Source organism: Ceratotherium simum, chromosome 2 (assembly GCF_057802395.1).
Source record: "Ceratotherium simum simum isolate JZ-2026a chromosome 2, ASM5780239v1, whole genome shotgun sequence".
Lineage (NCBI taxonomy): Eukaryota > Metazoa > Chordata > Mammalia > Perissodactyla > Rhinocerotidae > Ceratotherium > Ceratotherium simum.
The window spans coordinates 82,955,112-83,027,200 of record NC_141901.1 but is presented as its reverse complement, the minus strand read 5'-3'; positions in this window follow the sequence as shown (position 1 = coordinate 83,027,200).

Here is a 72,089-nt window from a genome sequence, read left to right as displayed (position 1 = left end):
GTCACGGACTTACGCACCACTTATCAAGCCATGCTTTGGGGGCATCCCACGTACAAAATGGAGGAAGATGGGCACAGATGTTAGCTCAGGGCCAATCTTTCTCACCAAAACAAATAAAATAAAATAAAGCAGTCATGTCAAAAATATGTAGGAGTCACACAGAATGGGTTCTCACACTCAAGGGGTGACAATTGAGAATCAAAAACAATAATAAATGCAGAGAATTGAAAGACATCAAATCCACAAAAATTCATGAGTTTAAAATGAAACTTCATTTTCTTTGTCCCCATCAGTAAAGAGGCTGGAAACTCTAAATGCTCACTTTCCCAGCCTGCCTACAGTTAGGGGTTTAAGGTGACATTCATGATTTCTTGGGATGGCTGGGAAATTTTGCTTTCTTGCTGATTTCCACTCTTTCTTTATTTGTCCTGCCTTGAAAGAGGAGACGATGCCTAGAGCTTTAGTAGCTCTTGCTACCATGAAGGCCAAACCAGAAAAATACCAGATATTCTTTCTGATCCTGACATTATTGACTCATGAAACACCCACTAGCATTGGCCCGCAGCTAGAATTCTTGTTACATAAGAGAAATGGGCTGTTATTATCATGTGCTTACAGCTATTGCTTACAGCTAAAACATTCATTGCTCTATTACATTCAGTGCAATATCTTAATTATATACAATATTTTTTGTCCCTAGACTGTAACGTCGTGACTGTGACTAGCACTGAGAGAACTCTTCATAATGCTTACTGAATGAATAAATGAGTGAGGGTTTGTAGGGCTAATTAGGAGAAATTAAATTGCATTATTTTATCCTTACGAATCCTGAAAAGACTTTGTTTTCTTTGACGACTACAATAAGGTAATATTATTTAAAATGTAACTTGATTCTACTTCTAAAATTGGATTTCTTTATTTATATTTGTTATATTTTGCCAATCAACCGAGCAAATATTTTTCTGATAATTTCCATTTACCTTCCTATTGATTCTTATAAATTATTTATTTTTCTAGAAAGGGAATAAAATCTTGAGGATAAATTACTTTATGACACATAGAGGTGAAGTTCATACTAATACTACATGAGATCTGAAAAATTTAGCATAGCGTAAGAATAACACTTTTTTTAACTTAAAAAATGTATCAAATACGCAACACCATTAAACAAAAGTAGATTGCATGTGCTGTAGGTCATCCAAATCATATTAATGGTGCCAAACGTAAGTATTAAAACAGCATTGGATCTAGCACTCACTAAATTCAGAAATGAGGACAATAGATCAACCATACACACATAATAGAAAATTATACATGAGCATGTGTGTGTATTAAGCAGGACAGACAGGGTCATATATTTCAATTATCCCATACATGCCATTTTTTGACCCTATATTTCTCAACATTAATAGGAGTTTATTTTGCTGCTAAGATCTAAAATATTAAATCTGGCTTCATTATTGACTTAATAATTGTTTTCTCGGGGAAAATAATAAAAATATACTAAGAACATACTATGGGTGTTTTTCTGGAAATTCTTTTGTTCTCAAAGCTGTAGCATAGCTATTGAAAATAATGTAAGGTCTTCAAATTGTTTTATTCATGCAACTCTTCTGGCAAAGAATATTGTAATGGAAAAACTCTGCCAAGTCTTCATCTGAGATTACAAAATAAAAATTTCGTTTCAAGACAATGTCCATAAAAATTCCCAACAAAAATAGCGTAACCATTTTTAAACTGAATGTGATCTATTTAAAGAGAACTCTGTCATTTAATTTTCAGATGATCTCTACATGTTTGCTTATTTTTGAGAAACAGATGATGAGGTTTTTGTTAACAGAGTCAAGTTATTTTTCAATAAACAAAGTTTTCCGACATCTTGAGTAGAAGATTTTTTCAATTAATTGACAGATAGAACCACAAGCATCTCTCTTTTTGTTTTTTTTGTGAGGAAGATCAGCCCTGTGCTAACATCTGCCAATCCTTCTCTTTTTTTGCTGAGGAAGACTGGCCTTGGGCTAACATCCATGCCCATCTTCCTCCACTTCATAGGGGACGCCGCCACAGCATGGCTTCACAAGCGGTGCGTTGGTGCACGCCCGGGATCCAAACCAGCGAACCCCGGGCCGCCGCAGCGGAGCACGAGTGCTTAACTGCTTGCGGCGACTGGGCCGGCCCCCACCAGCATCTTAATTTGAAAACATTCTTAAATTCATTTAGTCCAATTCTCATTTAAAAGAGAGGAAGATACATTGACTAGAGTTTAAGTAACTCTGAGACTGTCTCTGTCTTATTTAAAGCCTCTCACTTGGTGGTTCTTTTGACACTTTGGCAAACAGAATTCCTAATACTGTAGGCAAGGTCTTGCTTTATGCTGGGTATATGAATAAGATCATGAGTAAGATAGTGACCCTATAAGTCTTTATCCAAATGTGTCCTCTCATTCTACCATAATTTCAAACTATTAGAAAATTATTAAGTAAAAGATCAGCTTACTACGTTATATAATTCCTGAAAATGTCAATTTAGTCACAAAAGAAAAGTCAACTTCAGTTAATCTGTTAAAAGCATCACAGACATTTTATTAATTTTGAAAACAATCTAATAAAAATGGTCTTAAAAGCTATACTAGAGTCTAATGTATCATTCTTTTATGAATTTATTAAACAAATATTTGTGAAATACCCACTTTGCACAAGAGGCTTTACCATGCAGACAAAATATCCGAAGTCCTTGTATGTGTGGAACTTAGGCTCTTGGGGAGCAGACAATCAGTAAACAGATATGCAAATAAATCGATCACATATCTGGTGGTGGTGAGAATTAGAAGAATAATGAATCAGGGTAATAGGACAGAGCATGACTGTGTGGGGAGGCTCTGTTGTATTTGATGGGGTATCTCTGGTGGACTTCTCTGCTTAGGTGACATTAAAGCAGACACTTAAATGAAGTGAAGGAACCCACTGTGCAGATACTGGGGAATGACTGTTTCAGACCTGGGGAAGGGCATTGTTCAAGGCCCCGAGGCAAGGGTATTCTTAGGATGTTTGAAGATCCTCAAGAGTCCAGAGTGGTTGGGCCAGTATAGACTGGGGAGAGGGTGAGAGTTGAGATCAGAACTATACTCTGGGACCACATTGAGCAGTGCCTTCAAGGACGTGGTACAAAATTCAGATTTTTCATTTCCAGTTTGATAAGTCAAAGATTACCTATTTGGAGACAAATACAGCATTATAAAATCACAAAATGCAAATACTTTTAAAACTTTTTGCCGGAAGTAGATGCAATTACAAAATAGAAAAAGCAGAGAATTCCAGAGTCAATTACTTTCTTCTTCTTTTTTTAAAACTCACAGTTTATCCAAGCACTACCTCTGTGGTAAATTCTGACCTAGGCAATTTTAGTACAATAATATTAGTTAATAAAGAAAATCATATCCCAATACACAATTTATTTATTGTGTATGCATCCATTAGTTCATATAAATTTGTAAGGGAAAAACATATCTGTATAGTCCATTCCTACCCAGGGAAACTCCTTAACTATGCCAGAAAATTGCCTCTAGGATTAGGTTCATTTTACTAATCTAGGCAATAGATTTTGAAGTCACCAAGGAATCTACAAGTAAAATCTCACAGCAGGTGCAGCTGCAGGTGGCAACGAAGCTTTCCAAATAGCCAGTGAATCTGCCAAGGTAGAAGATCTTATGTCATCTGGCAAGGATCTCTAATGGACAGGAATCGCTTTGGGGCAAAAAATTCTCTTTTATGTAGAGAGTTAGAAAGAATGCTACTCAGTTGTGGTTTTTTTCGTTCCAAACAATGGCAGAAAGATTTTTTTTCCTTGTGAAAAAAATCTAACGATGTTTCTTTAAAATAAATTTAAGGTGTTATCTGATGACATGCTGAAATGGATCTGCATCAAGTTTGTAATTGCTGGATAATTTATATGTAAAATGATTCAAATAATTACCATAAATTTAATAGCATGTGTTTTGAATGTGTATCATCTAACCAGAGGCACGTGTACCTTTCAGTTTCTCCCAAGCTGTAAAATATTGTCTTCTGACAACTGGAAAGATCAGGCAGAGGCAAACAAATGGGGGAAAGCCCTTCAAAGGTTTATCTGGGTAAAAAAGAGAAGTGTTGTGAAGCGTTGTTGCTTGAGAAGAAAAAGTTTCTTCCTGACCACTCATTGTCTTTAACCAGTGGGTTGTGGTGTTTGTGAGACAAGGTAGTAGGATAAAGGTCACGCATGCCCCTAGGATTTCTGCAGATTTTAAAAAATCACACTCCCCGGGATGTGCTGTGAACTTTTCCTTCTGTCATTTCTTAGAATCACACATTTGAATTATCATGGTCTATTACAGCTTGAATACTACTGGCTTTGCTCCATCGTTTTGCTCTTGAACCCCATAGAAGTCATTATTAATGCAAAGATTTGAGAAGGGTCATAAGAATTGGTCCCCCAGCTCCTGTTCTCCTTCGCTATTCCCACGGGATCCTCGGGGTCTGTGTGAATACAGGCCCCCTGCAGCACCAGGAGAGGATGTTGCTGTTACTTTATACAAGCTATTGAAGAAATTATATCTATCAAGTGGATCATCATGAAACTATTTTTAATGATTACAGAAACACAAATCCTTACTGTGTCTATTAAATCTAAGACCTTGGAACGTACTTTTAGGGAGTTGACAGTAATGATAGTGGTAAACCACAAGGCAAAATAGTTAAACAAATATGAATTAGAGTTATGAGGAAAATCTGCCTAAACATAAATTCCTTCTTTTTATCTGCTAAAAGAGAGAAAGAAAAAAGGAAAAAATGTTATAGGTTTAGGAACATAATGAAGAAAATTTAAAATAGAAGTGATCGGTACTGAGAACCTCAAGAACAGAAATATGTTTCTGTTCTTGGAATCTTTGAGTTCTCATCTCTTCTGGGCTCTAAGAACTCACCAACTTAGTTCACTTCTCTGGGAATGAATCCTGGAGGCGGAAAAACAACCCATTGTGTTAATTATCTGTTCATAGAATTTATAAAGAGAACCCAGAATATTTTAGTCTCCTAAAAGTGTCTTAAAATTTGAAAACTTGGTAGATTCTAGAAGACATTTATCATTCAGATTATAAAATTTTAAAAGGAGTTCAAATTTGGTCCATTAATTTTTATATCTAAAAGTGTAGTATCATTCAGCATCACATTAAAAAAATGTTAGGAGAACCTTCAGGTATATAGCAGGAGGCTTAGTAAATAAATTAAAATAGAAAATGAAAAAAACAGGTCACTGGGGTTTAGTGTAGAACTTACAGTAAAAATCAATGTTATTATGCTTAAAGAAGCATAAGATAGGGATGAGAAGGGTGATAAGGGAGCTGGGATGGTCTGGATAAAGAAAAAGGACTTTAACTTATAAACCTATATTCTCTACGAGCAGAAATATCGCCAGCTGGAAACACACAAAAGACATTTTGAATGTTACTGCAATCCAGGTGCTAGTGATTTTCTCTCTAAAAATTCACCTCATATGTGAAATGGTTATGGTTCTCAATACCCAAGGACACTTCTCAAAAAAAGAAGAAATAACACATTTCCTAAGTTGAATATACTCATTTCAAATAAACCATTCTTATTTAACATAAAGCATGTTTTAAATGCTTTAATTTTGCTTTCTGGAAAAGACATGAATTTTATGGTTATTTACTTAGAATTATTGCAACATTCTAGTCACAGGAAATGTATTCACAACAAACATAGAGTAAAATTTTTTGCAGAACTCAGAGCAAGAGACAGCACCTGAGTATTATATGTGCAATGAGGGTTCAAGTTAGCAACAGTCTGTGAAAGTCTTCTAACTCTAATGTCTGTAAAAATTAGGATTATAATTGGATTCTTTTTATCTTCTTTATTATGGTAATATAATATTTTATACATACAGAAGATTATACTTAATATAAATATATGTTATAAAATATAATGTAATTAAGCCAACACTCGAGTCAAGAATGAGAACATTACTAAATTTTTGCAAATATCTATGTTCCCGTATCCCAGAATTAATCTTCATCCTGAATTTTGTGTTTGCAATTCTCCATTACTTTTGCAGACAATGAAAACCAAACAAGAAACTTGGTTCAATCAAATGATTCACGCTCCTTTCACTTCCTATTGATTTCAATGCCTGACAGAGCATCTACCCACTTCATGAAGCTAAGAGCCTACAAACAAGACTAGGCCTTGTTTAGAGATGGGCGAATATTAGAACTTTGAAGCCAATTAATGATACCCAAACCCAATCTTCTTTTACCTTACTCAGGACACTGATGGACAAGTTATCCCCTGAATTTTCTTGCAAACATCATACCAGAGCAAGCAAGTACAACTTGTAAGGAAAATTAATTTTGCACATGACACCTATAGGGTGACATGTTCTTCTCCTCCCTTGCAGACCACGCAGCCAATCTTTTAGAAGGGTCTCAGAAATGTAGTGCACTCTGTGTAAGAACAAAAGTTTCATTCTCTCAATTCCAACTGTTTCACATGAGAGGAACAAGTCGATGCTGGGCATTGCTGGGGAGCTTTTAGGCCTCAGATAGAGGATTTTCCTGAGAGTCTTCCTTCATAGAAAATAAAAAAAAGAACAACTCCTTGTTTGTTAGTCTTTGACTTATCTCCTCCCTCCCCGAAAAACCGACTTTGAAGAGAGTTATACAACAAGAAGCAAGTGAGTAAACATTTAGGCAGAGGCTTTATATACTGAAGTAAAGAAAAAAAGTTGCCTTGTAGCTTACTTGAACATACAAAGAGTTTACATTCTCTTTCCCAGAGAGTGATATGTGAGAATTATTTTGATAATTTTCTGGTGGATGGAAGTTGTATTTTATTATAATAAGAATCACAATACTACAATAATATTATGACAACCAAGTGTCTTAAGGACACTTGGGATTTTTCCTAATTTTCAATAATATGCCATATGGGGTCATGGTAGTCCAGTGTATAGGGCAGTCTTTTGTGAATGTTCATATGTATGATTTCGTTTAATCACCACAATTACCAAATGAGGGTGGTATTATTATATCTAATTTTCAGGCCAAGTTAAGAGAGGAGTTAAATGAGTTACCCAAGACCCCAGACAAGATAAAGAATAGTGTAATACTCATTTTCAGGCAATGATGTACTGGTATATGTTTAACAACTGGCTTTCTGGCTATAGGGGGTGGGAGGGATGGGGGAGGAGAGCTGTCAAATTGTGGCATTTGACAATTTTCATGGCGTAAATATTTCCACCATGGCAGATTCCAAACCACATACATGATGTCACTAAACGACTATATAGCATTTATACCATAAAGATGCAGTAGACATAAATAGCATCAAGAATATAGAAAATAGTAAAACGTAGTTAAACAAAATGGTGACTGTTGAGTGTTTGTTACTTTTTTTCTAATATAATCATTTAATTGGAAGTTCATTTAGTTTAATTTTTAATTGTGTTAAAACAACCCATATTTAACAACTGGGTGCCAAAATTCCTGAAAATTTAATAAATGAGCTCTCATAAGCTGACTCTAGACTACCACTATGCTCAGATCTCTTACAGATCCAACTCCTTTCATGATGTGACAGTTGGCTTCGATATAAATGTATTGTGTTAGAATATAATGTAGGGAAAAGACCTTGGAATTAATAGACCTGAACTTGGAACTTAGCTCCACCACCAACCAACTTGTGATAAGGGCAAATTATGTCACCTCTCTGGCTCCAGTTTCTATATGTTACATAAGAAGGATGAAGTCTCTGCTTTCAAAAGTTTGTAGCCATGTAAAACTTCTTTATTTACTATTCTCAAAATATTTTTCTGTCCCATTAAAGGAGAACTACTCCGGTGAAGGTAGGAAGTGGGGGTGGGGGACAGTTTTTTATATGCTTGGTACCCCATGTGCTCCTTAGGATCCTCTAAGGAACCCCTAATTTCTAAAGATTTTCCTGCCATGATATTCTCAGATCAAATACGTTTGGTCAAAACAATTACGCACTCTGATGGATGTTAAACTACTAAACTTCTTTCAAACCACCTTCAAGGAAAAATACTTATGATTCACTCTTCTGCCTTTCTTGCCCTTAGTAGTCTAAACTCAGACAATGAAAGCTAACGTTTCCGACCAGAACACCTGATTTTTCCTACAAACTCTTCTCCTCTGATCCCCATCTTAATGAATGAAGGTGCAATTCATTCTGTTTCCCAGGATAAAAACCTCGGAGACGTCTTTGGTTCCATTATTCTCATGTTTGACCTCCAATTTGTCAGCAAGTTGAATTGCTGCTATCCTGTTTCTCATTTATTTGTCTTAAAGAATAGTTCTTTTAAAAAATAGTTACCTGGCGAACTTCAATGTGCAGGGAACAGTTCTAGGTTTTACCAATAAATAATGAATAAAACAAAAATCTTGCTCTCAGGAAACGTTTATTCTGGTACAAGGAGACAGAAAATAAACAATAACCAAATCAAACACTTATTAATAGTGTGTCACGTGTTCAGAAATTCTGTGAAGAAAAGTAAAGTGGAAGAAGTGGCTAGAAACTGACAGGAGCAGCTGGTAGTTTAGTAGATGTTCTCTCTGATGAGGTGAAATGAGAGCAGAGACCTGAATGGAAAGGAGGAGCATGTTATTTGGAATATTTGAAGAAAATTTGTTCCAAGGCTAAGTGCTAAGGCCCTGAGGTGGGACCATGCTTGGTATTTTTGAGGAGAAGCAAGGAAGCCGGTGAGTTTGGACCAGAGTGAATGCAGAGGAGCTCAATAGCAGATGAGGACAGAGGAGTGACAGTCACAGCTGTACAGATGATGCTAAGATGATCTAGGATAAGATCTTTGTTTTTTATTCTGAATGAAGGTCTTAAATAGTGTTGTCTTGATTTGAGTTATTTTCGTAGAGGATCACTCTGGTCGGTGAGTAAATACAGATTGAGGAGAGGGGGCATGGGTCTTTAAAGCAGCCAGCTAGACGGATGTTGGAATAATTCAGCCAAGCAAGGGTGGTATCTTGAACCAGCATGGGCGCAGTGATGATGCTGAGAAATGATCAGTTTCTAATTACACATTTAAAAAATATACCCTACATCAGTAGGTCCTTGGATGTGACCCTAACTTCATTTTGTCACACTTTTGTCCTTGCTTGATTTGGTTCATCCACATCAGATGCCTTGCTATTCCACAAACTCTCCAAAGCACTTGGCTGCCCCAAGCCCTCTGAACTTCATCTTTTCTCTTTCTGGAAAGCTGGTCTTATAGGAAGTCTAATGGCTTGCTCTCTTTTGCTCCATTTAAGCCCTTTCTCAAATGTCTCCCTGATAATTCCCTCTGTATCCCATCTAAAATACCAGCCACTATCATTCTTTATCCCTCATTTCATTTTATCTTTCCAACATAGCACCTCATATCACTACTTCAACTATATTAAGTATTTATTTTATGTTGTGGGTCTCCCCCATTCTACGACAATTTGTTTTGTTCACTGCTGTCAAAACCAAGTGCAACTTTCTGGAACATTGTGTCATTTCCACATTTACAAACTTGAGTCATTCCATATTTCCTAAAGTTCTGATTGTCATATGGCACCGATAAATATAATGACCACATCTTGGTATCACCATCCAATCACTCAATTTCCTCCATCACTCAGTTTTCAAATTTCAAGAAGGGAAAAAAAATACTGCATAAACTTACTTTTTGGCACACTTAAATCCTGAGATAATATCCTTCAAGTGTCTGTATTTCAGTATGCATTTTCACAGAGCCAGCTCCCTGTTCCTAACCCAATTTGCTAGATCTCACCTTGCTTTTCTAGGCATAATGATGCAAAGAGTGAAGCAGATTGACGAGATCTAAATTATTACAATTGTGCTTGGCTTCTGAATGAAGAGAAGTATTGTATACATTCGAGAAGTCAGTATTAAAAAATGTTTGCTCTTTGAGCTTTTATGCTGGGGGGATTTGAGGTGCACTTAGCTCAGTAGATTTTGTCCACATAAAGCACTTTTGTTGAAAATCTACTTTTCTCCTGCTTGTTATTATTAACCAAACAGCCTGCTTTTGTCAAAATTATAAAGTCGTTGCTGTTTCTTTCTTCTCTGTCAATTCACATTATATTTCTTCTCTTCTTTTAACCTTCCTTCTCTTTTCACATTGAACCCACCTCATTTCTTGACCACAACCCATTTCATTCTTATATGCATTTAGTTTTTGGAGAATTAGCCAGAAAATAATATAAATAAATTATACTAAGTATTGATAAGTGGACAGTACATCCTTGCTCAATTCCTTTATGACATGCACATTCATTTTTGCCTATCCAAGTTCATTTTTTGATCTTTGATTTAAGCAATGTGAAGAATTTGAATTTTGTTCTGGGTCATTTTAACCTAGGGGACACTCTTGGAGGAAGAGGAGGAGAGAGAGAATGGAGGAGAATTGGGCCACATTCATGGAGCCTTCTTTTACTTATTAAAGGGAAAAGATGAAGTATCCTGATCTCGGCATTGTCCAATAGAAGATTTAGCATTTGAACATTTGAAATGTGGTTAATTGCAAATGAGGAAATTAATTTTTAACTGTATTTAATTTTAACTTATTTACATTTAAGTAACCACATGTGGCTAGTGGTTACTGTTTTGGACAGTACCACAATGAGGAATAGAGGTATTGACCTAATGGAGTCAGGGAAAGGAGTCTGTAATCTCCAGCCTATTTACTTCTAGGAGATGGAATTGAAAGGAACGGACACTGTCTTGGTACTTTTCCACCAGCTTCTTACTTTGAGCTTACACAACATATTGCTAAATGTAGGAGAGTTTAGGCTAGTATAAACTATGTATCCCTGAGAACCTCCAGATGTGTAGACATATCCTGTCAAGAGGAAACATACTGTTACTTGGCAAATTCTAATTGTGTTTCCTTTGGATGTGGCTTAAAGACAAATTCCTGTTTTATGCTGTTTCTATTTTCCTTTCCTTGGCTGTCCTAAGAGATGTTTGATTTGAAACAAATAAGCAAATTACCCATTTATGAATTAACTGTTATGTAACTCAGTAGCAATTTTCATTTATGGCTATCATCTACCTTTGCTGAAATTTTTTTTTCTTGAATACAACACTAATCCTTCTTCATGTATATTCAGTCTAGAGATTTGACTTATTTAACATGATAATAAAAGCCAACACAACTAACTATGTGCTTACTATGGAGCAGACCTATTCTAAGTGTTCTGTATGTAAATACCTTTCATCCCACAAAGTAGATATTATTATTATGCTCATTGTACAGATTAGAAAATAACATATTCCTTTACCAACAACTTTACAATTTCGGGACAAATATTTCAACTATATAAGAAATTTTATAAGGTCTTTACTTGTATAAGTGTATATTTTAGCTATTACAAACTTAATATTTGAGAGAAGTCGATACATGTTAAACACAACATTCAAACATAAATTAATGACTCTAATCGAAAGTCCAATTTTTCTTTATTTAATTATTCAAAATATTTAGTCTCCTGGGTGTATCATACATTTTTGTCAGGGATGGGATAGGACAAAAATATCATCAACTCCTTTAGAATTTTTTGTGAAAAATTGTGCCCAAGTTTTCAAAGCAAAAAGAAGAAAGAGACATCTCAGTCATTTCAGCTGAGCTAGTCATACAATTTTTACAAACTACGGATGTCTTACTCTAGTTGCTGAAAACTGACTTTCCTTCATTACTTCTCTAATGATTTTATTCATTAATTTATATTTTCCTTGATTTACTATTTTTGCACTGTGTGCCCATTATACATTGTGTAAGGCCCTGATAACCTATAGATAACATATCTACAAATCCTGACTTTACGATATCCATAATCTAGTAGAAACGATGTGCACAACTGAAGCATTTACTTAGGAAATATTTTTAGACTCAACCAAAATATGATGCTTAAAATACATTTTTTTTCAGAAATTCATAATAAACACATCACTTTGTGATATTGCTGCAATCAAATATTCGAACCAATAATCTCTCAGATTTAATCTTCTGAGCCAAATCATCTTCTCTACTCACTACACTAAACTCACAGAGGATGGATTTCATGAGTAAGACTCTAATACTCTGTGGTACTGTTTCTCAAAACTGCTGACGGTAAATATGTGTCCTCTGAGTTTACATTAGGCAATTATCTGTGGAAGTCAAATATCCTCAAGTAACTGGGTAAAATTGCCTTCTGATTGAGCATTTTCTAAAAAGGCAGAACAGCAGCAGTCTATTTAATTTTTAAATTATAATTACATTTTGCACCTTGATTCTTCCGTTGCATTACTATCAATTGTCTCTCTTTCCTGACACTGGTTTAAAGCATTTATATTTTGAGCATTACTCTTGGAACAAAAAGATATGGATTTAACTCTCAAGTTTCCCATATCAATGGTTGTGAAGTCATTGACAGGACACAGACAATATATTTTTTTTTGTACCGCTACTATGTGCCAAACATTCTAATCAGTAACTGTCAGGTCTTATTTTATTTAAGTTAGCCAAGGTTACATGGGGTAGGTAATTGGCAGAACTCGTATTCAACCCCATAGATTTCTCTAATGTATAAGCTCTTAATAACCAAAAATGTGCATTCATCTCCTTTCCTTTGCCCCCTCATTTCCATTAAGAATATCTTTTGGCCATCTCTTCAGCACCCCTACTGGAAGTCAGGTCATAAAACATAACTCTTCAAAAATAAATGAGCTCACAAGTTGGGGAAAGGATTGAACATGAATTTCACTATCAATGTTTTCTGGAGAGCAAAATTTGTTGTTAGGTTTGCCAGTACTGGACTCTATCTAAGTGAATTTATAAATTTAATAGCAATACAAATTCATGAAAAGATCTCTCTCACTCATAAAACTGTCCCTGAAATTTGCTGCCCAATTTAGCAAATAAAATATAGGACACCTAGTTAAATTTGAATACTTACACTAAAAAAAAAAATTAGTTGCTGTTTATCTGAAATTCAAATTAAACTGAGCATCCTGTCTTTTACCTGACAATCCAAGGGAAAGCAATCTTTCTCTCACAAGACTCAAGCAGTCATGATTACACATTTTAAAAGAGAAAAAAATAGTCAATCTGACCTTTTATTGTCTATCAGTGGCAAGACACGAGGCTGCTTTCCACACCTCAGAAGCTGTGTATGAATTGATAGAGTCGAAGACCTGATGACATTTTCCATGCCAAAGAGGCATGTGGACATTGTTAGACACTATGGGGATTCCAGCACTGAAAGCTCCATGCTGTGTATTACACGTCAGATTTCATGCTAATAACCCAAACGTAGCCGGTCCCCCAAGAGATTTCTGACAGCAGGTAACACAGGACCCAGGCCTGCAAATTTAGGTCAGTATTTTATGAACTTGTGATTAGTGTGATGCCAGGTTTTTTCAACATTGTAAAATCTGTTTTACATAAATCAAAACATTTTTAATATTTTAGATAAATGCTTTCTTGAATTAAGTGTACATTTTCCCATTTCTGACTCACATATGATCTTTATTATTTGGTTCCTTCGTCCAGAGCAGTGACTGAGTAGCCAGGCCAGCTCCCTTTTTTCTGGATCCTTTGAAGAACTTCCCAATTTTTTTCTTGCGATCAGGTCATTTTTACTGATTGCAAATTCCTAGTGTCTCTTGCCAGTCTGAAAACTTTCTGCCTCTGTATGATCTGCCTCCTAATTCTTTCCCTATTCCCCAGAAGTTTTATCCTGAGGCAGACACAATTTATTCTTCAATGCTTATTCAAGAAGACTTTCCATATCCTTGCCAAAGAGCAAATCTTTGCCAAATGGAATTCCTGTGTGGAGTTCTTTCAAAAGCATGTCTTCCAACCAGAGGTGCAGCCAAAGAACTATCCAGGCCGCCACGTTAGCTGTCATACTTTTCAAAGTCGCTGGCAGGCAGCTGAAAGCACAGTCTGCCAAAACCTCCACTTCCATTTTAACCAGAGCACAGGTCTTCAAGGACTTTCTCTCCACTCTCATAGCCACTTAGAAATGGCTCCAGGGCCTCTGCCAGTTTCCTGACTGAATGCAGTTCCTGCTGCTTTGAAAGTTTGCTAAAGGGAAACAGCTGCTTCTTTATGGGTTTGGTTCAGTTTCCATTAAGGCAGTGAGCTTTTTTCGTCTTTTATGAAATGTTAGCAATTTCAGCATCCATGTTTTTAGCAGCTTCCCATATATCACCCTGTAAATATAAATTTGTTTGTATTTTATGGAGTTTCTTGGGAGCACTGGAGATTGATCTTCTGAGGCTCGGATCATCAGTGTGAAATTAGAGTCTAATCTAGAGTGTATCCTCTCTATTGTTGAGTTTCTCCCCTCTCCCATGATCCCCCATTAGCCTTACACCATAGACATTGTTCTATGTGACAATGCTTGACTAACCCAGATACATACTTACCATGATTTATCTTAACTAAATATTTACTCTCTTTGTAATTTATTTCAGAATGACTCACCCATTGGCATAACTAGGTCATTTGCTCTCTCATCTAAAACATGAGACATCTGAGGCCATTAAATGACCTTGAGTGTGCATTCAAATTCTACAACTCAGTCTATTGTATCTTTTGAATACCTGGAATTGTCTTTCTCAATAATATTGCAAAAGCGTTTTCTCCACAACTTGTTTAAAAAGCTTTTACTCCATAAACCATGAAATCAGTAAACAGCAGTAAGGGCGTATCCATGGAAGATGATTACAATTGAAAGCATGGGCTTTAGAAATCAGCTTTTACTATTGACATTAAATATCTATTTTTTAGCAAAATTCTTAAACTTGTTATTAGCTGGATATATTGAAAAAGGTGTAAGCATTAGGTCAGTCATACCTAAGTTTAATTCTCTTCTAAGTCACCTAATTTCCTCATTCACTCCACTTCTTTAATAAGGATTAATATGCCAATAATTTCCAAACCTAAATCTATATTGCTCCTCTCTCTCCTGGGCTTCCATTGTATGTATCCACCTCTCTGTTGGACATTTATACTAAAATGTTCCACAGGCGACTAGAACTTAATGTCTCAAAATATGTGTAAAACCTCATTCATCATTTTCTTCCCTCATTATTTCTAGTCTCTTTTCTGTCACTGGAAATGGTACTGCCAACCTCTAGTAACACATGCCAGAAATCTCCACACCGTCCCTGACTTCTCTTTCTCCCTCACCTCTGGCATCTAAATAATCACCAAATCCTATGAATTCTACCTTTTAAATCTCTCGTCAGGCTGTCTTTTTGTTTCTCTTCTCTCACTCCTCTGATCGTGCTTGGCAATCTCACTGCCAACTCTTTAACTGGCCCTTCAACCTCAAGACCTGCTCTCTGTCTAATCCAGACTCCAGTCAGCAGCCAGAATGTTGCTTCTATAACATAAATGTTAGCACGACACTGCTCTGCTTTAAAATTTTAAATCCAAAGCCCTTAATTTAGTTTAAGAGACTTTTATAATCGGGCTGCTGCTTATCTCTTCCGCCTCATGAATTGTCACTCTGCCTTCTGTGTTCCAGATATATTGAACTACCTACTGGTCTGAGGGCTTGCTTCTTGTGGCTTTTCCATATGCTGTTCCCTGGAATACGCTCATTCCACATGTGTAGAACTAGTTCAAATTCACACTTACCCTTCTCCATCCTCCTTTTGCCCCAGGGAAGCCAATTTTGAGAGCTATATCTATACCTCTCTTACTTTCCAGCTTCTTATAGAGTTCAGTTAACAGGGAACACTGACAAAAGGTTGGAGGGAGGAGAATGAAGTCTAAGTATGTGTTCCCCAGGCTCCCTCTCTGCAGGGTTCCCATGAGTTGGCTGCCTCCCTTGACCTCCCATGAGCTAAGGTCATGATTCCTATAAAGCAGTCCACTTCACATAGCCTCTCTGTCTCCAAGTTCCAGTAGCCTCTCCTTCCTTTTTCCCCTTCAAACCTAGCACAGTGCCCTGCACTCTCCCTTGTGGCGTCCTTGTATCTTACTCAGGACTTTGAAATTGTCTCTTGATTAAACTCTCCTCAAATTATCTAATTGTAGTCTCCCTTGTCTCCCGCAGGAACATGACTGATTCTTGGATCCTGGTATAGGTATTGGAGTTCAGAGGAAAAGTTAGAGCTAAAGATATAAATTTTGGAATGGTTGATAGTATAAAAAGTGCACATAGATTTAATGTCACAGGATTGGACAGTTTGTCCAATGTAATGTGACAGTTGTGACAATGTAATGTCACAGTTTCCTAGGGAGAAAGTGTAGATATAAAAGAACAGCTTCCTAGGACTGAGCCCTGAATCATTCCAATGCTAGGATATTTAACAGAGGGTGGTTGGGGGTGGGGGAGCTGTAACAGAGACCGAGAAGAAGGGAGGTAAGTGAAAACCCAGACAAGACACCAGGAGAAGCTCCTCTGACAACACTTCCTCCCTAATGTATTCCATGCCTTTTTGCTATCTCCCAGAGTACCTTATATCGGTCTATGTCTGCCCTAAGACTGCAAATTCTGTACTAACATGAAGAGCCAACAGTCTTGTGGATCATTGTGTAAGCCAAGACACAGAAGCACGCATTGGCAACCCTTTCGGTAATTGCTTGAAGAAAAACATGTGTTGCACATATGCATACACACACACACACACACACACACACACACACACACATGCTCACACGCGTTGTGACCAAGGGGAAAACCCAATGAGGTGATGAAATGTTTTAAGAAATGTTTCCTAGAGAATACACTAGCTGCAGATACAACTCACCCACTGTGCCTTCACACTGTGCAGAGCAGCTTAGCACATTCAGTCCACATTGCCTAAACTATGTATTTTACCGTAGGTCTCTGCTATTCTTTTGCATAATTAAAATATTTCATCCATTGAACTTCAGAGATTCCTGTAATCGTTTTTCTATAAGGTGACTACCCCTGCAACAAAATATTAAAAACAAAACACAACAAAATCCAACAAAGCTGTGAAATTATTGTTTTTCCAAGGTGTCAAATCTAAGAACACTTTTTCACGCCAGGCTATTCATTATATTATTTGGGCTTCTATTTTGCTGAAATCTGTGCTGGATAGATACTTCCAAGCATTTGTTATAGTTTGCAGGTATGATCATTATAATGAGGGATATAGAAAAATCATATTTCCTTTCTATAGCCAACAGTGGGGCTAGTGGACTATTCTTTATTCTAACTATCAGTGAAACAACCACAGAGGAAGAAGAAAAATTCAATGAATCCTTCCTTTTTGATTTGTTGGGAAGCATACACTAATGAAAAACTAGCAGGCCGATTAGAAAATAAACTAGAGAATTAATTGTAAGATATTCAGAAAATTATGATTAAGAGAACGAGAGATGAAAAAATAATTTGGTACCTAATTAATAGAAAAAAGAATATTTATAACTCTAATTGCATTCTTAGGAAGGAGATTCTGTTTATGACAGGCCATTTGTTTTTTTCTGATAAGCTATTTGAGGGATTTGGAAGCTTGAGTTATGAGAGAAGGGATGAGATGCAGAGATGAAAAGAGGAGGCAGAGAAAGTGGGGCCCATAAGATATCAGAAGGCTTTTCTCCACTTGGGGAAACCTTTCTTTAACTCAAGAATCTTTAATAAATCAGACAGAATTCATAGAATGTGTGGTGTGAGTGAACATGTGCCTTGGTGTATATTATGTATATGTATAAACCTTGGTGCCTTGGTATATACATATATATAAAACTTTTCATGAAAGAGAGGAGTTTTACAATCAGAGTAAAATAAAGGCTTTAATGACCATTCAATTGTTGGAAACAATGGAAACCATAAAGGCCTAAATCCCCAGGAATTCTTAAAGTTCATGGGATATGATTTTAAATTTCACAAGCAATGGTATTGGCAAGTTAGGATCAGTGCTTAAGCCAAGTTTGTCTGGATTTCCTAGTGACATGTAAACCGTGGCAAATAACAAGGTTATATAAATGTTCTTGCGCTATTGAAAATGTTGGAAAAGGATAACAGCTTTCTGTAAATATTAAAATGATTGGTAGGTACCATTTGGTTAACTCAACAGATCTGCATTGAGCATTCTGACAGGTAGAGTATGATGGTTAAGGACATAAATGCTTGGTTTGTATCCCCACTTTTAGCACTCTCTAGTCATGCAATTTGAGGCATATTTTAATATCTACTCTATTTCAATGTTCTCATATTTAGAATAGAGGTAATAATAATAACATCTACCTTCCAAAACTGATAAAAAGATTACAATTATTGTGTGTAAAGCACCTAAGTGTATGTCAGTTTCATGGAAAACCTGGATTAAATATTGGCTATTATTGATGGTGATAAAAGCAATTTAAGTAGCCCATCAGCTACATAACCTATACTTTATTAGGAAATAAAATAAGTAAAAACAGGTAAGTAATTTTTAATAAGTAAAAAGTGCTGATGTAACTTCAATGGATGAAAGTTAAAGAACTCAGATCATTTTATTTTAAAATAAAGATGTTTACTACAATCAAAATTATCCCCAAATTGAGAAATCATGCACTTCATCTTGGTTAATATTTTATGGGAGAGCAGTGGTTCTCAATCATGAATGCACATTAAAATGATCTGGGGATATTATAAAAATACACCTACTGAGTGAGATAATCTAGAGATGATGGCTGTGCGTGTCTATTGTAATGTACAACTAGGATGGAGAACAATGTTGCTGAGTTAATTTCTGCCTTGAGTGTGGGTTTGGACCAGTTTGTAATTAGCCTTCCCATAATAGGATAATATGATTCTGGTATTATTTGGCATGATGCAATAATTTTTTTCAACCTTTTTACCTTGCTCTTTGCCATCATCTTTATATGGATATTAGAGTAATTCTAGAACTACCTTTTGCTTGAAGAGATGTAGAATTATGACAAAAATGTTTTGCTTTAACCTTAGATTTTTAGCTGTATCCACTTGAAACCAAGAGCTTAAAGGGTTGGTTTGTTTTATTAGTCTCTTGACTATGAATGAGTTTTGTAGGACATGATGTTTTTCTGAAATAACTACTTCTAGAAAAAGCTTCTCCAATTTATTTTTAAACTAAGAAACTTAGAATCATGGTATTATATACACCCTGATTGATTACTGAAATGTGCTATGTGCATTACCTAAGATCTAATCAGCATATTGTTGAGAAAGATTTCATACATATTTTAAATTTTCATATTTTTGCTGCATTTCAATACCACAAATTGTATTTTGTCATTCAATGACTGTCCTATCAAACCTAATACATATTTGTAAACCTTAATTCAAACTCAATGGCTATGGATCCATACAAGCTTAAACTGCAATTTCGCACAACTGTAGTTTTAAATTACAAATCATGAATGCATTTAATGTGCTCTGCTGTCTGGAAAGTAGCTTAGAGAGCTACGTGTATAAAAGGTGGCACAAAACACCATAGGGCAAAGACAGAACATTTGCTACCCTTTTGCTACTCATTAAAAATTATTCTTAATTCCACTTTTGTGTATTTCAAATTATGACATCATTCTCTCCTAAAGGTTTACTTTTACATCTCCTGATACTTATGCTCCAAATCAAAGAATTTTATGAGTATTCTAAATGTGTCCTTCTCTTAGGGAGATTGACCTCTGACAAATGTGGTTATAATATTATATCATTAAAATTTAGTATCATCTTGGTAATGGTATTGCTTAGAGCTTACTAGCACATCAGAATAGAAGATCACCCAAGTGATTTTTCCTGGCCAGACATCATTTATTCCAGAAGGGCCACTAGTATGTAAAAATCATTTTCTCTAGTGAGCAGACAGTTTATCCACATTTGACTCTGTTTTATCTCCAGTACCAGTCATCTAAAATTATCTGGGTCTTGGGCTGGCCCCGTGGCATAGCAGTTAAGTGCACGCACTCTGCTGCTGGCGGCCCAGGTTCGGATCCTGGGCGCGCATCCATGCACCGCTTGTCAGGCCATGCTGTGGCGGCGTCCCATATAAAGTAGAGGAAGATGGGCACGGATGTTAGCCCAGGGCCAGTCTTCCTCACCAAAAAAAGAGGAAGATTGGCATGGATGTTAGCTTAGGGCTGATCTTCCTCACACACACAAAAAAATTATCTGGGTCTCTTTTTTTCTTCATTCTTAGCCGAGTTACCTTTCCAAAACATAGACTGTATCATGTCATTCCATCCTAAATACCTGCGAAGACTCCCCAATGAATAAGAAGAGAAAATGACTCCCCAAAACAACCTTCAAAATCTTGCATGCTCTTTCTTTGAATTACACTTCCTTCTCACCCACTCTGTCTCCTCACTTTTCTACCAGCCATGTCCCCAGATCTCTGACTTTGTTCATGATTTTCAATCATTCTCGAGTGTCCTTTGTTTTCTTCTCTACTATTTTATTAAAACCTCTGTCAAATACTCCAGTTTAGAAATTAAAACTTCCTTGATCCCCTGTCTCTGAGGTTTGCTTCTTTCTCTTCAACCCACACATCACTTAGGCAGCCCTTGATATTCCATTTGAGTTGCCTTGGCTAATTTTATTTCTGTCTCTTTGATACATTTTAAAGTTCTTGAGAATAGGAATTATGTTCTGTTTATCTTTGTATTTTGTAAGATCTCACACAATGTCTTGTTCAAAAATGATGCTCAAAATATGTGAACTGAAAAAACTGGCTCCATGGCCTAGTGGTTAAGTTCCGCATGCTCCGCTTCAGCGGCCTGGGTTGGGTTTCTCAGTGCGGACCTACACCACTCATCAGCGGCCATGCTGTGGCAGTGACCCACATGCAAAATCGAGGAAGATTTGCACAGTTGCTGGCTCACGGCAAATCTTCCTCAAGCAAAAAGAGGAAGATTGGCAACAGATGTGAGCTCAGGGTGAAACGTCCTCAGCAAAAACAAAACAAAACAAAACAAAACACACATAAGACATTATTCCCTATTACATCCTTTTGTAATGCTACTGTTTGTTTGCAACTGGCACTCTAAACGAAAGCCTGCTAATATGTCATTGATACGTGTTGCATACAAGTGAAAGTATTATTCTGAACCGACTGTCTAACATTCTGCTTATCATTCCATCATCTGTGGCTCTTCAAATACTCAATTATCTCAGATTTCTAAGATTTTTCCAGGAAATATTAGAAAGAGAATCAATTTTTATTTAATATAGTACTTTTTTGAAAATGATGCTTAAAACATTTTCAAGCTTAAATGTGTTGTTCACATACAATTATTTAGATCAAATACATATGGCATTTAATCACTATAGACATGGACAACTTTGTCAAATTTAACAGAAAACATTATTAAACAGTAGAAGAAAATTCTTGTTTAATCTTATCCTTTAAGTTAGATTTAAACAGACACACATTAGAGACTTTACTCTACTTTTGAAGAAAATGTCATAACTTTACTCTCCAAATATCATAGAAAGTTGAAATAACAAAGAAAATCAAGAGTAGCACAACAGGTTTGCTACAGCAAGTAAGAGAGCTGCTTTTCATAGGATATGTGTAGATATTTGAATAATAACCCAGATGTTTGAAATTTAATCCTATTACTTGTGAACAGTTTCAAATCACAAACATATTTCATTGTTTTACTTATGGATTATTTTTTTTCTTAATATAAGCTGGTGAAAACGGATTAACCTCTCATATATAACTACTACGTACCAGGTTCTCTGCCAGGAAGACTATAAATACTATTCTTTCAAAGTTGATGTTCTGTTATATTTATAAATAGAAGAATAGCACTTATAATTTCCTCTTTTCAAGCTGTGAAATATTTTTAATTCTCAATTGTACTCTATTCCCTACAACCAGCCCAAAATACTCCATAGAAATAAGAAAGCCCTACAGCTGATGTGTGGAAGCAGAAGGTAAAGAATCAACACAAAAATATGAAACAAAGTGAAAAATTATAAAAGTAATAAGCCCGAATCTTTGAGTGTGGGATCTGGGTAGGGAAGGAACTATGAGTGGGGATCAAGTATTAAAAGTGACTAAAATTAATCTAGGGGTTGGCCCAGTGGCATAGTGGTTAAGTTCAACATGCTATGCTTCAGCAGCCTAGGTTTGCAGGTTCAGATCCGGGGCGTGGACCCGCACCACTCATCAAGCCATGCTGTGGCAGCGACCTACTTACAAAATAGAGGAGGTCTGGCAATGGATATTAGCTCAGGGCCCATCTTCCTCACCAAAAAAAAAAAAGTGATTAAAATTAATTTAAAAAAAGGTCAAGGGGAAGGGGTAGTAATGATACTGGACCATCAACCAGAGTATAATTAGTCAAAGCAATCTAATTCTGTGTACCTGTGGTCTAATAAAAAAAAAGCCAGAATTTGAAATAATTTTTTAAAATATACTTTGTAAATCTAAAGAAAAAGTACTCTTTCTGAGTAGAGAGAAGATAAAGAAAGAAAATTATAAAAGCAATTTAGGGATGAAAACCAACAAGGTATAAAGTCCATTCCCAAAGTTAACAAAGAAAATGTTGTAATGAAAACAATAAAAATTGATTACCTTCTTTCAAATATTTTCCCAAATTTAAATGATAAATGTTAAAACCAGACATGAAACTGTGAATGAATAAAAGGTGGATAGTTCTAATTTTAGAAGAGAGGGATATTGTCTTTTCCAGAGATCATTAATTTATAAAACCAGGATAAAATGTATAATGTCCACATAGCCATATAATAAAAAATTAAATTGTTCACCACTTAAAAAAAAAGTGATAAGCACATGGAAAATATGAATAGAAAACAGGATATACATATAATTTTTTCTCCTTATTCTATCTTTAGTGTGGTTGCCTCACATAAGAAGATGAAGGGATTTATAAATGTCAAATGTACGTGCACTGACTATTTGGGGTTTGGCCATAGTCTTAGAGCGGCACTGAACTCTATAGTGTTATATTTCACAAAAATCTATGTGCAGTTTTCAGAGTATAGCAACATGAGGAGCACTGATAGCAAGAAAATTGCTGCAGTGGCCTACCTAAAGGAAATAAACTACTCTCCTGAATGGACTCCTCAGTATTTAATAACTTATGGAATTTCTAAAGATTGTAGATAATTATTTTATTGGATCTTAACCTGCCTTGTCAAAAGCAATACATTTTTTATGGGAAAATTGGTCTCTGAAAATAGCCCAGACATAACATTATCATTTAAATAGACGAATTGGCATAAGAGCAACGAAACCAAAACTTAGCACTGGGAAACATACAGACTGACTGTAGGCAATAGACCAAGCTGTTATATGGCAATGGAAATAAAATGCCATTAAAACTGACAATGGCACAAGTTATTTCAATATATGTTATTTGGCTTAGGCAAATGCTGAGTTTGCGTATATCTTTAGTCCTACTTTATAAATATATGCCTACTTATATTTTTATCTATTCATAGCATATTTGACATAATAATATATAATTATTTAAAAACTTTAGCATAGTAGAAGAAAACAATATCCACATTTGTTCCACTGTAAAAGCACTGCTAAGTTGTCATAAAATGTATTTTACCAAGAATTACCCAACATTGGGGAAAAATATCAAGAAGATTTGGTTCTTATTCTCACTAACTAGAAGTCAACTTAGAGTTCTTAGTGGCATAAAATCTAACTTTAGCTCTAATAAAATCTAACTTTAGCTGTTCTCAGCTAAAAGTAATTTTTGAGGCTGATCTCACAAAATTGAAACAAGTAGGAACAAAAGACAATCCACCAAAATCTCCTGCCCGGTGGGTTATCTAGGCAGGATGCTGCCATGCAGCAACATGTTCCTTACATTCCTTCATTTTTGCATCACTCACTCAAGATTGGAAGTCTAACGTGGAAGGATCCAAGTGACTAAGCTGAGGTCACAAGCCTGTCCCGTAGCTGTCAAAGGATGGGAACAGGGAGGATTTGTTCTTTCTCCTTTTACTATGGGAGGCAGATGACTGCCGTCCACAAAACCGGGTACCATGAGGCTTCATCAGAGTAGGAATTAAGGTTATAAATGTTAGTCAGAAGGGCCTGTGAAAACATTTGAATATTATTGAGATGATGTAAAGACAATTACAACTGGAGAGAGAAGGGATCCATGGGGGAGATACAACAGTGATAGGAAAGAATTCTTTCTAACAAAATTTAGACATTAGCTTGTCTTTAAAGGGCAAGTTTCAGCAGGTGGGTCAGGGAGGAAGGGTGTGCTGCTGAGAGGTTAACCAAATGAACCCTGGTATAAAGGACAGATGATCAGGTACACGCTTAACTAAAAACTGAAGCTATGAACTCTTACAGGAAAAGTCAGAGGAAGTTAAAATCAAAGGCACAATTTATATAAGTCCATATAAATGAGAAAATAAGTGAGAAAGATAGTGGCATAGAGTGTACATCTTTATTGTGTTCATTTTTAATGACAAACGGTGTTAGTACACTGACAATTTCTAGTGTCATCAAATTTTTGGAAGACTTGGCATGAAGAATGATTTGTATTAGTATCAACAATATGACAGATGCTGATTCTTGAGGTTTTAATATTGAGAGAGACTTTAACTGCACTGGGCCTTCATTTCTCAATGCTTCTAAAATGCTTTGTTCATTCTCTACTATAAACCATTACGTTATTTTAGGGCAATTAATATACTTCTCCCCTAATTTGTAAATTCCTTGAGGGTGAAGAATTAACCTTATGCAATTTGGTATTACAGCGTCTAGCACAGAGCCTAGGATTTAGATGGGTGTACAACAGACATTAGGTGAATTAGTAAGATATATATGGGGCCGGCCACATGGCTTAGCGGTTAATTGTGCGCGCTCTGCTACTGGCGGCCCGGGTTCGGATCCTGGGAGCGCACCAACGCACCGCTTGTCCGGCCATGCTGAGGCCGCGTCGCACGTACACCAACTAGAGGGATGTGCAACTATGACGTACAACTATCTACTGGGGCTTTGGGGAGAAGAAGGGAAAAAAAAAAAAAAGGAGGAGGATTGGCAATAGATGTTAGCTCAGAGCCAGTCGTCCTCAGCAAAAAGAGGAGGATTTGCATGGATGTTAGCTCAGGGCTCACCTTCCTCAAAAAAAAAAAAAAAAAAATATATGAAAAGTGGGGAGGAGAATACTCCCTGAGTCCACATTTTTACCAGTTCCTAGCCTCAAAAGTTTGGCACATTCTAGTTGGGATAATAAATTATCCAACAGGGAATAGTAACAAATAATCTGAAGCTAATTTTCTCTGATTAATCCTCTTAAGTCAGTTCAGCAAGCAATTACTGTGCCTCTTTGTATGTCAGGCATGGTGCCAAGTGCCAAGAATACACATATTGATAAAACCTTTTCCTTCCCCCAAGAAGCCTACAGTCTAATCTGAATGCATCATTATCAGATTCCTGAGTTCCCATCAAGATGTACTGATGCTGAATTTCTAAGGGTATAGCATGGAATCTGATTTTAATAAGCCCGTGTGATTTTTAGCTATACTGAAGCTTGAGAGTCAGAGTCCTAGTAGAAAGTAGACTATGACTATGATGAAAACAACCAGCAATCTTCAAAGAGAGAGGGGATGAGAAAGGTTATTAGAGAAAAGAGCTTACAAGATGCATCTGGGGATTTTTGTGGATGTTTGGCGATTCTTAAATGGGTGTGAACAGAAATATTGAAAATGGTGTATAATTTCTGTGGGCAAGTGACCAAAATTTAGCTGATTTCTGTAGAATTTTACTACAGATATATATGTGCATATATCTATATATGTAGATAGATATGTGCATATATCAGCTGGATTAACAGCGTGGAAAAAAAACAAGATAAAAGGAAACTTTTTATAACTTCCCTCATGTCATCTCAAATTTGGATAATTCATCACAACTGCCATAATTTGCAATATGTATTCAGAAAAGCTCTTGTATTGAAATAAGAAAGGTGACACAGGTCTCTGTCATGGGGAATTGTCTGCAGGGGAGTTGTATGCAGCAAAATCTCTCTTTTGTTTCTATGTCGGAGAGAAAAGCAGACTGCTACTAAGTCAATTGTATTATTTCAAACAAGAAGGAAAAGCAGAGTCTTCACAATGGAAGAACAGTCTATGATTAAAAACACTAAGTGAAACAGCAGGTTGACATCCAGAATATTATTGGATGTTGGCAATTTTTGTAAAAACAGAGCCAATTGTATACCTTTGAAAGACTTTACCAATTAATGTCTCGTTGTGAATGTAAAACAGATATGAATCTTATTATTTCAATCCCCCATATGTTAAATGTCTCTTATAATAAGAAAGAAGTCACTTTTATGATTACAAAATACAGTTATTTTCAGGATAATTGCATGCTTTTCAAAATATTGACCAAAACCTGTATTATCGAGTGTATATAAATTTAATATATATGTGCTTTTTATGGACTATGACCAAGACATTATGATGCAGGAGAAAAGCAGAAGTAAAAAAAAGATGTGCTTATGTATGAGACTTGAACATCTGTTGTCAAATAAACTAGATCTTCTCTGCTACTGCATAGAGGTCTTTCTAAAAAAAAATGGTAAAGATGACCAAAGGATGGGACACAGATTAGGATAAGTACTACAGGCAGCAAAGGAACGTCAAGAAATAAACCTGGCTAGGACCAAGATTGAGATATTTCATATGGATAAAAGGTTTTATTAATTCTATTAAAAGGAGGATTTGGAACCTAATACAAAATTCAGTGTATATTATCTTTGTATTGTCTATAATGGTGCATGAAGTAATTTGTAGTAATTATTACACATTTTCAATTGTATTATGTATGTTAAGCATTCTCAATTATCCATGTTTTCTTTATAACTCAAAGTTAAAAAATACCCTAGGCATATTATTAAATAGATATCTAGGCCAAGTGGACTTCAAGTCAGTATTTCAGTGAATATATTTGTGCTCAGATTGGGGAGCCCTTTATAAAATCTCGTCTTGATGAAATTTATTCCTTTCTGACAAAGACATTGTAAACTGGACAGTGCCAAATAAATGTAAAGGATTTTTATGGAACAAGTATGGAAAAACATTTTCTTTATACAAAGCCATTCTTTCCTGTTGTATTTAATTTGCTTACATTTTGCCCAGTGAAAGGTGGTTTAAAATTCAACAAACAGATTTAAAGAAATGATCTCTGAAAAGACATCAGAGCTCGTAAACTAAGGTAACCATAACTATTCTCCATAAACAAATCATGTTGGGCATTCAGCTACTTGAATTTCTAGATATTTCACAGAGAACTGAGAAATGGTCTCTTTTCTTGGCTCCTTCTCTAATACTTAACAATTGATAGCTTATTATAAAATTAATGTCAATGTAGTGATAATTTATTCAAATATTAAGTGCTTAAAAGGAAAGCATGTTGAAGTATCCATATGCCATATTAAAGTTTCATTGTATTATTTATAAGATTTGAGAAGGAAACTATTGGGACATCATCAGTAATTAAAAGAGAAGGTGGAGAAACTTTTAAGTCATCTGCCAACCTGCTTTCCAAAATAAAAGAGGCAATTTTAACATAATAGTTTCATAATCTGTTCGCCAGGAGATACAAGTTTATTTTAGAATACATATTTTAAATTCAAAGGGAAGGGGAGACATGTTTTTAATCATCCAGACCATCAAATGGAGCAGGGGAAGAGAAGGAAAAACAGAATTTTAACCCACAGACTTAGCAAATGTGCATGGTGGAGAGAGCTGTCATTTTTCTCCTTCCTGCTCTGTTAGCTCACTTGCTGTCAGCACAGGTGTGATGCTAGCGCTCTTCTAAATGTGTCTGCAGTTCCCTGCACCTGTGGATCACCATCCGGCCAGGAACAAAAATGCCTTCCCCACCGTTTTACTTGAAGACGTTGCAATTTATTCAGGCTTAATGAGATAAAGGAGAAAAGCCTCTGGGACAGTCTGCTCCTAAAAATTGGACTTTTTCTTTTTCACCTCAACAATTAACTTCTTCCATTGTCGCCATAAAAGCAAACGTGAAATTTGCGGACTCATGGGTGCCCTTATTTAGCCATAATGACATCCTGTGCCTTGGACATGTTGATTGAACAAGTGAGTTGACTGACGATGTGTTGTTTTCAGTCACAGCATTGTCACTCCACTCCTGTGATACCCAGTTGCAGGAACAAAAATATTCTCAGTTGGTGCTATGCAGAATGCTGCAGTTACAAAGTGGTTGACTAAATCTCATTATTATGCAAGAGAATGGAATTAAAGTAAAAGAACTTTGAGATGATGGTTGAGACACTATGACACTAGAATAGTGAAAAAGGTCATGAGAGAATGATCGACAATTTAAGCCTAAGACAAAATATGCCCTGTTAATACCAAGGCTATTTCTCTAAATAATCATTATAAATAATATACTGTTACACTCTGTTTTCTCTAGAAGAGGATTAAAAGTTTAGATGTATATTACTTACAAAGAAGATTGACAAACATTAAAGAGGATGCCAAAATAATATTTACTGGGTCATGGAATGATTTATTTTATAGATATTTTCTCAGTTGTAGAATTCATTGCCGCAAATTTTTGCCTGTAGTAAGTAAAAGCCATGGTTATACCATGGTTAAATTAGGGGTAAAATCAAAATGATACATGGCACATTTCTCTTGCCATAGGATTGAAAGAATATATTGAAGATGTCATAATTGATCTGTGACACTATTGTGTGTGTGGCAGGAGGTGGTTTATCATAACTCTGCTAAGCCAGTAGTGTTAAAATTACATGTTACATATGGGTATAGTAAAAATACATATGGATACTCATTTACTATGTTTGTTATATACACATATACATAATGCATATAAGCACTTTTATATTTATATATTGTGTATATATATTAATATTCACAAAGACATACTTACTTCCGATACATATGGGAAATCTTTCTTCATGTTTCAATTCAATAATAGTTTTTCTGTGATGTCTTCTTTGTCAACCTCTCTCATTCACCCTGCCCAGGAGACTGTTTACTGTCTTCTTGGCAATCCTACTACAACCAGTTCATGTTTTTAAATGATAGCAAACATAAAACTCAGGTGTGTTTATTTATTTTCTTGCATGCATGCCTTTCCATATTAGACTGCAAACATTCCTGAGCACAAATCGTCCTCATTCATCCTTGTGACAGAATGTTTAATGCTTACAAAGTGCTCAATAATTATTTGTAGCTAATTACACTATTTATTAACTATTTAATAAACACCTACTAAGAGCCAGGTACTGGGAGTACAATGGTGAGCAAAGCAGACGTGGATTAAGTGCCATTAAAAAGTCTAAGAATTTATGAAAGCAAAATACCTGACTCTGGGAAGTCATTCAGGGAAATCTTCCCCTAGGAAGTGAGTTTTGAGTTATACAATCAATTTTATGTAAAACTTAATTAAGTAAAAGGTATAGGAGCAAGGCCTTGAGTAGAAAGAAACATGACTCCCTAAAGGAACTTGGACTTTAACAGATTTAAAACCTTTTCTTTTTAATCCATCCTACAAAATAAGCATTACAGTAGATTATTTCTGCATAAAGTCTCTGTCCTGCTATTTTGCAGTACTGAAAATCTGTATTAGCATGTGCAATGCATATACAAGTAGTTTCTCTTTGAGTTCTTAGTATAGTGCTATTTTGGTTTCTAAAAGGTACATGTGGGCAGACCGTGGGTACGTTCATTCACATCTAAGAGGCTAACTGCCTGCCCTTGTCTCTGGCCAGTAGTCAGGATCTAACCTGACGTTCCTCTCATATGTCCTCTGACAGTGTTCCTTCTGCTCAACTTGCATGAGGCCCTTCCTTCTCAGGTCACCACAGAGCAGCTGCTTTGGCGTCCTGCTGTTATCCTTCCTCCCCACATGTCCAGCTCAGCACTCTGCGAGGCAGTAGGCATTGTTTAATAGTGGCGGATGGCTGCATTCCAGGAACATATCTTGCCGTTTGATCAAAAGAACGGTAAAAGAAGAGAATCAAATTATATGATTAAAGTGCTAGAATAACCCGAATGAAAAAGTAATACAATACCTGGCAGAGAGTAGACATTAAAATAAAGCTATCAGTTTAATTATTAAATAAAATAGTAAAAAGTCTTATAAAATGTAATTGCTCTGTAACTTTACCTGTAATTCTAAAATATATTGATAATACACTTAGTGTATAGCTTGTTGAACAACCAAAACGTATGTTGTGACTCCCAGTAACTGACAATCCACATGAGTGAATGCATAGTCATGAAACGCATTGACTCAAAAATGATATTGTGACTGTCCCATCACTGTCTGCTTTTCTTTTGTAACACTTCTAAAGATTATAACTCATAATTTGTGTCTTTTTTCATATGTATCTCTTCTTCTAATCTATAACCACCATGAAGGCACAGAACTTTTCCTGGTACCTAGCTCAATGCTGGACAATAATAATAATGATGATAATAACTGCCATTTATTGAGTCCTAACTACTTTTCAAGCGCCATTCTAAGAAATTTTCATATATTAACACATTATCCCTTTATTCACTATAAGTTTGATTCCAGGTCCAGGTAAGAGGGAGTAAGCACAGTCTGCCCTGTCTGTCCACTAAATGCAACTATGAAACCTGGACAGAATCAATGAAGCAGCTCTTTGACGAATTCTGAGAAGTAAATAGTAGTAGGCAGAGTAGGGAAGAAGACCAAAATTTGAGTTACAGCTGAACTTGTGGTGACTCTACCACATTTTTTCCCCTTTGTATCCCGTGGTTTGGAATGAATACAGCTCTACACTCAGATGTGGCATTGGTGTGGACAGAAAGTACATCAGGAGAATGTATAGTCTTTCACTATTAAATGACTTGAATTCATACTTAAGAACTTTCTAAAAAATAAATCTACAGGCCCAGTGTTCACTAATGAATTCTATCAAACATGTTTAAAAAAAATGTAGCACCAATTCTTTATAATCTCTCCCGGAAAATAGAAGGAGGCAACACTGCTCAACTTAGTTTATGAGGCCAGTGTTACCTTGTTATCAAAACTAGAAAAAGACAGTTTTTCTAGTTTTGAAAAAAACACTACAGACCAATAAAAATATAGATATGAAAAGTTTAACTAAATATTAGAAAATAGATTCCAGGATTATATAAAAGGAATAACACACCACGGCCAAGTGAGGTTTAGTCTAGGGTTGCCAAGGTGGTTCAATATTCAAAGACTTTATCAACGTAATCCATCACATTAACAGAGTAAACATACTAAATTATAAAGAAGAACAAGCACATGACCATCTCACTTGATGGAGAAAAAGCATTTGACAAAATTCAACATCCATTCATGATAAAAACTAGTCAACTCAGTAAATATGGAATAGGAGGGAAATTCCTTAATTTAATAAAAGTCATCTCCAAAAAACTTGCAACTAACATCACACTTAACAGCAATTTTTTCCCTAGAAAACTGGGAACAATGCAAGGATATCAATTTCAACGCTCCTCTTCAACATCATACTAGCAGTCCTAGCTAGTGAAATAAGGTAAGAAAAAGAAATAAAAACCATAAAATTTAGGGGAAAAGAGTTTCTATACACAGATAACATGACGTCTACATAGAAAATCTCAAGTAATAATAATAAAAAAATACCTCTAGCTAATAACTGAGTTTCAGGATACAAGTGTGATGTTAAGTAATCGATTGTATAATACCATTTTACAATAGCCACAGAAATGAAATGCTTAGGCATAAGTCTAACAAAGCACATATATAATCTATACTCTGAAAAATACAAAAAATCTAAGTAAAGAATTTTTTTAAAAGACTGAAATAAATTAAGAGACATACTATGTTCATAAATTTAAAGATTCAACATAGTAAAGATGTCAATTAAACTCATATTGATGCATAAATTTAATGTAATTTAAATTAAAACAGCTGCATGATTTTTTTTAAGATATGGGCAAGCTTATTCTAAAATGTATATAAAAAAGCAAAGGATTTATCATACTTAAAATTTTTGGAAAAAATAAAAAAGTGGTAAGATTACCACCACTTGATTTATGATGTATTACACAGCTGAAGTTATCAAGACAGTGTGGTATTGGTAAAAGGATAGCTATATAGAACAAGGGAATGGAATACAGAGTCCAGAGATAGACTCTCACAATTGTGGCCAATTGATATTTTTGACAAAAGTGTCATGACTTCAATGAGAAAAGGATCAAGTTTTCAACAAATAATGTTGGAACAAGTGAAATTGATATGCAAAGTAATGAAACTCACTCTAATTCTCACAACTTATAAAAAATTAAATCTAAAATGAATTATAGATCTAAATGTGAAATGTAAAACACTAAATGCTATTGGAAAATATAGGACAACAATCTACATATGACACTATAAGCATGATCCACAAAAGAAAATATTAATAAATCGGACTTTATCAAAATTAAAAATTTTACTCTGAGAAAGGCAATGTTAAAGAATGAAAAGAAAAGCTACATAGGAGAAAACATATTTAAATTACATAATCAAAATTGGACCTGTATCTCAATATATAAAGAACCCTCAAAATTCAGTACTAATTGACTAACTAGATTCTAAAGTTTATATGGAGACACAAAAGACTCAGAATAGCCAACTTAGTATTGAAGGATAAGAACAAAGTTGGAGGACTGAAACAATCTAACTTTAAGACTTACTAGAAATCAATAGTAATCAAGACTGTGTGGTATTGGTAAAAGAATAGAGAAACAGATCAATGGAACAGAGAATAGAGAGCCCACATAAATATAGTTAACCGACCTTTGACAAAGGAGCAAAGGCAATATGAAGGAGAAAAGATAATCTTTTTAACAAAGGGTGCTGGAACAACTAGGCATCCACATGCAAAAAAATGAATCCAGACAGAGACCTTAAACCCTTCACAAGATTAACTCAAAATGGATCATAGACCTAAATGTAAAATGCAAACTTATAAACCTCCTAGAAGATAACATAGGACAAAACCTAGATGACCTTGAGTATGGCAATGACTTTTTAGATAACAACACCAAAGGCAGAAAAAAATTAAATGATAAGCTGTGCTTCATTAGCATTAAAAACTTCTGCTCAGTGAAAGACAATGTCAAGAGAGTGAGAAGACAAGCTGCAGATTGGGAGAAAATATTTGCAGAAGACACATCTGATAAAAGACTGTTATCCCAAATATACAAAGTACTCAACAATAAGAAAATAAACAACCCAATTAAAAATAGGCCAAAAACCTTAACAGACACCTCACCGAAAAAGATATACAGATGAAAAGTAAGCATATGAAAAGATGTTCAACATCATATGTCATTAGGGAATTGCAAATTAAAACTGTGAGATAACACTACATACCTATTAAAATGGCAGAATCCAAACACTGACAATACCAAATGCTGACAAGGATGTGGAGAAGCAGGAATGCTCACTCATTGTTGGTGGGAATATAAAATGGTACAGCCACTTTGAAAGACAGTTTGGCAGTTTCTTACAAAACTAAACATACTCTTACCATATGATCCACTAATCATGTTTCTTGGTATTTACCCAAATGAATTGAAAACTTATGTCCATACAAAAACCTGCACATGGATATTTATAGCAGCTTTATCCATACCTACCAAAGCTTGGAAGCAACCGAGATGTCCTGCAGTAGATGAAGGGATAAATAAACTGTGGTTCATCCAGAAAATGGAATATGATTTGGTGCTAAAAAGAAATGAGCTATCAAGCCAAAAAGACATGGGGGAACTTCAATGCATATTACTAAGTAAAAGAAGCCATTCTGAAAATGCTACATTCTTCAGATTCCAACTATATGACATCCTGGAAAAAGCAAAACTATGGAGTCAGTAAAATGATAAGTGATTTTCAGGATTAGTGGGGAGGGAGGGAGGGATGAATAGGCAGAGCACAGAAGATGAAGATGTTTAAGGCACTGAAAATATTCTATGTGATACTACAATGGTGGATGCATATTAATACATTGGTCAAAATCCATAGAATGTACAACACCAAGAATGAACCCTAAGGTAAACTATGGGCTTCGAGTGATAATGCTGTGCCTATGTAGGTTCATCAATTGTAATAACTGTACCACTGTGGTGGGGATATTGATAGTGGGAGAGGTTTTGTGTATGGGGAAAAACGTGGTATATGGGAACTCTCTGTACTTTCCACTGAATTTTTCTGTGAATCCAAAACTGCTTAAAAAGTAAAGTTTATTTATTTAAAAAAAAATCAATGTTAAAAAAAATCAAACAACTCAACTAAAAATGAACAATAGACGTGAAAAGACACTTCACCAAAGGGAATATTTGGATAATGAATAAGTGCATGAAAAGATATTCAACATCATTAGCCATTGAGTCAATGCAAATTAAACCATGATGAGATATACTATACCTATTAGAATGGCTAACAAGATCCAAAAAAGATATTGACAGTATCAAGTGCCAATGAGAATGGAAAGCAACTCCCTCATACATTGTTGGTAGGAATGAAAAATGGTACAGCATCTCTGGAAAGCAGTTTGGTAGTTCTAATAAACATATACCATATGACCCATCAATCCCAAGCTTGGATATATTTATCCTGGAGAAAAGAAAACTTATGTTCATACAAAAACTTGTGCAAGTATATTTATAAGAGATCTACTGAAAATCACCTAAAGATGGAAAAAACTAAAACGCCCATCAATGAGCTAATGGATAAAAAAAATTGAGGTACATTCAAACCATGGAATACTATTCATCTAGGAAAAAGAATGGACTGCAGAGACACACAACAACTTGTATGAAACTCAAAAGCTATATGCTAAGTGAAAAAGCCAGTCTCAAAAGTTTATATATTGTATCATTCCATGTATATAATGTCCTCAAAAATATAGGTTTAGAAAAGAGATCAGTGATTGTCAGTAGTTAGCTGTGGGGAGAAAGTATGAATACAAAGGGATAATGGAGAGATTGTTTTGGGGTTTTGGGCCTTATCTGTATTCTGATTTTCCTAGTAGTTATACATGTATTAGAATGCCTTGAACATATACAAAAAGAAGTATAATTTACCATATGTTAGTTTAAAAAATAAAATAGAACTCTGTGAGTTTGATGAAATTATTATCCTCATTTCGTGATGTAGAAACTGAGACCCAGTGAAGTTAAACAATTTTCCCAAAGGCATAGAGCTAGTAGGCATTCGGGTCTGGAATCAATCCGAGACAGTCAGACTCCACGGCTTATGCTAATGCAGTAGAAAGAAGTTTCATAAATTATTGTTGAATTAGTGCATCAGTCAATGAAGGAAGTGATGAATCGAATGTCTAATTACTTTGGAATCGGTTGCCAGCATGTTCATCTAGCTGGCAGTAATCTTCTCAAGCACCAAGTCGATAGATCCAGGTCAAGCATGGCATTCGGCCGTTTCTGAAAATTCAAATCCTGACACAGTAGCAATAACAGCACTAGTAAAAGTAGAGAGAGTGTGGAGATCCCCAAACTGATTCTGACTCCTACAGGCTCCTGGAGCTCCCTGAAGCTCTGCCCAGGGGGATGTAGGAAGGCACCACCAGAGCTCATACCTGTCACTCATTCCCAGTCAGTAGTCAATGAGAAATGTGAATTAAAATATGGAGGCTGCGCACAAATAGTTTTATGAGATAGTGTGTTCAAGTTAAAAAATATGTATATAATATATAATGCTATATTATTTGTTCTAGATCATAAAAGAGGAAATATTTTCAAGAGACTTCATAAATCAAGACTTCTTCCGATTCTTCTTAAAAAGTGAGAGAGCATTAACATAATTAAAGTTCAATTTCTCTTTTGACTATAGATTTTTAATCTATGAATAAAATAATAGGGAATAAAATTCAGGAGTGTGTTAAAATAAAGAATTTAACATCAAGAAATTTTAACGAATAGCACCCTATTTATTGGGCGAGAGGTGAAAACAAATAGACGATTGCCACTGATATAAAATAAAACGATTTTAACCTAATTCTTTAAGTTGATCTAAGCATTCACACAATTCTTATTTAAAATACTCTTTCAAAATTAGATATAGAAAGATTTCCTGTAATATGATTAAGAACATCTCAAAAATAGCATACATCATACATTGCTCAATAAACTCTGGTCTCCGTTTTTGCTTCCAATGCTGCAATCTCTTCCTGCCTCAAAGCCTATTTGCTGTTTCTTCCACTTGTTTTTAATCTCTGCATGACAGTCTTATTTTTTTGGCTGAGGAAGATTCACCCTGAGCTAACATCTCTTGCCAATCTTCCTCTTTTTTTTTTTTTCACCTGAGGAAGCCCTGAGCTAGCATCTGTGCCAGTCTTCCTCTATTTCATATGTGGGTCACTGCCACAGCGTGGCCGGCAAGTGATGTATGTTCTCTTGGGGAATCCAAACCCGTGAATCCAGGCCGCCGAAGCGGAGCAGGCTGAACTTAACCAGTTCAGAGCCACGGGGCCAGCCCCGATAGTCTTTATCTACATCCAAGGTGTAGCTCAAGTGTCAACAAATAATGGACGTTTTTTTGGCTGCCAATATCTGACCTCTCAATTCGGCAAAATCTCATATTGGGTTCCAATGCACAAAATGAAGGGTAGAGTGAAAGCAACAAATATTCCTTCTCCGTGCTTCCTGGTAGCCCCAGTATGGGCACTAGACTTAGACTGCAACAATCAGATGCTTTCACCTACGACTTTGAGTCTGAAGAAGCTACACAAAGATATGGGAATATTAGAGATTCTTTGCTGCAGTGCCAGTGTGTAGAGATGGAATCAAGTATCCAGCATCCAGCTTCCAGCAGTGCCTCTTAGCCACAGAAAGTGCTGTTGTGTGACTTGAGCAATGTCCCCTGCTTTCTAGTCTCTTTTTATTTTATCATTCTCTAAGACTGGTTCTTTAGAATTCTCATTAATTCTGTTAACTATCCAAATGCATTCCTTTTTCTGGTAAGGTTCTCCCAAGCTAGTTGCTGTTGCTGGGATCCTACAGTCCTCAAAGGTGCACCTCTCCTCATTGAGGTACCCCTGCTTATCCCACTGAAAGAAAAGTTCACCTCCCCATCACATTACCTAGAGGCTGCTTCCTCCTCATCCTTCCCCCCCTTCTTCTTCCAGATTTGTCTCTCTCTAGAATTATCTTATTTATATAATTGTTATGGTTGATCTTTCCCCAGCTGACTATCAGCAACATAGTCTTTCCAATCAAATATCAACTCCACAGGAGTAGAAAACATAACTGTTTTGTTACCATATATCACCAGCCCCCTACATGAGTGCCTAGCCCACAATAAATTCTAAATAAATACTTACTGAAGAAATGGATAATATTTGTAAACTGTTTTGCACATATCCTGTGCATCTAGTGGTCAGTAAATTATAGTAAAATTATTATTATTCAAGAAGACAGGAATAAATGAAGAAAATACAAGCTTCCTCAATGGAAAGACTTAACATTTCCCAAATATCTTCATAAGAATTTATAGATTTAATTCCTTTATAATTAAAAAGCAGAAAATTGAGGAAAAAGTAGCTAAATTAAATGCAAGGGCTTTCCCTTTAGCCCATTAGATTAAACTATTAATAGTAATAATTGAAACAGTGTGCTTGTTGAACAATAATAGGTGGATAAAGGAATAGAATGGAAAGCTGAAGGAATCACATATACAATTTTAGTTTTTGATGAAAGAAAGATTCCAAATACTAGTGGTACACAAAACTAAAATTTTGGAAAAATAAAATTCAATTATAATAGATCCAAAAGTATATAAAAATAAAATCATACACAGAGAGAAACATTGATTTATATTCATCTGATCTCAGGGAAGACAAGTGCTATCTAAACAAAAGGAGAAGAAAAATATGGTAAGTGATTGGCAGATTTGACTAGCAAAAAAGAAAAAATATTGTATGTAAAAAAAGACAATAAAAATTAAGAATACAGAAAAATTTGATAACAGTTGCAGAATATTTTTTAGCAAAATAAAAGTAAGAATAGAATCTAGTGCTTGAAAATTCATAGGAAATAATTTTAAAAAATTGTTTAGCAAGAGTCAATGTATAAAGACGTAAAAGAAATTGATTACAGATACATGGAACATATTTGGCTTCTCTAGTTACCAAAGAAGCAAATGAAGTATTACATATGTTATATTTTGTAAAGTTAGAAAATCATAAGATGACATTAGATTTAACCATACCGTCTTTTGTGTGAGTCAAAAAATTTTTCTTTCTACTGCCGTCTTCATACGTTCCAAACTATTCCGACTACGCATTGTCAATTGCCTTTTCTGAATGCAAATTTGAAAAAAAAATGTAAAATCAATATTTTTGAATAAACTTTTAACTACTAATTATTATAATAGTTATTGTAATAATTATTGATTATTATAATAGTTATTGTAATAATTATTGATTATTATAATAGTTATTGTAATAATTATTGATTATTATAATAGTTATTGTAATAATTATTGATTATTATAATAGTTATTGTAATAACTATTGATTATTATAATAGTTATTGTAATAACTATTAATTATAAGGAAATAATCAGAGATATACACAAGATTTTTATTTATACTACAGTTATATCAGTATATAATGCCAGCCCTGGTGATCTAGTGGTTAAGGTTCCATACCCTCACTGCACTGGCCCAGTCCATTTCCTGGTCAGGGGACCGCACCTCTCATCTGTCAATTGTCATACTGTGGCCACTGCGTGTTGCTATGATGCTGAAAGCTATGCCACCAGTATTTCAAATACCAGCAGGGTCACCATGGTGCACAGGTTTCAGTGGAGCTTCTAGACTGAGACAGACAAGGAAGAAGTGGCCACTCACTTCCAAAAAGATTGGCCGTGAAAACCCTATGCATAGCAGCAGAGCATTGTCTAGTACAGTGCTGGAAGGTGAAAGGATGTTGCAAAAAGACTGGGTAGGGTTCCACTCTGCTGTGCACAGGGTCCTAGGATTTGGAATCAACTCGAGGGCACTAACAACACATCATTACATGTATCAGTAAAAATTAAACTATACGTAAATATCCAAAAAAAATTTGCTAAATTTAAGATATTCTCCTAGAAATAAATATGAAGTCACTAAAATATCGCACACTTTAAAACATTATTTCATTCTGAAGGGAAATATTAATTGATATATTATTAACTGCAAAATATAATTTAAAGAAAAGAATATCAATCTTAAAAATAAAAGTAAACAGCTATATTAGGTTGGAAGGTAGAGATAGATATTGATAGATTGATTGATAGATGAAATAAAATTATACTAAGAACATTGGAGAACAAGGAAGAACATTCATGAGGTGAAACCTGAGGAAACATATACTAAAATTAATGTGGTACATTAAACTGTGCTTAATATAGGTAGTGACGCTATGGGGTTTTTACTTTTTTACATGATATGTAGTTTCTACTTTCTCTGCAATGAAAAAATATTATTTTTTAATACTAAAAATAAATTAACAGCATAATAAACAATAATGATTCAAGACTGTCTGGACAATTAAATATATAATAATTGATAGTATGTGAATAAACTCTTTTCTTAGAAGTATGTTCAAGGAATAGAGAGGTGGAAGTTGCACAGGAGAATTTTCCAATCTATTTCATACTATACTCTGAAAATTTTTAAAAATTATAAATGGCTTACTTTTATTCTTTCAATGATTTGCAAGTTCCTTTTCTTCTACATTTCAAAGATTATAAATAGTGTTAATAAAAAAAGGTAATAGATGGTTAAGCAGATGGCCTATCTTCATGCTCCTTAGGTGGTTTGAATTGTGTGAAAATACTTCTTGATTTATCTCACTTTGAAAAGTCATGTCAATTGAGTGCAGATTAAAATGACCTTTTAGGGGCCGGCCCCGTGGCTTAGCGGTTGGGTGCACGCACTCCACTACTGGCGGCCCGGGTTCGGATCCCGGGCGCGCACCGACGCACGGCTTCTCTGGCCATGCTGACGCCGCGTCCCACACACAGCAACTAGAAGGATGTGCAGCTATGACATACAACTATCTACTGGGGCTTTGAGGAAAAAAAGGAGGAGGATTGGCAATAGATGTTAGCGTAGAGCCGGTCTTCCTCAGCAAAGAGGAGGATTAGCATGGATGTTAGCTCAGGGCTGATCTTCCTCACAAAAAAAAAACCAAATGACCTTTTAACTTATTTAATTAACTCACATTTTTCACACATCCTTTAACCCTATACTAAAATATTGACTAACTCTTAATTTAATTCTTTACCCAGTATGTTCTTAACTTTTTGTATTCTTAAGAATAATTGTTGATCAGTGCAAAAATTGGACGCAGGAATAGTTTGTAACTTGGCAAAAAATTAATCCTTGCCTACTACCTCTTCAACCCTCTGCGGTCTTCAGAGACTTAGTCTGTTTCAAATTCTGCAGAGGGTGGAGGCTGCCCTCTCAGAGGTGAGAGCATGAAAGCAGAGGGAATGATTTTCTTTTTATAGTTACCCCAAGAAAACTGTTAAAAATTACCACTAATTAGACAATATGGTAATGACATAATTCAATGACAGCTTTACTCTTAACTACCTTAAAAACAGTTGTCTTCCTTCTATCTTGCTGTCTTACCTCTTTTTCTTCCTCTCTCTCTTTATCTCCTTGTTTTCGTCTCCATTTCTGCTCCCTTTACCCTTTCTCTCCCTCCATCTCATTTCTCCTCCTCTTCTTTTCTTTCTTTAGTGTTGTCTGTGGCTATAGGCTTCTGATTATGATACACAAAAAAACTGTTCTATTTTAAAAATAGATTTTGTTGTTAATATTAAATGTTAGAGTGGTAAAATTAAATAAATGCTTATTGAAGGGCCTGATTTAATTATATTGCGTTATCTTATCAATGTTCTCTTTTTGCATTATTAGGTACAGAAATAGACACACATACATGAAAAAGGGGAAAGAAAACCCCTTTCTTATGACAAAATGCCAAAAAATATTGAATGAAGGATGGATTTTGAGAATCATCAATGGAAGCTATAACTAGTAAGTGAGCGTTCGATTAGGAACAGATTATTTACATACCCTCCAAATATTTCCCTACAAATTACTTATTAATCACAAAGAGGAAAATGGCAATTCTATAGTGGAGAAACCTAGCCATTGCCATCTTAACCAAGTGATCAAAATATCATCACCAACATTGGTACAAATCAGAAACATGTCACCCCTGATATGATGCACTGAGGAAGGCTTCCCCACCCTGTGGTATTCCTGCAAAAAATATATAACCTGGATCTATGCATGAGGAAACATCACACAAACCCCAAATGAGGGCATTTTATAGAGTAAATGGTCTGCACTATTTTTTAAAAAGTCAAAGTCAAGAAAAATAAAGGGCTGAGGAATTGTCACAGAAAAAAAGGAATAAAATATATACAAAAATTAAATGCAATGCCTGATCCTGGATGGAATCCTGGAAATGAAAATATCTATGAAAGGATATTATTAAAATCGTTTATAAAGCTTGAATATGGACTGTGGATTAGATAACCATATTTTATCAATGTTAAATTTCCTGATTGTGATCATTGTATTGTGGTATGTAAAATGTAAAATTTACAGCAGTTCTTTTTACTATTCTTACAACTTTTATGTAAATTTGATATTGTAATGTAAAATTATCCAAAAAATGGCATCCCTAGTCTTGTTTTTCTAAGGAAAATGATGGCTAAACTTTAAAGTTATTGCTTCCCAGCATGAGAAAATGTATGCTTTTAAATTAGGGTATCTTATATCATATAGATATGTCTTTAAAAACAACAATCACAAAAATAAAAATAAAAAATAAATTTTCGTCTGTTAATCCTAAAAATTTAGTTGAAGACTTTAATGAACCAAATCTCAGTAAATAACACAATTTGATGAGTATGGTATGACTTCTTCCAAAATAAATTTCCTAAGAAAGAGGGTATCATTTCAGCACATGAAAAACTTTAAATTCAGGCATAAGGGTCTAGAACTTTAAGTTCTCTGATTTAAAAAAATAAATATATTCATAAAAGCAAACCCAAAGCAGTTCTTGTAGTTGGCAGAAATTTAAAATACAAATTACATTATTTAATTATAAATCTCATTTGTTCTTATCACTGAATTTTTTTTCCTTCAAGGAAGTAGGTTGGAATTTCAAGAGATAAACATTTTAACAGGTAGTTCTATAGTTTAAATTAAAAGAGAATTCTTTTTTCCTTTCCCTAGAATAGTGAGAAAGTGGATTTATACTTTCTTACTATTTATACTTTTATATAAACTTACTGTTTATACTTTTTGATTCCAAAATTTGAAGCTAAAAAAAATCAAATTTTTGTGGGTGATCTTGAGATATAACAAGCACAGCTTTCTCATTGAAGCACTATGAGGAGGCTCGTTTTGCTGGAGGTAGCCGAAGTTATTTACGGCTTGTTGTACTCATCACCGAGGCCAAAGGACTCCCTCTATTTGAAGGAAAATAGATAAGAAAAGGTGTCTGTTCCACAAAAGAAAAGCAAAAATAGATTTAGTCCATAGAGAAAGCATGTGGGCGAAGGCCCAATGTTAAATAGAATAAAATGGATTTCAGTGAGAGGTTTTGGAAGAGAAAATCAAACAAACTATTTTTTTCACGTCATGAGCAGCTAGAGTTAAAGCGTGCATATTATTTTAACTACTGCATTAACACTCTTTTACACACAGTTTTTCTAACTAATCAAAACAGAAAAATATGAAGTTATATGGTGCAGGTTTTTATCAGTACCAGCTTTGTGGACATGTAATTTCTGTGGTTGCACAGGGCACTGTGCTTAGATGCGCCCCAGGCTTGATTTAATACTGTGATTTTACTATTTAGAACTTCTTACTATTTTATGAAAAAGGGGCCCTGCATTTCCATTTTGCACTGTACTGCACAAATTGTGTAGCTGGTCCTAATTTCTGTGCTTTTGTCTCATATCATCAACGGTGCCTCCGTTATTTTCAGTCTTACTCCTGCAAACAGATTTTTAGTTTATTATCAAATAGATACTTTGTCTACGTTAAATTGTAATAAGACAGTTTTTCATCTTTGACTTTATGAACTTGGCATTTAACATTTTAAAATTGATTTTCTTTTTTGATTTTTGTGTTGGTTTGTTTGTTTCTTCTAACTTTGTACCTTAACAGGGCAGGGAAATAGATTCCTGGAGGAATAAGTAAAAGAGAGACAAAAAGCCTGAGAGCAAATAAATCAAATGTGATCCTGAGAGTGGAGGCCTTTGTTTTAAAGAAGGAAGCACGTCGGAGATAGAAAACCCAAGATCAAGAAAGACCCACCCCCAGACTGTAATCCAATAAAATATCACTGAATCCACCTCACCCTTCACAGCAGGGTTGTGGGGATGCAGGACAATATCAGAGAACTAAACATGATTTCCTAACCCTGGAGTAAAGCCTTTTTAATTCTTGTAAGATGGTGCAAATGTTCTTGTGAAGTTGCTCATAAGAACTGAATTCAGTCATTGAGTTAGTTTGAGGTGACATTATCACTCTTAGTTCCCAATAATAGACAGAGACCTAAAAGGGCCCGCCATGTCTTTCTCATCACTGTCCGTTTTTAATGTAGCCTCTCACATCATTAGAGACTACTATTGCCAAAGAGGATGTTACATTTTGTTGTAACAAAAATTATTACACGTAAGGCAAAATTATCAAAGAAATGTAGCTCTGTTGATAGTATTTAATTAAAGTAAGCATATTAGGTTTTGCTGTTAATACAAATAAAATGGAAACTGGAATGGAATGGAAATAGATAGTAAATTGTCAAGATGTATTTTTGTGTATGTGATTGTATGTATTTAGTTTGTACATATATCTAATGGTGTGTATATAAGTAATTGCTTTTTACATTCAAAAAAGCCTCCAAATGGTTTATGGATTATGGGGTAAAATGGAAGAACTCTAGCAATGCACCTAATTATGCAATACCTACATAAAATATGCATTTCTTTGTAATACATTGACTTTAGAATTTAAATTTTACAGATATATTATGTTACAAAAATATTTTTTATAAAATAAGAAATTTGTCAAAATGTTCATGTAAGTGTGGGGATTAAAAGATTCATATTTCTTAAATTTAATAAGAACTATGTTATATAAAAGAGTTTTAACAGAGAGTTGAGTTTGTACCTGTTGCACAGTCACAATTACTTTGTCTTTGTAGGAAAATGTGAAATGAGGAAAATCACTTTCTAAAGAGATAAGCATCTAGTGTCCTAATTGATTAAAAGTAATACTTATGAGAGTGTGTAAGAATAAATAAACAGGAAAGATAGGGTTATCTGTGTATCTTCTTCCCTGGTTTTTCTTGATACTTAATCACCAAGACCTTTTGGGTGCTGAAAAATATTGCTTGGTACTGCATTTTGCAAGGCTGAGTTTGTATTACTGATTATTTTCATTTGCTATTTCAGTGTTATACTATAGCTTCCCTCCACCCAACATAGAAGCTGATATCTTTGGTATAAGCAGACAGCAGGGTTAAATCTATTAGAGAAAAACACATTTAATATATAGCTATATCTATTGTATTATAGATGTAACTATTTTTAATGAAAAAATACAGAATATTTTAGTGATCCCAAGAGGAATACATGCTCATTTTTCAATTTTTGTCACTAGTTTGATTAAAAATATATATAAATAATTGTGAATCAATTCTTCCAGTCCAGAAACTTGATTTGTCGTATTTCATGTAAAAAAGTAATACCCTACAAGCCCCGTTCACCTCTAGCCCCAATGGAGATATCAGTCTTCCAGCATAGCTGTGCAGTCTTCCAAGAAAAATAATAATAAATATTAGTCCCCATAATCATATATATATTTGGTCAGACACAAGTTATTCGTTTTGTAATTTGCATGATTAGACAGCTTGTACAAAAGAGTTAACATACTTGTCATTTGTAATTATGTAGGAGAGCATGAACTCAAGAAAACTTCAAACTCTCTTTACAATATCAACATCCCCAAAACAGTGATGAAGAGGAAGTCTTTCACAGCCAGACATTGTCCCATCAATCAGCTTGCAGTCAGCAGAAAAATTGACTTTGTCATGATACGGTTCTTAAAGAAAAAGTAATAAATTCTATACAAATGGCAAGCTGGCAGTGGGGCTAATTTATTCGTTATCCACCCTAGAAAAATAATTAAGTCATGCTTTCTTTCCCAGTGCTTCATCACAGTTTAGCACGCCCCTCCCCCACCTATTTTTTGGAGTTCTCAGTAAAAATGCTTATTAAAATAAATTAGCTGCAAAACTTTTAACTCTGTCTCAGAGAAAAACTAATCCACTTTTCTAGCGGAAGCAACATTGATTAAATAAACCCAGTTCCATGCAGAGCAGATTAATTCCTCTAGCTACAGTTTCCAACGGTAAATGGTGTTGTATCTGTATTAGTTTGAACAGTGTGTAATAAGCTGTAAATTTATAATTGGTATTAACTTCTTTTAGTTTGTCTTCCTTTGGCTCTTATGGGTGACATTCATGATTAAAAAAAGGGTAAATGTGAATGCTAGAGGTGTATATATTTTGTGTTTTAGTCATGTGTATGCTGTACATTTATTTGATGAACTCATTTTTTACACAACCTATGTTGATTAACCTTAGCACAAAAGAACTTCAGATATTTGTGAGACTTCATGATGTGGGTCATATTCAAATCAAACTTTCTCAGAAAACCTAATAGGTAACATTAGAAAATTTGGACAAAATGATCGAGGCATTTTCCTTTTGAAACTTGAGATTATTTAGTTGTGCATGTTGATTACATCAATACCTATCAAAAATATATTTCCATTTCTCATAATTTTGAAAGGGAAATATGGTAGATTATTTGTATATATGGCTGCCCTCAATCCCTTCTGTACATGCATGCTGCTCTTTTCATCAAGAGATGAAATTTATTTCTCCACCCTTTGAATTTGGGTTTTCCCTGTAATTTTCTTTTACCTATGGAATGCTGTGGAAGTGACACCACTTAATTTCTAGGCCAAGGAAGCTTCTGTTTTCATCCTCTTGTGATCTAAGCTCCATGTAAAGAAGCTTGGGCTAGACTATTAAAAGAGTTAGTCGCAGTCCCATACGCATAAAGAGAGAAACTTCCGTAAGGAAGCCTCTAGCCTTTCCATTCACTGCAGCTAAGGGTGGAGCCCACCTCTGAGTGAAGCCATCCAGCATGTTCCAGCCCAACTGAGTTCCCAAGTGGAAGAAGTTGTATGTGTGATCATGACCAACACGATGTGGAACAGAAGTACCTACCTGAGCACAGACAACTTTCAGAATAACACATAATACGTCTCTATTTGGCACTAATTTGGGGGATAGTTTGTTATGAAGCAATAGATAACTGACAACAGCAATTTCTTGTTAAAAAAAGGTTAAAATCAAGAAAAAATGCATTGTTTTGCTATCGCTAATATTCTAGAGTTAAACTGCACTTAAGATTTCTACTTTCCAGAATTATTAATTCTCTCTCTTTCTCCCTTAACTTTCCACTTTGGATATTAACCCAGTGGCCATCCTTGAATAATTTCACTAATCAGCTTTATAATTAATTTAATAGCAAGATTTCAGATATTAATAATTTCTTGTCTCAAAATATACAAACATTATGGTTTGCGGTTCTAATGTTTATTGAATTAGGCCCAAAGGGATATTTTGAGAAGAAAATGTGTTTCACAGTAAGGAGTTTTTGGCAATGGAAAATTCCATGTGTTCATTTGTGAAGAGATAAAAGTGGTTCAAAGTCATATATTTAAAAGATGCACAAAGCCATCCTTTACTCAGATTCCAGAGTGATGCATATAATTTGCAATATTAACCATTGCACCTCTGTCCTTAAAACTTTTTAATAACTTGCTATGTATTTGTGATAAGGCTGCCCTCGACAGTATGCCATGCAAAGTCCCCTTAGTCTGTCCCTTATACACTCCTTCTAGCATCGTCTCTTTCCATTCTCTATTTTATATTCCATCAATTCTGCTCTAGGTGGCCTAGCCATAGAAGTGTTCTTCCTTTGCTTTTGCTTAATTTCTTCTGTCTGGAATGTCCCTTCTTTCCTTCCTTATCTCTCTAACTTTTACTAATGTCTTAAGACTCAGTTCAGGCATTTCTCCTTCCCTGCAGGTTTGGTGACACCAATGTCCCCCAGCCTGGCCCTCCTCCTCCATACAGATAGCGTTCAGTGCGTACCTGTACCATAGCACTTATTGCAGAGAGTTAAAATTACGTGCTCACTTGCCATTCTCTCCTATTTGTAAAAGAAAAAAGAAATGGCACAACATGTGGGAATTCAGGATAAGGTGGTTCTATAACCGAGTGACAGAAGTCAAGTAATAAATTTCCCTAACGAGTATGTTTTCTAATAGGTATAATAACTTTCTCTAAATTTTCTATTAGATTTTTAGTAACATAACTATAGTGTTAATGTCATAAACTTGGCAAATTTCAATTCCTTGTACATTTATTAATGGCTCATTTTGAATACCAGTTAATGCTGGTATAGTTATTTAGAAAAATAAAAATGCTTTTCTAGTTTTCAAAATCTTGAATTGGGAGCAATATGATCTTTGACATCTCAGTTTACAGTTATAATGAATTATTGAGATTTGTTCATTGAGAATGAGAGACTATTGAAAAACTGATTCCTGAAGATCCAATTATTGATCTTTACTATCCTAAATAGCCATGTATCTATTGGTGGGGTTTTGTTCTACATTTAAGATTTATCTAGAAGAGAGTGGGAGATAATGGTATGAGCAAAAGGACACCATTTATTTGAACAGTTTTAATACTACTGTCTGGTCAATCATAGCACACACTTTTCCACTGTTGAAATCAAAAGATTATGTCAGTTGTGATTTTATCATTTTACAATAGCAATTTCAATTCTGAAGTTATGGTTTAAGATGACAGAATGAACACATATATTTAGTTTGGTTTTGATCTGAAACCCTACAAACACTACTGTCAAAGGATTAAATCAAAATTGTGTGTGTGCGTGCATGCATGCATGTGTGCATCACAAGGATTGGGAGAACAGGAAAGGAAATAACAGCAAAACTTTTGAATTCTGCAAAACGGATGGTTGAATGGTAACTGATTTAGTACAACAAAGAAAGCTAAATCTTCATCCAGCATAATAGAGTATTGAAAAAGAACCTAAATTACAGAGTAAAAACCCTTAAAATGATGAGGAACTCACATATTGTGTGCCTCTGGAGGTGGGAGTGCAGTGGAGGGGGTTAAAATAAAGGCTGGTTGAAAACCACTTGAAAATTGTTTAGATTTCCACATCTCTTTTCCACCGTCATGTCACTGGGCGACTTCCCCACTCAAGCCCTCTCACACTCCTAGTTTGAACGTCTATCCCTGGAGGTGTAGAATAAAGGGTCTTTTCTGGGAAACATTGAAAGCAGATTCTTTACTGTGCCTGGTTCGTCTTTACAATGGGTTAAGTTTCTGCTGTCTCTTCCATGCCTGTCTGCATTGGGTAACCTAAGGAGAGTCCTAGAGAAGTTTTTGTTTTTGTTTTTCTTGAGAACTGGGGATGGCTCATAGGGAGGTTAAATGCATAAAACAGACGTTAGCTGACTCCCGCTGACTATATTCCTATTAGACATCCAGCCCATGGTCCACACTGCATCGCTGCCACTTTCCCAACTGTGATGAGCCCTCTCTCTCTAGTAACTCATGCTTTTCCCAGTGCATTATGCAGAAAGGACTCCTATAAACTTCCAGGGAACCTGGAACTATATAGTGTGCCAGAGATTCCATTCAATTTATGTTTCCTAGGAGCTTCCAACCAATATTGACAATATTGAACTTTCTTTAAGTAGGGAGGCACGTGGTTGGTTCTTGTTTTACAAAACTAAACAATATGTGGTTTGAGGTATACATGCATGGCAGATAGAAATTAAAAGAAACTCAAGGGGAATGATTAACACAGAAGTTAAGATAGTTGAATGTAATCAAAGAAACAGGGAATACCAAGGAGCTAATAGTTTTCTACCTTTCTAATCTCGATGGTGAGGACGCAAGCATATTTTATGATTATTATTGTTTAAACTATATATAAATGGTATATACTCTTCTGTATGATATATTTTGCAATTTAAAGCATAATTTCCATTTCTTATGAACTAAAAGTGCATATTTCTTGAACATTGTATTGAAGCATTATATTATTAATAAGCTAGACTATGCTTTCATAAATGATTAAAACATTAATGAAACAGTAGATTGCTAACACTGGAATCTGAATTTTATAATAAAAAATATAATAAATTTTTCCCTCAAGTTTTTCTCCTTGTGAAGGTGATCGTAAGCTTTCTTTTAAGAGTTCACGGTTTGTTTGGTGTTACAAAATAGACCGTTCTGAATGCCACACAAATGGCAGTTTGGAAAGTGGCTGTAAATAGGAGTTTTGTAAGTCAAAACTAATTTGCTTTTAGAAATAATTCTATAGAAGGGTGTTGGATTTTTTCCTTTTTATTTTAATGCAGATGTTTTTACAAATAAATTGTTAATTTTACAATAGTTTTAGAATTACAGGAAATCTATAGGAAAGATAGTACAGAGAATTCCCATACACCCACACACAGTTTCTCCTGTTACTAACGTCTTACTTTAGTATAGTACGTTTATCATAATTAATGAACCAATGAACCAATAATTAATGGACCAATATTGCTACATTATTATAAATTAAAGTACATACTTTATTCAGATTTCCATAGTTTTTACCTAATGTCGTTTTTCTGTTCCAGGATACCACATTACATTGATTTATCATGTCTCCTTAGCCTCTTCGTAGCTGTAACAGTTTCTCAGACCTTCCTGGATTTTAGTGACCTTGATAGTTTTGAGAATTACTGGTTAGGTATTTTGGAGGATGGCCCTCTATTAGAATTTGTCCCTTGTTCTTCTCATGATTAAAAAGGATTTGCAGTTTTTTTTGGAAGGATACCCTAGAGGTAAAGAGCCATGTTTATCAGTTCATATCAAAGGTGCATACCATCAAAATATTTACCATTGCTGATGTCAACCTTGAACACCTCGTTGCGGTCTTGCAGGTCAGGTTTCACCACTGTTAAGTTTTTGTTTTTTCCCCTTTCTTTGTACTGTGCTCCTGGAAAGGAAGTCACTATGTGCAGCACACACTTAAGGAGTAGGGAGGTATCTCCATCTCCTTAGGACACAGTATCCACATATATAATTTGGAATTCTTCTGCACAGGAAATTTGTTTATTCTCCATTTTTTCATTCAATCATTTATTTATATCAGTATGGCCTCACAGTTATTTATTTTATACTTTGGATTATAATCCAATACTACTTTCTTTATTTTGTTGTTCAAATTTTTCCAGCTTTATTTATCAGGAGTTCTTTCAGTTGGCTCTCCTGTTTCTATCACATAGCACCATTATATTTTGTTGAGTATTTCCTTGCTTCCTTCCTTTGGCACTAGAAGATGTTCTAGCCCTATCTGATATATTTCTTGCCCCAGTCCTCATATCAGCTATTTCTCCAAGAAGTCCTGGTTCCTTTTATTAAGGAATAATATTAGAAACAAAGATCTGAGTGCTAGTTGTGCTCATTGCTTCTGGAGTGTCCTCACTTGTAGGGACTCTCAGCTGACAGAGCAAGGAAACACATGCGGCTATACTAACATATGCACATATACATATCTATAAATATTTAGATATGCTTCTATCTGTATCTATATTAAGCTAAACATGAGTTCATACTAATTTCTCTAATTCTAATCCATTAACACATGGAACAATCTAGTCTTGCTTCCTTGCTTATCTGTAACCTCCCACTCTAACAGTAATAAACCTGGTTCCCATCATCCACTATCCATTTATTCATTTGTTTAATTCCACATATGTATATGTGATTTCCATATGTATATGTGTATATCTGTTTCAAAACTGTTAACCTGTGGCGTCATGGAAAAGAATTTTATCAACTAGAATAAGTGCATAAGTACAGTTTCTTTTTACCATTGGTCTTAAGGACTCCACTAATTTCCAAAAGTGGTAGTTAGTTAGATTTTTGACCAATCAACGAATGTCTAATTTTAATGGAAATAATCCCTAATGCATTATCTAAATCAAGCACTCAGTCAGCTCTAAATCATCAGCATACAGGAAAAGTATTATGAGTGTATAACAAGTATATAGAACGTAAAATGTTAGTAGGTTTTACAAGAAAATTTGGAGGCCCCAAGAGACAGATAGTTTTTTAGACCAGGAAAAAGTGCTGTGTGTGTGAGGAGCAATGTTTTAGGATCATAGTACAGTGTTGAGTTTCATAGCAGGTAACATTTCTAGGGTAACAAATAAAAAATCCAGTAATGTAATCCAGATTTAATTAGTAGTTTTTTAAAGGTTATTTGACATAAATAAAATTATTATGTGTTGGTAACTATATTAGTATAAGTTTATGTTGGTAAAACATGCCTTTCTAACTCATCTGAAATTCCCTTCACCAAAACAAACAAAACAACCCAATAATATTTCAGTATATATGTCTAGACTAATGTGTCTGCCTGTTTAACATTTTAAAAAAATTTATTTCGACAAGTCTATTAGTCAGCAAATAAGTTTAGAGTCCTAACAGAAGGAATTATCATGAACTGTTTTCTTTTACATTCCACCTCAATGATCCACCCCCAATCCTAATCACTATCACATCTACTTCATTTAACAGTAAACGATGCTAAAAAAGCAAACTATTGAGAAGCTGGTAAGCTGAATAAGAGATAAAATTAAAAGGAGCAGAAAGTGTGTATCAAGTTTCCTTTTATTACCACCAGAGCATCATGGAATTACATAAAGTAGGAAAACTGATACTATAATTTGGTTCCAAAAGTTTGCTTTTGACATTTGAAGAGAATTCAAAGAGGGAATAAGAAAAAGTCTCTAAGCATCAATTAAAAAAAAAAAGTAAAAATGGCTCATTTAGATAATATAATCATGCAATTAGCTAATTGAAAATAAGCTTGTGAATATAGATACTGATAGTTTCAAGGCCAGAAAAACTTCTTGGCCACTTCTGTTCACTGTTAAATATTCTTCTCTTTGAATTCTGAATTTTTATTTCCCTATTTTAGACGCTCTCTCTCTGTGTTTCTCTCTTTCTCTCTCAGATAAATGATTTATAACTGTATTTAAATAATAAATCTTATAGTTATAAATATTGAAGGATATTTAGGTATAAATTTAGGAAAATAATCTTAATATCTGAACTTTGGCAGAAAATTGGTAATTTATATGGTTGCCAGGTACTTTCTATGGGACTTCCATAAGTTTGGGGCTATGTCTTGTGCATATTTTCATTTTAGCTAACATTATATTTAGTAAAAGTTTAATATTTATTATTTGATTGAAATACCTATTTGTAAATGAAGTGCTAATTTGAACGAACTTGAAAATTTCATTTATATCTTCAAACATCTATTATTCTTTCATTCAGCTAAAAAATGAAGTGTAGATCCAGATTGAAAGATCTACTCAGCATTACAAATTTATCAATATAACAATATTTTTAAATGCATACACATAGTTTTGTGAGAAATTTAAAAAAATTAATAAGTCAGAAGTATTCATAAAGATTTCTTATAAATTTCAATATCTGAAATATGTGACACTAACCATTGTTAGAACTCAGCATTATTCTTACATTTTCTGTTTTGACAATTTTAACACACAAAAAAAGACAAAACTAAAAATAAAATGAAGAGCAATTCAGATCTAGGAAAATTAAACCTGGACACCTTGATGACAGTAGAACAAACTATTTTCCTATAAAATAAGATATTCTCTCTTTCTGCTCTGGAACTATAAATACAGAAATTAACTAGACTAAAAGAGAAATTGTATTGCATAAAGAAAGATATAAGCTGACAATTATAGAGAACTAATATATTAAAGGCATATATCTTTTAGAAGAGACAACTAAAAAACATACGGCAAGGTTAACATATAGATGACTAGAACAGAGAAAAAGCAGTGAGCATATGTTTTTAAACTGAAGGTGCCATTTATCAGATTTCTGTGACTTTTTGGAAAACAATCTTCCAAAGTGACTCATACGTGAACAGGAGGAGAAAGCAGCACGTAGAGCCACTGCTGCGGGCTTCCCTCCAGTCCCAGCTATGAGGAGTAACTCAGTTCACAAGCTGAGACGAGTCCCCAGGAGAACCAAGCTCTGACAGCAAAACCAGCCTTTGCCCCTCTGGTAAGTGTGGAGACAGTCAATCTTCTCTCGCTCTGCTTCTTCATCCTGCAAAATGGGAGAAATAAACACGATTCGCCTCTCCTCCTGGAGTTCCTCAGAGAAATAATAATTGAAAGCTTAACATTATAGCAGAAATACACAGGTTATCCGAGAGACTGATGTTCAGGTGTTGAATTTAATCACCTTTGCTTTGAACTAAGATTATTATGTCTCCTGGCTCCAATTTATTTTTCTTTGTTAAATACACTTCAGTGCATATTAATAAAAACTTTTATAAGTGAATTTTACATCTGGACTATATCTTAGCAATAATCAAATTCAAACTCTCACATTTTACAATGAAAGTCAAGAGACCAAAGAATTTTTATAAAGCCGAATAGTGATTTAGAGGCAGCCAGAGAACAGGAACTTGATCTTCCTAACTTCTAATCTGGTGGTCTAGTGGATAAGATTTGGTGTTCTCACCACCATGGCCCAGGTTTGTTTTCCACTCAAGGAATCACACCACCTGTCTGTCGGTTGTCATATTGTGGCAGCTGTGTGTTGCTGTGATGCTGAAAGCTATGCCACTGGTGTTTCAAATACCAGCAGGGTCATCCATGGTGAACAGGTTTAGTGAAGCTTCCAGACTAAGACAAACTAGAAGGAAGGACCTGGCACCCATTTTTGAAAAAATTGGTCATGAACACCCTGTAAATAGCAGCAGAACATTGTCTGATACAGCTCCAGAAGACGAGAGGATGGTGCAAAAAGACCTGGCCGGGTTCCACCAAGAGTCACTAGGAGTGGAATCGACTCCAGGGCACTAACAACAAAAAAACTTCTAATCTAGAATTTTTTATTTAATGTTTTTAAGGCACGTCTTCACCGTATGGCATGTTCCATGATCTGGGAAGAGTAGTAAACAACGTAGAGAGAGTCCTTTTCCTCGTCAAGCGCACAATCTACCATAGACAAAGCAAAGTACCACATGTTAAAATATTTAAAAATTATAAATTATTACTAAGTAAAATATGCTCTATCCTTTTACTTTGCCAAATATATCTTCACAACGAGATGCAGGCCAGGTTTGAATTTAAAATTGTTGGATTTCTCAGAATTCTAGCCAAGACCTGGGTGATATAGCTTGAGTCAGCTCCTGGTCTTAGCCCTCAGCTCTCAGCACACAAGTTCCCATACCCTATTTCTTTCCTAAAGTGTCCCTCTGCCCCACCCTATGGTGTTTCCTTACTTCACATACATGGACATCCCAAACCACAGTTTCAAGCTCCATCCATACCCACACTTCCCTTTGGCCATCCTTTGGGTTTAGAGGTCCACCTTCAGAAGAGAGCTTGTGACCATTTGAGTAGGGAACTCCAGAGTGCTAGGTACCCAAAGTGCAGTCAGAGGAAAAGAAAATGGCAAACTGTAAGCAGATCCTCATGACCCCACAAACTCTTCAACCTATGGGAAGAGGAACACACCTAGGAAGACCCAAATGGAGCCGCTAAAGCATGGGTCCATTGCAGAGGCCTCTCTTACTTAAATCTAAACGTGGTACTGGGCACGGAAGACAGATGTCAAATAAATCATTACCTAAAAGCAAAAACAAACACAAACTCCCTCCCCTACCCCCTGCAACAACAGAAAACAAAAAACCTCCTTAGTAGTGTGATTAAGTAAAAAGTGTGTGATAACAGGAGAGTATAAAGAGTGGGAGTAAGAGAGTGGTGATCACCTTAAACCGGGTGATCAGGAAAGGCTTCTAGGGCAAAGTCATAGTTGAGCAGGTTAACATATGAGGAGTTAACCAAGTAAAAGTTGGGGCACAAGAGAAAGGGCAATTGTTCCAGGCAGAGAAAATATTCTATGGAAAGGACTGGCGAGGAAATGAGCTTTCTATTTGTAGGAACTAATTTGAAGTCAAGCAATTTTGCTGTGATATATAAAGGGTTTCCCTGACTGAAGACGAGTGGGATCAAAGAGCAAAGAGATTCTTGAAATAAAATTCCATTAATAAATAGAGGCAGAAAGCCAGTAACTCCAAGTCGATATGAGACACTGAGTGCCATGGGAGAAGGCTGGTTGGCAATTTATGTGACTAGAAGTGCAAATGGATCCCAACTTCCTAGCACTCTGGTTATACTTTGAGAAAATAATTTTTCTGAATTGTAATGTTGGAGCTCTAGAATAAGACAGCAGCAGTACATGGCTGGCAGGGATCTAAAACCGGGTACGTCATCACTAAAATACTCACAGCATCTGCTACAGCATGCAGGAGCAATTTCAAAAGTGTATGGAAATGTGATGGTTAAATTTTATGTGTCTATTTGGCCCAGCTATAGGTGAAATGCTAGTCTAGACATTGCTGTGAAGGTGTTGTGTAGATGAGATTAACATCTACAGTTGACTTTAAGTAAAGGAGATTGCCTTGACAGTATGGATGGGCCTCATCCAATCAGTTGAAGGCCTTAAAACAAAAGCTGAGGTTTCCCATAGAAGAATGAATTCTGCCTCAAAACTGTAATATCAACTCTTGCCTGAGTTTCTATCCTTCTGGCCTGCCTTACAAATTTCAGACTTGCTAGCCCTCAAAACTGTGTGAGTGAATCAGGAGAATCTTGACTGATAAAGTCAGTGAAACCAATCTGGTTTCTAGTTGTCTATTTTTTTAGTTCTCAGAGTAGGACTGGTGACGCCTGTCAGATTGAGTATGCCTCCTCATACTTCTTGAATAATTCATGATAGAGATTCAGAGGGAGGTACTAGTCTTTCTGCTATAACCACAAGGAGTTGTCAAGAAATTAATCAGAAAACTAGAGATATGATAGCATTTGCCCTCAAAATCTAGTCATACAGAATAGAATAAAAAGCCCTTGAAACTCCCATATTCAAAGTTAGGGTCAAAGGGAATGTTCTGGCATATGAAATTGTATCTTCAGTTTTAAGACCTAGGATTACTGAATTTTTGTGGAGATTAGACATCTCAAATAGCTTTCACGGCAACCTTTTAGACATATGACACATGTCCCTATAATTGAAAACTATAGAATCAATGTACAAGCAAATTACCATTGTTTGTAAAGAATAAAGTATTATAGAGTGGTTGTGTCCTAAGAATCTATAAGAGAAAAGGACATTTACAAACGATGTAGAGTTTTAAAGAAAGCCAAACTATCGAATACAGTGATTTTATTATGCTTTACTATCTAGACTGATACAGATATAGATATGTCCTCAATCCAGAATTATTAGAAATAACATAAGTTTTTTATACTTAAGATAGTTACAACCTTTATATATTGCTATTAAATATAATTAAGTAAACAGGGACTTGGATAAAAGGAAAAAAATAGGCTAACTATCAGGATTAACACAGATACCACAATTCAATGTCAAATTTGACTCAGACCGTCTTAGAATCAAGGGCAAAATGTTATATACAATATCATACATTTTTAGCTGATTTTGATGGAAGTCTCCTTCCAACAAAAATTATAATTTATGTTAATATGAAAGCAATGCAAGTTAAGAAATATTAAGAAATTGCATATAATCGAAAATAACAAAAAAGGAATACACAAGTAATTCCAACAACCAACAAAATCAACCTCAATAACTGTGGCAGGTAGGCTCCAAGGTGGCCCCACAACAATCTCTATGTCCTGGGTCTCAATCTCTTGTATTACATCTGCCCTTCGGTGTGGCATGCTTCTAATCAAAAGAATACAGCAAAGGAGATGAACGTCACTCTGGTGATTAGGTTACCTAAGATTGTAGCTTTCATCTGCCTAGAGACTAGCTCTATTGTCTGCTCAGAGGGCAGGCTTTGATGAAGCAAGCAGCCAAGCTGGAGAAGCCCACATGGTAAGGAACTGAGAGTGACCTATGGCAACAACTGGCAAGGAATAGAGGTCCTCAGTCCAACAACCTGCAACAAACCACATCCTGCCAACAACCACGAGAGCTTGAAAGTGGATCCTTTCCCAGCAGCGCCTGTGGGTGAGACCCTTGCCCTTACAGAACCTTTAATTGCAGCCTTGTGAGACATCCTGAGGCAGAGGACCCATAAGCCATGCCTAGACTCAGAATCCAAAGGAATGAGTGTTATTTTAAGCTGCTAAATTTGTGGTAATTTGTTACTCAACAATAGATAACTAAAGCAGATTGTGATATCTTGAGAGGGAGCTGCTGAAGTACAGATACCTATAAATGTAGGAATGGGAGTGGCTGTATTACTGGGCAGCAGGCAGAGACTGAGAGGATTTTGGAAACATATGAGAGAGGCTAAATTGCCTTTAAAAGACTGTTCTGGACGTGGAGGGTCCTGCTGGTGAGGGCCAAAAGAAAGTGAGGAACATTTCACACAGTTACATTGAAATCTATCTGCCTTGCACTTTGAACTGATGTTTTAAGTATGCATGATTTTGTGATATCACACATTGGTCACTTGGAAGATTATTGGTTCATTAAATTACGCAAATCTTTGAAAAGTTGACACGTTTCATTATACAATATCAAAAAATCATGTTTGTTAATATCTCCACTGATTTCATTAGAAAAAAGAATTCTTTAAATATCAGGAAGCTTTCAAGCTAACAGTGGTGGATACAAATTTTCCAAAATTCAAATTTTTACTTGAAAACTTGAATTTCATTATTAACATCAAATGTTATGAATTATTTTCCTTAAAATGACAAGATCTTTTCTTTCTTGATAGGTGAAAATATCTGATTAACCATTGTTTGTGTGCCAGTCATTGTTGCAAGAAAAAATGGTGTTCCATGACAAAAGTGGCCAGCTCAGCTCACCAATCACAAAAATCACATAAGTGTTTTTCATAGTGAAAATCATTGTGCTTTGTAATATAGCAAAATGTTTTTGGGATACATCACATTTCATCACACAAAATATTAAAAGGACATGTACCCAAGGACCAAGATTTAATGAAATCAACATTTTTTTTTTATTGTTTTATCAAGATATCCTTAATGGAAACTGGCATTTCCTTTACTGCAAAGGCGTGGAAGTGAAGAATACAAATACTGTCAGTACAGTTTGTTGCCCCTGACTTAATTTGTGCTAAAATGCCAAAAGTTTAACCCAAGATTGCTTTTGTACCATTGTGCCAATGTCAACACAATGAAATAAGCGAATAATGTCTTTTGACTTTATAAATGCCTTGAGTCTCAGAAATTTTTAGTGGTCAAAGAACCACACTTTGAGAACTGTTATTTTATACTATAAATTCAGATCCATGGCCTTTCTTTATCTCTAATTAGTTTGATCTCAACTCACCTTGCCAATAGTAAGGTTCAAGGAAGATTAGCTGAGGCAACAGCTTCCCACAAAGATAAAAATCCCAAACCAGGTTATTGACACTACGAGGACACCAAGGGAATTAATTGTGCCATTTACCCTCTAGGGACCTGTCATTGTAGCTATGTTCAATGAAACCGGCAGGTAGAAGACATAAGGAAATGTTGAGTTTTCTTACACCAATTTATTTATGATGTTGATGGGCTTGCCAGAGGAAAAATTACTTGCCCCATATTCGAGAAGCTCTTAGCTTGTTTTTACATATTTTTATAAAATCAAAATTCTCTCCTCCCATAAATTCTCTCTCTTTGTTCTCCATGGGGCTCTCTCTGCACTTTCATAGTACACCCACATTAGGTGTACACTAATTTCTTGCTGCTATTTCCTTCCATTATCACATCTTTAAAATATGAAGTGACTAGATGTTTCATTTCTATCATATATTGCTGACAACAATTGGTGTTAAGTTAATCTATTTTTCCAGTGTCCTCGTAAAATGCTGTACTTTTTACATTTACCTATTTATTATTAAAACATTATTAAACTAAGACAAACTTTTATATTTTATTGTAGTCCCCATCAAACAGCAATCTATTTTTCTAGAGCCATTTTTATCTAGGCCATGCCATGGGAAAATATACCTTTAAATTCCTCAGTCTATCATCAACCTTTTTCCTAACAATCAGACCCATATCTTACAATCTTCCTGTTGGTATCTCAATATATTTTTAGCAGACCAAACACACTATATGCCAGACATTATGACTAGATGTGCCCTTGAGGAATTAAAGTGTATGTGGAAAAACAGAAATGTAGAAGATAAATTACATTAAGATTTATAATGTCCACAAGGGTTAACAAGAGGAAGTGAGTTAATATTTGAACTCAATAAATTCTTAATTTAATGCTTATGCATGTCTACATATTATTAATATTGATACATATTTTAGATATTTGGCTGTCCTTATCAAAATAAGATGATAAAAAAAGGAGCCTTCTTTAGCCCACACACGTGACAGACAGGAGTCATTTCATAATGGTAAGGCAATAGGTATGTCTATAAAAGTTGATGGAATATAAGATTACAGAGTTCTGGTTATTAAAATTAATTACATAACTTGAGAATCAGGAGGAATAAGAGAACGATGACTTTAAAATAAATCTAATAATATAGTAACTAAAAGACACTATTAAATAGTTAATAACACTGGGATAGGATCCAGACCTGACAATGTCCAATTTGGGAAAGATTGTTCCCTGAAAGCAAATGTACAGTTCTTGTACCGAAAAGAAAAACAAAAACCATATAGCAAAACCTACAAAAATCTATTACAAATCCTATTTACTTGTCTATCTATTTAAATTCTTATGTTCTTTTGATTTAATAGAATGGTTATGAAAGAGGGTTAGTGATTCCCAGGTGGTGGTTATGGTTTAGGATAAGATTAGGAGAAAACACCATTTTAAATGAGGACATCAGATATAGCCTCATTGAAAAAGTGATATTTAGGCAGAGACCAATGTGCATGTTTGGGGAAAATCATTCTAGCCAAAAGGATCATTCTGTGAAGATGCTCTGAGAGAGAAATAAACTTCATCCATTGCAAGTACAATAAAGCAGCCAGTGTTACAAAGGAAGAGTAAACAAAGAAAGACTGATAGGAGATAGAGATAATAATGAGTGGGATCCTGTGTCTTCGTAGGCTGCTGCAAGAACTTGGGGATTTTTTTTCTGAGTAAGATGAAAAACTAGTGAAAGTTTCTGATCATGGGTGACATTTTTTTCTAATAAGCACAAAAATGCTGTATAGGATAATGACAACCTTGAGAGGGTAAAGACAGAAGGTAGAACCCAGTTTGAAAGATACTGCAGTAATTCAGGCCAGAAAAGAGGAAATATGATGAATATATTTTGAAGGTAATACTAGAATTTGCTGATGGATTGGATGTAGAGCATGAGAAAAAGAGGAGTCAAGAAAGACTCCAAGATTTTGTCTGAGCAACTGGAAGTAAAGTGTTGCCATTAACTGTGAAGAAAATGACTTCATTTATTAGTGATGATCAGGAATTTAAATTAATTGAGAAGACAATTGCACATGAGAGGGACAGATTTTGGCTTCTAGCTGTGGCAGAGTAATTGGTATCAGACTTGACCTCCTAAAGCGAACTATATAAAAATGGACAAAACATGTGGATCTGTTTTCAAGCATTGAGCAATATGCATTACAGAGCTGTGATCCATGAGAAAAAATAAATACTGTGAACCCTATGTTCACCCAAATGTTCTGAATAAGAATATGTTCTGAATTATTGCCTAACGAAATGACAATCTTGCTGAGCTGAGAAGGCAAAAGCAGAGTCTGCTGAATTGGCTAAAATTTGTCTATCAGGTTACTAGAGAGATGCATAGAAAGCAGCCGTGAAAATATGCAGAAGAGTTCCCTGAGGTTATTTGTCTGAGAGCTGGGCTGTACATACATAGGGTAACACTCCAACGAGGTCTAACAGGAAGCAGTTGCTAGGGGTCTGAGATCAGAACAAGGATTCTAGAGGTCATGACATATTGAAAGATGACAGGATTCTTTTCTTGCCAATGAAAATTAGACATGGCTTGGCAGCTCATCACTCACTTGAGATTCTAAAAGCCCATAGCATTGAAGTTAGCACAATGTCCTGGATTGAAGATAAAGCACAAAATTAAAAAGAAAGAAAGAAAAGAAATAGACATGCTGATGAAACAAAGAATAAAACCAAATTTGACTCAATCAAGAATATTCTTGACAAAACAAAAATCAATAATATTTGATAGAAGAAAACAAAATCCAGACATCCTACAAAGTATAATCCACAATGTCAAGCATAAAATACTTGACATGTGAATAAGCAGGAAAATATGACTCATTATAAGTTAATGAAAAGTCACTAAAAATAAAATTTGAGATGACTGCAGATGTTAACATTGGCAGGTAAGAAATTTTTAACAGCTATTATAAATATGGTTAATGATTTAAAGGAAAAGATAGACATAATGAATGAATACCTGGAAAACCTCCAGGGGAAATGGAAACTAGAATAAACAAATTCTAAAACTATAAAAAATATATATATGATACAACTAGAAAAGATTAACGGAAATCAGATACTGCAAAATAAAGGGTCAGTGAACTTGAAGAAAGATCAATGACATATCTAATTTGATAAAAAGAAAGAAAAATATTGGAAAAATTGAACAGAGCATCAGTAATTTGTGGGACAATGGCAGGTGGTCAAACACAAGTGTAATTAAGTCTAAGATTAAGAAAACATAGAGAATATAACAGTAAAAATATTCAAAGAAATATAACCAAATTTACAAAAAACATCAATGCACAGATCCTAGAAACTCAGTGTACCTTGAACAAATTGAATAAAATACAGCCATTCCTAAGCACATCAAAATCAAACTTTGTAAGACAAAAATATATCTTGAAAAGAGCACAGAAAAGAACATATAATATACAGGGAAAAAATAAATAAAACTGATAGCTGATTTCTGATCAAGGGGAAATGTAGACAAGAAGACAATATCTTTAAACTGCTGAAAAAGCACTTTGTTAGTTATTCAAGAATTTTATATCCAACACAAATAGCATTTATCTGAAAAAAAAATAGATATTTTTGGAAAAGGAAAAGATGAGAACATTTATTGACAGAAAAATTGAACTGAAAGTAATAGTAAAGGGTAACATTTTAGGAAGTTCTTCAGATTGAAGGGAAATGACACTAGATAGAAAATCTGAATGAATATATATGCATATATATACATATATATATATATGCAACAAAAAAGAATGAGACGTTTAATGGAACTGTTGCTAGCTTCTTGCATTTTATATCGGGTAGTTTAATATTAAATATAAGTAAAATAGGATAAGTTAAGGATGTATATTGTAATCTGTAATCACAATATATAATGAATATGTACATATATAAGTACATATACATGTATGGATATATATATAAACATATATATAAATGTATGACTAAAGTCAATAGAGAAATCAAATGGACTACTAGAAACTATTTAATTAACCAAACAAGGGCAGAAAATGAAGAAGTACAGCCATATAAATATTATACTAAATGTAAATGTACTAACTAGTCTAATAAAATGGAAGAGAACTGAACCCTGGGGGAGGTAATCCATCCAACAGAAAATAGGACAAGAGGGAGAAGCTGGAAAAGGGACTGAGAAAAAGAGACTAGTGAGAGAGTAGTAGTGTGGGCCCAGAAAGCAAACAAAGTATATGTTTTCAAGAAAAAGGAGGTTATCTATTTTGTCAAATGCTACAGATCAGTCAAGACAGATAAAGAATGAAAAATCACCAGTGGATTAATTTAACTGTATGTTACTGGTAACGCTAACAAGAGCTATTTGGGTGGAATGAAGGGAACGGAAGTCTAATTGTAATAGCTTCAAGAGACAATCACAGAAGAGGGATTGGGAAAATGAGTCCAGTTCATTAATTTAAAGCATTTTGCTCTAGAGAGAGATAGAGAAAGAACACTTGACCTCCATACAAGAAAATGTAAATGTAACAAAAATAAGCAGAAGGAAGTTGATAAAAAATATTACATATCTCTGTCTCAAGCTCAGATTTCTTTTAAAAATGAAAGACAAATCAGAATGCTCAAGTATATTTCAGTGGTTGGAGGAGAATATATGAGAATAAAATTCCCATTGTCTGTGCTGAGAATGAAATCTCTCTACATCCTTATATCTTGCTGTCTTTCTATATTTCTCTGATGAATTTCTTTTTTTCTCTTTCCTTCTCTTTTTTCTTACATTTTTTACTATCCTTTTCTGTTCTTTACAAAGACAATTATCACTATAATTGCATCTAGACTGCAAAATTTATTGTACACTTTTTTTCAAGAATTTTAAATTGACTTCAATGGACGTTCTTAAAATTTTAGTTGACAGATAAGAATGATAATATTTATGACAAAAATTTTGAACAGAGAGGGCCTAAAATGTAGACAACATGTCAAAATTTGTCAACTACATTTGTTAAAAGTAACAAAACATATCAAAAGCTCATGGCTTATTTTGTCAAAATCATAGTGTAAATACACATATACATACACATGCAAGTTATTTCTTTAAATTGTTTAAAATCGGATGGTATTTTAATGCAAGTATTAAAGAAAAATATTACCACGTGTACTTTAAAGTACCATTGATTATTTTTACGTGATACCATTTGCTGTTTATCTATCCTTGGTTATCACCCTTCCATTTCTCTAAAAACTGCTTATGCTCAGACAGAACTTGATGTGTTCTATATGCCACCCCAGCTGCTCCTGCCAATGTGAGGCTCGTGGCCTCAGAGGTAAGACAGAAGCAGGTCAATGTGGGTGTCAATGTTTTTCAATTAGCTGAGCTGCTGAACTGAACTGATCTCCCTAGGATTCAGCTATTTACACCCATACGGATTGGGTAAGAGGAGCTTTTTCGAATTTATTCACTGCTTGAATCAAAATAAAACTGAAACCAAAAGGAAAATTTTTTTCAAACCTGATGAATGTGCCCTCTACTTCAACCTCCCTGCCACTCAATCCCATGACTTTAATTTACAGGATAAAAATATTGTCTGGCACATGTGCTTCTCTTTCATGACTACCCTCTGCTTGCAAGTTCTACCGCCCAGGCTATTTATCACACAATTGATGGAGTTTGATTCCCTCTGCTCTTCTCTGGCTAAGGATTACAAACAGTTAGCTAAACAGTTTTTCTGCTGACAAAAGTGGATTTTTAACCTAGCCAGTTTCTTAAAGAAAATGACTCTTGAGAACTTTATATTCTATAGCTTATTTGAACCTACACTCCAAAACAAAGCAATAATGTTTAAATAGACAAAATGTGCAATTTCCCTATAATAACATTTAACTAGACTGTTTTGCAATCTATTCCTCTGTCACTGATGAATTTCTTATCTGTAAAAAGTCTCCCACTGTGAAAAATTTGCTAGAGAACACCCAACAATCATGTAAATGATTGCCATCTAGGCAGAACAGCTGGTTTTCTCCTTGCTTTGAAAATGATTGGAGAAAGTTCACTGAGTTAGGTGCTTTACTTATAAGACATAAACTAAGATCTGCATCTGAGCTCCACCCAGAAATTTCAGTGTGTATATTTCTAAGCGCTAATACAAAAAGAAGGCTTCAGCGGTTCAGATGAAACACTCTAGAGAAAGATACCACTGTATGACTGTTCATGAACAGTGAGATAAATCTTACGATAATTAACACTATATCATTAGTGGTCTGGTTGATTGGACATCTTGAACAGCGTTAATAGTGAAATTTTTATTTACAATTTTCATCTGCTATGTGGCAACATTTTCCCATGGAGTTATTTTTTATCTATTAAGAAGAGTTGCTTCTATTTTCTGGATTATTTTGATCTTTGTATAAAGGTTGTGCCGTCTCCTTTAAATTATTCATCATTGAATGAATTATAGTTTCTGAACGAGCCATTTGCAATATTTTCCAATAGCGGATGAAAAAGTGGTAGCTTTCTAGATTTTAAAATTCAGAGTCTCTTTTAGGCTGCTCCCACAGAGACAGACTGCTCCCTTCACATATGGCTTTCTATGTTTCTCTGTGTCTGCCTCTCAGAACCAAATCAGGCCCAGGAGAAGTTTTTCCTACAACTCTGCCTCCACTGATTTCTCAACAGTTAGATTAAATGACTATGGAATCTGTCCCTGCACTCCAAATTCAGTATTTTGGCTAGTGTTTCCTGCAATTGGCTGCTTACTTTGAGGGTGAGTTTTCTCTAATATTGAAATATAGAGAATATATTTATATATAGAAACATGCATTTTTGCTTATGTAGCTTTTCTCAGTCAATCAATCAATCAATTACAGCAGATTTAGGACTTTATTTTCCTTGCTGATTTTGTGTGGTTTCTAACAGGAAAGAGAAGATGATTCCACTATGGCTTTGCTATATTTATCCAGCAAGTCAGGACATTTTTTGAAATTGAAACTTTAGAAAGACTATAAAAGGATAAGTTAAATATGATTGACCTACAGTATAGAAAAAAATTTACAGATTGAAGTAAACTGTCAATACAAGTATAATTGCACAGATCTGGACAATGACTGTAAACACTGCATTAGGATTCTGGTATACATTTTCAGTACTTTCTTAATAATGAAATGATCTGTTTTGTTCAGACCTCATTTTTCTTAGTTTTCCTTGATCTGAATTCTGGTGGTATTCTGAGCACCTCCCTCTATGCTAACATGGAGCTTCCTTGTAACAGGGACATTATTTATAGCACAGTTTTTAAGTCAATTGTTTTGCTTTGCCAAATTATTTCCACCTTTTTTTTTTTTTTTTACTGGGGTATGGTTTCATTTTCCAAAATTGAATGAACACACAATTTAGAGTTGGAGAAAGTGGAATTCAAGTTTCAAATCCTCCACTTTTTGTTTGGGTCAGTTTGTACAAACCCATTCATTTTTTTATGGCTTGATAAGAAAAATAATATGGAACTCTTAGAGCTGTCATGACAATTAAATGAGATAATGTATGTAAAATGCCTAATACAGACTCTGATAGAGAGTATATAATTATTAAAATGGCCATGGTTGAAACATTCTGCTTTCCTCTAGTAAGAGCATTCTATAGGTGCCATTGTGTTCTGTACAATCAATGTTATACGTGTAGTAACAGTAGGGCTATTTTAAAATTTACTCCGGTTGGTTGGAACAATATATCCCACATCATAGTCTGAACTCAAGAGAGAATTTTGTTTTATTTTTGTGAGGAAGATCAGCCCTGAGCTAACATCTGTGCTAATCCTCCTCTTTTTCCTGAGGAAGACAGGCTCTGAGCTAACATCTATTGCCAATCCTCCTCCTTTTTTTTTCCCCAAAGCCCCAGTAGATAGTTGTATGTCATAGTTGCACATCCTTCTAGTTGCTATATGTGGGATGCGGCCTCAGCATGGCCGGAGAAGTGGTGCGTCTGTGCGCCCCCGGGATCCGAACCCGGGCCACCAGTAGCAGAGCATGCGCACTTAACTGCTAAGCCACGGGTTCGGGCGGAGAATTTTGGTTTTATTTTTGCTTTTGCTTTTCTCTTATTGGGCCATTCTGTTTCCCATGAAAAACTATAGGACCTTTATCTGCTTATATCTACTAGTTTTCGGTCTCATCTCTTTGTGAATTACCCAAATATTGAAAAAAATATATATGATGATTGAGGTTACTGGAAAAAATACCATCAACAACTTTATTCATGTATCATTCTTTGTGTCTTTGAATGCTGAGCTAATGAAAACAAATTCTTTTATGTAATAATTGTGCCTCATGGTTTATGCTCAATAGCTTATGAAGTATTTCTATGCACATTATCTCATTTGTTCTTTACAACTGAGGTAACAGTATTTTTTCCCCGTTTTTTTCTAAGAGAAAAAAAGAAAACATTGAGAGATTAAGAATTACATAGCTTTCAGTCTCCATATCCATTTATTTAACAAATATTTATGGTGCATTTAATGTATATCAGAAAGGTGCCATGAGTAGGTGCCATTGCAACCTTTCAGCAGACTAAAATCTTTGCCCTTTGTATTTTGCAATATAGTGAAGAGAGACGAAAAACGTATTAAATCTAAATTATTTGTGTTGTATGTAGGATGGCTATATAGACAAAACACATCATGCGATCTTGTGCCCATTTTTGAGTACCAGATATTTTTCATTGTTATTCTTCTCATCAGTAGAAACTATTGTTTCAAACATAACTGAAGCAGAATGCCAATATATAAAAGAGATAAGCATGGGGCTGCATAGACTGAAGTGAGAAACAACAATTGCATAGTCCAATTTTGCCCTTCATCAGCCTGCAGCATTCTGGAGTTTCCTCTAGATCACTAGAAATCCCTGAAATAACTTCTGTACTACAGCAATAGTTTAAATGGAAAGGGGATTTAATAAAACTTATAAAAAGTTGAAGTAGTTTTAAATTCATTAAACTTGCACAGAAGTCTTTCATTGTTTCTTATGAGAGACCTTGAAAATAAATAAGTACTATATTTCAACAGTTCTCCCAGAGGAGTCTACATTTTATATAAATTTGCACATCTCAGTATAATATGTAAAAATTTTGGAATACTGTTTGAACATGTATATTTACAAGGATATCATAATCAGATGAAACAACTAAGTCTACCGATTTAATTATTTCACAAAAATTCGTAAAACTAAGCTGCCAAAATCAAATATATGCTAAGGAATGAAATCTAAATATTTTAAGGACATTTTGAAGGTATTTGCCACTGTTGTGGTCAGGTTAGAGAAGAAAACTATATTCCTGAATATTAATATGATTTTCCTCTTGTTATTTTGGTATTCTTCTAGGGGAAAACTAAATCTTGTATTGTTTTTATTTAAAAATACATTTTGTACATTTCTGAGCAATCCTTGCTCAAAGGACGTTTACATTTATACAGACTTGTCAAATTCAGTTGAAATAGAATTTCGCTCATAAACATAATCAAAGAAAAGGACTTAAGCCTAAAGTATAACTATAAAAAAATTCAGCTTTCAAAGTCAAATGACCACATTAGGTAAGAAATAAATTGAGATAATATATTGTTGCTTTTCATTCCACCATTACAAAATACAAAATTCTAAGTCTACATACAGATCCACTCTGTATGTCCACTTGGTATCTTTTTAAAAATTTAATATTCAATACTTAGCTCCCTGGTCATTGTTACTATTTCTGACTCTACTTCTCTCATACCTCATGACGATTTCAATATTATACATAGATCATTTTATCAAATCATTATCAACAAAGATGATTTCACCAAAATTCTGATCTCCAACTTTTGTTTACTTCCTCTGCTTCTATGATCTCATCTTTCTTGCTCTCTTAATCCCATGGCATTACACTTGAACTTATCATTACAATGTTAAGTGCCAACACTCCATATTTTATTTCATTGCATTTTCCAACACTCCATATTTTTAATTTTAATTTTCTAACCATCACCTCCTATCCTTTCATCTGACTGCCTCTCGTACCTGAAGGCTTAAGAGGCTTCAATGCAATTAGTGTTCAGAATCCATGATTTTAGCACACTTTCACTATCATTTACTTTGTTCACGTCCTCATATCCAACTTTTTGTAGATTAAATTCTGTGTTCAATCATTAAATTTATTCACCTGCATATATACTCAGTTCTCTTGACCTTTTCTCACTTTGTCTTATCCACTGGGCTAAAACAATAACCCTGGTTAAATCCAATTTTCTAGCTCCCGTACCCAGGGTAGTTCAATATGAATGGAAAATACAGACACACACCGCCACCTACGTGCGCGCACACACACACACTGTCTGGCTCACTTCAATTTCTTGAACACTGAAATCATATGGGCCCAATATTCTTGAAATATTTCCCCAAAAGTTAATCTCCTACTCTCCTAAATGATTACATTTTTACCTTCTCTTTCCTTAAACTTCCAACACTTTTTCCCATCCTCTCATCTGATTTAATCTTGATTCTCATTTCATGTGGAAGATGAAATCGATCAATACAGAAATTAGAAATCTCTCACCACAATAAGTATTCACTCTCCTATTTGCATCTGTGTCCATGCACCGTCACTTTTTTCAAACACAATAGATGATCAATGGATGATCCAGAACCCATGCTCCTAGCAGTAGCCAACTCTTCTCTTGTGTACTACTTCTTATCTCCTCTCATCCATTACCTTGTTCTAGTAATATTTTTCTCTCACTTGCTATGTTAGTTTTTCCCTCTCTACTGTGTCTTTTCCAACATCAGTTGCTGGAGGGAGAAATCGGGTCAATAAACATTAAGTAAATGTTTTATTTGAAATACAACATAAACACAGAAAAGTAGACAAATCATAAGTGTACAGATTAATGGTTTCTCTCAAAGTGAATACAATGGTGTAATGAGCACTGAGTTCAAGAGAAAAAAACAGAATCAGCACCTCAGAAATCCCCCTGGTGCCCCCTTCAAGTCACAATCCACCAATATTAACCACAATTTTGACTTCTCACATTTTCTTCTATTTTATATAAATGGAAAAGTACAATACCTGATTTCATAGCCTGGTTTCTTTTGCTCAACATTATGTGTGTGAGACTCATCTAGATTACTGTGGGTAGCTGTAACCTATTTATTTTCATTACTCTATAGTGTTCCATTGTATAAATATACCAGAATTTATTTACTCTTTCTACACAAGAAGAACATACAAGTTGCTTCTAGTCTGAAATATTATAAGTAGTGTTGTTATGAACAGTCTTGCATGTGCCTTTTTGTGAAAAGATAAATGTATTTCAACTGACGTATAACTAGGAGAGGAATGGCAAATATATATACATGTATATATATGTCTATATTTAGATATATAACACATATCCAATATATGTATTAGATAGATAAACTATTAGTATGCTTGTCTGCAACACAAAAGGTCTTAATTGTATGAGGAAGTATGGAATATAGCGTACAAGACCTATGGATTTAAATACTATCAATATGCTTTAGTTTCTCATATATGTTTATCTGCAATGCAGAATTTCTTTGGAACTCCACACTCCAATCTCCACTGGCCAACTCAACTTATCCATTTTACTGTTTAATGAATATCTCAGATTGATCTACTCAAAACCATACTTTAGTCTTTTGCCAAAATTTGCTCTCCCACGAATTTGTCCCATCTCATGTAATAGCAATTCCAGTATGCCAGTTGTGTTAGTTAGAGATCTTGAATTATCTTCTACTCTTCACTTTCTCTCAAATTCTACTTCCAAAAATTTGGCAAATTCCTTCATCTTCATCTTAAATACACAGAATTTGACTACTTTTCAACAGCTCCACTGCTAATTAGATGAACTAATTTAAGTCTGTCAACCATTCTGGTCCAAACCACCATCACCTCTACTCAATCTTGCAGTAGCCTTCCACTATCTCCCTAATTCTGCTCCTGCCCCTTCTCAGTAGGAGTCAAAGTGAACTTATGAACTCATAAAACCTAATGGATCCACTCTGCTAAGAACCCTCCAATGCCTTCCAATCTCATTCCAGGTAAAAGCCAAAATGTTTATAATGACCTACAGGGCCCAATATGATTTTCTCTGGACCATTTCCTGTCACTTTTTTGTCCACGGTCCCGACAGTTCTCTCTTTCTGCCATTCTGCTTCCTAGCTGTTCACCGGCCTCCTTGCTGTTCTCCCAACACTGGTCTTGCTTGAGTGTAGACTATTCACATTTATTGTTCCAACTGCTTGAAATATTCTTTCCCCCGAATACTTGCTGACTTTCTCCCTCATGTTCTTCAGGTCTTTATTAGAATGTTCTCTTTTTTGAAAGGCTTTTCCTGGCTGCGATGTTAAAAATCACATCCATAATTCATACCTCCTCCTATACTTCATGTTTCTTTTTACTTATCTTGTTATTTTTTTATAACTGTTGTTTCTAGTAGAAATTATGCTCCACACATACCAGTAATTTTGCCTGCTTTTTTCACTTTATATTAAACTAGGAAAGTTTAATATACTACTCTTGTGCTAAGCAAGGGACTAGGAAAGTGGCTGCCATATACTGTTTACCTAACATATATTATCGAGTGTTAATGTTAAATGAGTGAAGTTAATGTTAAAAGAGTGAAGCAAATAATTCAATAGATTTATTATTTGAAAGACCTCATTGAATATATTCTTATTTTTTTAGGCCAAAGTCCTAGCCTCTCTGCTCTATCAAGCCAAAAACTCAGCAAGACACAACTTAAAATTCCACACAAGTTAATTGAACAGGGTAAATATGAAGCTGTTTTTGTTTTCTTTGAGAAAATTATAAATTAAACCATACATAAACCTCCTCTCAGGGTAAGTCCCCTAAGCAATATTTGCAATGTAATACTAATGGACATTGTGAGTGAACTAATTAAAGCTTTAGTTTATCACACTCTGTTCTAAAAACTAGCTAAATATATAAATAAGTGAAGTTCTTCATGAAGCCTGTATCACAACTTTGCTTTATTCCAAACATTTGTAAAATAATTGGATAAATTATTTAATTATATAATTATAACTAGATAAATGATTCTGTGTCTCCCCACTTCAAAAATCTAGGAAGTAACTCATTATATATTTAAATGTGTATACTTTTAATGAACTTGCAAGTGTCCTGGAGATTGGGGCCGGTCATTGACTCAAACAGAATAGACTTTAGAATTTGATTGTGAGGAAAACGAGTTATAGAAGTCTGAAAACAACATTTACCAGATTGTGAAATAGGGTAATTAGTTTAGTATTTATGTACAGCAGTTTCCTCATCTGTAAAATGATGATGAGAAACATGTATTTATTTCATTCAATAAGTATTAATTGAGCATCT